At 37.9% G+C, this 72,089-nt stretch overlaps 4 protein-coding genes and 3 pseudogenes across 4 annotated transcripts; 3 read left to right on the top strand and 4 right to left on the bottom strand.

Moving 5' to 3' along the window:
* The first annotated feature begins 3,787 nt into the window (after positions 1-3,787).
* On the top strand, positions 3,788-8,142 carry LOC117240708 (putative fatty acyl-CoA reductase CG5065). The gene is made up of 8 exons (XM_033506742.1): positions 3,788-3,922; positions 5,379-5,663; positions 5,767-6,083; positions 6,183-6,430; positions 6,660-6,843; positions 7,120-7,305; positions 7,399-7,653; positions 7,725-8,142. Exons 2-8 carry the CDS (start codon positions 5,418-5,420, stop codon positions 7,801-7,803), a joined length of 1,515 nt encoding a protein of 504 aa, XP_033362633.1. The 5' UTR covers positions 3,788-3,922; positions 5,379-5,417; the 3' UTR covers positions 7,804-8,142.
* A 5,032-nt stretch (positions 8,143-13,174) lies between these two features.
* On the top strand, positions 13,175-13,635 carry LOC117240745 (annotated as a pseudogene).
* Positions 13,636-25,389: 11,754 nt separating this feature from the next.
* LOC117240743 lies at positions 25,390-28,542 on the top strand (annotated as a pseudogene).
* A 10,413-nt stretch (positions 28,543-38,955) lies between these two features.
* LOC117240742 lies at positions 38,956-39,774 on the bottom strand. Its single transcript, XM_033506783.1, has one exon. The coding sequence runs from the start codon at positions 39,772-39,774 to the stop codon at positions 38,956-38,958; it is 819 nt and encodes a 272-aa protein (XP_033362674.1).
* Positions 39,775-41,268: 1,494 nt separating this feature from the next.
* Positions 41,269-41,853, bottom strand: LOC117240741. The gene has a single exon (XM_033506782.1). It carries the CDS (start codon positions 41,851-41,853, stop codon positions 41,269-41,271), a length of 585 nt encoding a protein of 194 aa, XP_033362673.1.
* A 2-nt stretch (positions 41,854-41,855) lies between these two features.
* On the bottom strand, positions 41,856-42,473 carry LOC117240740. Its single transcript, XM_033506781.1, has 2 exons — positions 42,434-42,473; positions 41,856-42,361 (listed from the first exon to the last, which is right to left on the bottom strand). The coding sequence occupies exons 1-2, from the start codon at positions 42,471-42,473 to the stop codon at positions 41,856-41,858; spliced, it is 546 nt and encodes a 181-aa protein (XP_033362672.1).
* Positions 42,474-49,054: 6,581 nt separating this feature from the next.
* Positions 49,055-69,767, bottom strand: LOC117240748 (annotated as a pseudogene).
* Positions 69,768-72,089: the final 2,322 nt, after the last annotated feature.

Genomic DNA, 72,089 nt, shown 5'->3' with positions numbered 1-72,089 from the left:
ATATTAACTGCTGATAGTACTAGAATTCATCATTTAATTAGACCTTTGTTTTAGCGAAATTGTTCAGATTTATACAGGGTGGTTGGTAACTGGTGGTACAAGCGAAAAGGAGGTGATTCTACGCGAAAAAAGAAGTCGAAAATATAGAATAAAAAAAATTTTTTTTTTTTAATTTTTCCTACAGTGAGATCCATTATAACGTACCGCACGCGTACCGAGCGAAAATTCAAAGTCGATTTTCTTGAAAACAAAGCCTGAAACGAAAAATTTTTATTCTATATGTTCGACTTCTTCTTTAGCGTAAAATCACCCCCTTTCCGCTTGTACCACCAGTTACCAACCACCCTGTATATTTCCTTGCTCGCTCTATTCATTTTTTCCAGATCTGTCCAGAGCTGTTTATGTCACTGTGTCTGAAGTACAAAAGCAGCTGCATAAGATGTTCACATTATTTGTTTCGATAAAATACTAATATTAAACTTGATGTATTATTCTATATTTTAATTTCCTTAATGAAATATGAAATAAACTGGACATGTTTTAATTGTTTAATAGGTTATGCTTATATTATATTTCACCAGTTGATCTATTACAACTTGTGGTATGATTTGTATTATACATTATGCATGAGTGATTTACCTCCATAGCAAAAGAAATATCTTTTTTAGTGTCATAAATCCATGCTTTCCGTCGTTTATTACCTTTAGCAGCGAGCAAAGTCTTTTCTGATGTATTGATTCCATTTTCTTCACATTTCAATACAAAACACCATTTATAATTTCTCGTTTAGATTCACGATCAGAAAATCACTCCCACTTTGTGCTGACTTGTATAAGAAACTTTAACATCATTTTCCATGAGAATGGACGAGTGTGGTTGATAGTTGTTTTCGCAAAGTTGGTCCCTGTGCTCAGGAGAATACGACGCAAGCAGAAAAATTTTACCTTTTGATCCTGAATTTCAAGGCTAAGGTCGATTTTTCGGCAACACTTTTGTATTTCGACCAAATAGAGACGTAAAGCATCCTACGCGATGTGTTTTAAGAAAAATTATTGATTCAACATTAAATATGTTGTTCACAGAAAAATCGTAACGAAAATAGTAATCGTACTATATTGCAGTAAATGTTCAATGTAACCTCTGTTTTCTTACAAACAAAGTACACAGTAAGCACGATACATGCAACACACTGTATACACTACACACACTACACACCAAAATCACTCGCATTGGAATTAAATAAGAAAGATTTAAAAAAGAACAAAGAATACAAAAATAAAAAAGAGTAGCAGTGTACAAAGAATTAAAAACTAAAAGGCCCCAAATTACATATTACTTCATAAAACAATACCTTCATTAATCCTTCGAGTATAAGCTTAAACAATCTCTTCCGTAGTTTCCTTTGGTTATTTTATTTTTTATTTCATGTGTATGTATGCGAATATTTAAATATGCAGTATCAGTATCTCAAGAATACTTGATGCGTATGTGATTTTTTGCGAATATCCGCGGACGGGACGATCGCGGTGCGTGTATCAAATTTGTCTAAACATTTGTATTATTTATTATTTACTAATACTACTATTATGATATTTTATTTATTTATATTATATTATTTGTTATTTTTATATTATTAATTATATATTATTTATTTTACTTATATTATTAAATACTATTATTTATTAATTACTTATGGAGACAAAGAATGAAAGTAAACAGTAAGGATCTCTACTCTACAATTCCATGAGGCGGTTTTCGATATGCTGTTATGGATTTTAATAAGGAGGCAAGTATAATGTTTAATCTATGATGTAAAAAAAATCATAGATTATAAAAAATAACACGTCACGCAGGGTGTTTTATGACTTCGAATGTCATAATCTTGTTCTCTACGCTTTGTGGAGGTAAGCTAGTACCGGAGGTAAGCATGTATCGTTCGATTTGAGCACCCTGTGCACCCCGCTGCTTAGGCTGATCTATTTTCCTTTGTGTAAGGAGGTTAGAGCGCGCACAGGAATGTTTCGACGAATCTTTAATTGCCAAAAACTTAAGGATAAAGTCTGAAATGTAATATTTTTTTCCTGATTTTCATTTTATTCTTACTTCAAGAATCACCAATTAAATTTTTTCACATCTGTAGTCGAACACCTTGTATATATAATGGTATGATCTGTAGTCAAATCAGCAAAAATGTGAATGTATAAATATCAAATGCTTATTAGTTTGAATAAACACTCTCAATAGCATTGACGGCTATTGTCGACTCATCTAGTAAGGTGCTTTTAGCGTCGATCGTTGGCGATGGTAATATTGGCGTAATAGATAGATATGAATATACATGACTGACGTAATCTCTTCAAACAATTGCTTATTTACTGTAGTATTTTTTCCCTATATGTTAAAATTTTTATTAGCATATTTTTGTCTATTTTTAATTTGTTGAAGTGGTCACCACTTCTAAGAAAACTCTACATCTGGTCTTTGTAGTTTTCTCAAGCACTGAAGTCATCGACAGCGTATAAACAATAGACTGGGACGAAGGCAGACCATAGACAGTAGACAGGCAACGATGGCTTCGAGGCTTTCAGTTATAGGGTAACACTGCTAGCGTGCGGATCGGGACCAGCTCAAATTATATTTCTATTTGTACACTTCTGTATTAAAATATATTTCCTACTTTACAATTTATCCACACGTTCCTCTGTTCATACATCTAATAACCTCATCATAATTGTTTTCATGGTAGACTTTTAAGGATTGAACTTTAGAGGGTGGTTTCACTTTATAAACTTGAGTTAGCGTGGCTAAAAGAGAATACGTGTTTAATATTTTGCGTTGTTCTTCAAACCTGCAAAGTTTTAATAAAATCGGAATCTGACTGTTCGCAGCCTTTTTTTGTTAGCGAAGTTTGCTTCTAATTTTATTATGGCCTGAAACTCTCGTGGCGTTGAATCAAATCAAATGGCGTTATCAAATTGATGAGTGTTCTACTTGAAATATTTTTCCATTTTTTAAAGAAAGCCTTCTTTAAATGATTTTCCCATATATTTTCAATAATGTTTATATTGTGGAGCTGTTTATAAGCGTTTCCAAACACGATACAAGATCAACGCTCGTGGATTAGCATTGTATTGTATAACATTGTGTATCGTGTATCATTGGGCTTTGGATAGTTACCTTGCATCAGGAAGAAATTGTCTTTAAACCCATTTTTTTAGGCTTTGATGCAGATTATTTTTTTTTACATTTATGTACGTTTCATTCTATGAAGCGCTAACTCGACAAATATGTATTACACATATATGTGTACCATTAACCAGATATTTATTAATATTTTCATAATAAGAATAGATTATCCAATACTTTTTTTAAAATTACTTTGAGGATTTGTAAGAATATGTATATATCTTTCATTTGCAAAAAATTTTGTAATAAACGATGTTATATTACAATTTTGTTAAGATTATGCACTATATAAATAGTTTTTACACTGCTTCTGCGTTATTGTTTTTCAACTCCACCAGAAAAAATAATCCGTAATTATCAGAAATGGAATTTGTAATGCAAATATTTTTCCCTTCATCCTGACCAATAAGAAGTTGTATGTAATGCAAATGTCATTAAAATGCAAGCTGTAGCAGCAATCAGTGACAAAAAATCAATTCCTGTTGACCTTTTACGATCAAAAACCACTCAAGGCTACTTCTTGTTTGATTTTTGAGATAAATATATTAATCAAATGATTCTTGCATAGCATTATCCAGTTGCAGTAGTAGGGCGATGTTATTACAAGTATGAGTATTTGAGGAGCGACACATAGAATATCGTTACAGTACTGTGACGGACGTATCGGTATCTACTATCGTGAAGTCGCATTTTTGTTCGATCTTTGGGAAACAATACACAGTGAAAATACTATCAGGTAACAGGCAATTCCTTGTTATTCTGTATTAAATTGTGTCCTTCACTAACTGTCATTCATTTATCTAACTCATTATTATTATTAATAACTCATCGAGTTATTAATTATTACAAAAGTTTAAACGAAGTTTCTGAGTTCTCAAATATTTATTTTGTATTTTACATTTTACGCAGCAAAATGGTTTATTATTGTGATAATTCAATAATTTACAGCCAGTCAGTAGATGTAATCGCAATTTTGACAAAACTTGAGTTTAGGATCGATTTTTCATAAATTATTGTTAAGACTGTCTTCGACTTTTCGGGTTTATGAAAGATGAAAATACGCTTCGCGGTGATTACAACAACCGTGCAAGATATTTTAATCATTTTACATCTTAAATGATAAAATTTCTTGTTTTTAGATTACATATAAAAAAAACCATGAAATGGTAATGGAAAGATTATATATTTACGCAATTACATTAGTAAGTTGAAGTAAAATATCCTACATCGTGATAAAATACATTTCTCTTATTTTATTTATCACTTTCTTTAGAAATACATTTGTTAATTATTTAGATGCTGTGCCAAGATATCTCTTTGAATAAGGACATCCTTTTGAATATTTGAACATTCCATTGAATATAAACATCCTTTCATAGAAATTCAAGAGTTAAAATGGCTTTATGTTCAATGTTTTTACAAAATTGTTGTTAGTTAATTATAATAATTTTCTACACTTGTATACTATATACATGTATTAACATATTAAATCACTATAACACAACTTGTACAATAAAAGGCTTGGTATTGTAAAGATCAAACAGAAAGTTACAAAACTAAATAACGTAGAAATTGATGCACTATAATATAAACAAAAAGGATAATATAAAATTATTGCACATTCCTGGAGCTAAGTAAGATGCAAATGGAGCACAAAAAGAGTGCGCCTTGTTTCTTATACGAACGATCGGTGGGCAGCAGCTTATCTCGTCCAAGTCATAAAGAAGAAGACTATGACGTTCGGAGACATAAACCATTCTGCGCGATATTTTCTAAAAAAAATCATCGATTATAGATTAAACCTCTTCACTCATTGAAACCTGTGACGGCATATCGGAAGTATGAGTCCTTTTGCGTCCATAAATGATGAATAAATAAGAGCACATATAAACAATGTTTATACATATTTCACATGTGCACCGCAATCATCTCGTTCACGGATGATACAAGAAAATCACATATGCACTACTTATTCTTGAAGTACTACTAAATTTGGTCTCGCATGCACCACACACATTTTCCACACAAATTACCGATCACTGTATATTACAATATTCACACATATATAAATAAAACAAAAAATCAAGAAGCCAAAGGAAACTACAAAAAGGTTGTTTAAGCTTCAGATATTAACCATAATAAATTTTCTACATTATTTTAAAAATTTTTCCACTTCCTATTTGATAATTCAGTGGCAAATATTGGGACTGAAAGTGTGACGATTCTGGAACATGGATACAATCAATAAAGAATCGAATGAAGATTGGATCAACAAAAGGTTGAATAAAATGAATGCTCTCGAGGAATTCTACGCCCGTAATGGGATTCTTGTGACTGGAGCAACCGGGTTCGTGGGAATAGGTCTTCTGGAAAAACTGATGCGCGTGTGTCCGCGCATCACTGCTATCTTTATACTAATTCGTCCAAAAACGAACGAAGCGCTAGAACAACGATTTAAGAAGCTGATAGATGATCCCGTTCGTAAATACAATTCTTGTTTCTTTCAATGCTTCAGCCTGTCAGGAATCAAACTGGCTAACTTTCTTTTCTGGAAATGAGCTTGTATCTTTTCGTCTGCAGATTTACGATGGCGTGAAAGCAAAGAACCCATCAGTTTTGAGCCGAGTTTACCACGTGAAAGGTGACGTGAGTCTGCCAGATTTAGGTTTTTCGCGAGAAGATAGAAATCTGTTGCTAGAAAAAGTAAACATAGTATTTCACGCCGCGGCCACTGTGAGATTCAACGAGTTGTTACACGTGGCTATTAATGTGAATACGAAAGGTACTGCTCGTGTCATCGAACTTTGGAACGAACTGAGACATCCTATTAGCTTCGTCCACGTTAGCACAGCTTTTAGTAACGCGAATCAATATGAGATCGGGGAAAAAGTTTATACGTAAGAATAAGTTACGCGTAAACATTGTTCCATGGTTTATGAATATTTTAATTCTAATTATGGCGTGAAGAATATGTGCACTTATTATTAATTTTGCAGCACGAGTTTGAAAGCTTCAGAGGTGACCGATATGTGTGACAAATTCGACAAAACGTCGATTAATGAAATAGAAAATAGGATTTTAAAAACATATCCAAACACATACACATTCAGTAAGAATTTAGCAGAGCAGATTGTAGCAAGCAAGTGTAAAGACCTGCCAGCTGCGATAGTGAGGCCAAGCATAGTTGGTGCCTCTTTGGAAGAACCATGTCCTGGTTGGATACAGGGTACTTCTGCATTTACAGGTACTTCCATAGATATTTTTCAATAGTAATTGTTCAATACTCGTCACATTTCGGAAAGGTGGAGTTAATCTGTTGTTAATCTAAAATGAAAGGATTTCCACCAGATCATCATTATTATAGTTCAAGTTTGTTGTTGTTCACAATTATGAAAATTCATTCCAATCTATTTAGTGCTACTTCTGATAACCGAAACTCACAAATAATTTCTAAACCAATTTAATGTTACCAGGTATTTTTCTGCTAATCAGTAAAGGATGTGCAACAGCGATACGAGGTAGGAGAGATGCAAGATTGGATGTAGTGCCTGTCGATTTCGTAGTCGACACGATAATATGTACTGCATGGCATGTCACGCTACAACGTGGTCACGAAGTTAAAGTTTACAACTGCACGAGTAACGCTAACCCTTATAAGTAAAATTTATTACGAATCTTTTTCAATTGATGTAATTCGATTGTTACAGTATTCCAAAAAAATCAATTTACTTAAGTAGTGTAGACAATTCGCAAACAAACGTAGAAAACAAAAATTCATTTTTGCTCTCAATACTTCAATTTAGAAAAGTAGTGATACAAAATAATATTTATATCAATTCCATAATATTTCCCGAGGTACTCGGATGATAATAAACTTTGCATTAAGTATAATTCCAACAAATATACAAAAATATAATTATTTCAATTCGCAAGATGGGGTCAGATGAAAGATACCATGGTGAAATGCAGCATAGAGACGCCACTGAACGATACGCTATGGTACCCAGGTTGCCCAATGATAGCTAATAGATATATTTACAACGTTCGGAGTGTAATTCCGTATGTTTTGCTTGCATTCGTCATTGATATCTTTTTAAGACTCCGATGTAGTAAACCAATGTGAGTATTCTCGCGATCCTCGAACAACGATGACAATCTTTCTGGGATAATCTCTGTCTTCATCTATAATAATAATTAAAAATGATATTTTAGAATGATGAAACTTCTCAAAAATGGTCATAAGCTGTACACATCGGTAACATATTTCACCACGCACGAATGGACTTTCCAAAGAGATAATTGTTCCGACTTAGCGAGGAAAGTAAAAATGTTGAACGACAGCGATATGGTCAAACTAGATTTACGGGATATAGATTGGGAGAAGTATGTTGCAATTTACCTCATGGGAATTAGGAAATTTATTCTAAAACAAGAGTTTAAGTCAACAGCCCGACAACGATTATCAAGGTGAGTATAAAAGTATCTTCGTATAAAAAAATAGAAACTTTTATAAATACATATAATTTCGGTTATTTCAGGTTATACTGGATACATCAGGTCACCAAAATATCCGGTATAATAATTTTACTATGGATAATATTATATTTTGTGTACTGACTATATAAACGTTACATTTTCTCTTTTAACAAAGAACAATATAAATACAATTTTATGAAGAAGGGACTCATAATCCGGTTCATTTTGTCTTTTCACTCGTCTCATTTCTAAATAAATTTATATTTTGTTGAGAAAAGTTAAGTTACCATGACCGCTAGTAACTACAAGCTAAGTTGGTACGACTTCTAACGACGCTCTTTTTGTCATAGAAGTCGACCACATGTTAATTGACTAAGTGTATCCTGTGTGTTAAGACGTGATGTACGAGATGGAGAAATATAGAGAGAAAAATCGAATCTGTGTTTAATCGATTAATTATCAACCCGAAACCTACATCAGTTAACAGGTTATGGGCCCACGGCAGTAAACTGCGATAATAAGGAGAATTATTTTTGAGTTCTTGCGTATTCTGAGACTATCCGAGAAGAGACCACGCCATGATCGACCAGGAGGGAATGGGACATGGAGGGATGTGGACAAGGATATGAACCCGATCCTGAGAAAGGGCAATTATGAATATTGGAAGACAATGACGGAAGCCTCGTTAGTTTTCCTGGGCTGCTGGGATGCAGTAGAACCAGGATTTATGGCAGCAGAAAGGTTGAGACCAGACTGCATGAAAATGGACAACAAAGCACGTGCGTACATTCTCCGGCATGTTCGCCCCGAGATCCACGTCAATGGACATCGTTCTATGCATGCCGGAACTGTAAACTATCGAGAAAACCCCAGCATGGATATCTCCACGTACTGCGGAAGGATGCAGGACCTGTGCGATAAGTTGTCCAGTGTAGGTATAAAAATTGAGGACCATGTTATGGCATGCTTCCTTTTTGGCAGACCTCGTGGAGGATCCAAATTACGCGACGTACATGAGAGCAACAAGGATCAATATGGATCTAACCGCGAGGGTCGTGAATCCGATCTTTTACTCGAAGAAAGAAGGATCGATGCGGCTGCGGACTCGGCTAAGAATAACAGCGCAATGGCGGCCTGGAAACAATGGAGGCCCAAGCCTCAACAGAACAAAGATGGCGCGAGGCCAAAGCACAGAGATCCAAATGACCAGAAGTGCTACAAATATGGAAAACGGGGCCGCATTTCGTACCAGTTCCAAGAAGGGAAGGGAGATAAAGAGGAGCAAGACCAAAGAGAGAAAAGGAGACAAGAAGAAGACAGCAAAAAGGAGAGAGAATCAGAAGACAAATCGAGGTCCAAGGGACTTATCTCTACGTTAGCTTTATCGTCCATCAGCCACATGGTAAGAGATGGGATCAGTTACCTTGACTCGGGGGTCTCGAATCACATGACTCCGGACTGGCATCGGTTCGTGGACTTCGCGCCTGCAACCGGGCAGTTCAGGATTGGCAAGGAATACCTGAAGGTTTAGCGAAAGAGAACGATCGTTGTAAAGATGACTGTGGCGGTTGGACCCTATCCTTGTCGAACGCTCTATGGGTGCCTGAGCTAGATGTGAATCTAATCTCGATCAGGCAATTGGCAATGAAGGGTGTCACCACAGTGACAGTAAAACGCAGAACTCTAAGAATTCTGCTTCCTCTGTGTGCAGAGAATGAGTGAGTTTACGAGCATAGCGATGTGGAGTGTGCATATCTCAACAGTCCGCTGGATGAGAATATATACATGGAGCAACCAGAATTTTTTAAAGTTCCAGGAAAAGACAGGACTCAATATGTGTGCAAATTCAAAAGGAGCCTGTATGGACTGGAGCAAGCCGGGAGAATGTGATTTAGGTACATCAATAGTATCTTGAAAGGTATGAGTCTGAACCCATGTATGAGTGATAAGTGTGTGTATGTGAATGCGTCCAAGGATCTGATTGTAGCTGTGTATGTGGATGACATTCTCGTGTTTGGAACGAAGGATAGGGTCGATGTGTTCAAAACTAGAATTAAGGACAAATTAGACGTTAGAATGCTAGGTACAGATACTCAATTTTTATCCATCCACCTGAGTAAGCCAAACAGTACCACTGTCGTATTTGATTAATGCGTACAGATAGGTCAAATGCTGGATCTGTTTGACATTGCTCATGAGGTTGGAGTGTCAACACCCCTTCGATAATAAGTTTTACGAACAAGCTGTGGGGTATATAATGTATGTCGCAACTGTGAGTCGTCCTGATGTCGCGTGTGCAATAGGGAAATTAAGCCAAAGATGCGCAAATCCCACTGTATCCGATTTGAAAGCAGTGAGGCGGATTTTTAAGTACCTCCCAAAAACCAAGGACTTGAAACTAGTGTAACAAAAGACAGGACAATCTTTGAAGGTGTTTTGTGATTCAGATTTTGCGGGCTGTACGATAGATAGGAAATCTAGGAGCGGGTATGTCTTCATACTCGCAGGTGGTGCAATATCTTGGTTGTCTGAGAAACAACCAATTATAGCTCAATCGACGTGCGAAGCGGAGTTTGTGGCGATGCAAGAAGCAGCAAGGGAAACTGTGTGGATTTCCTTACTGTTAAGGGAGCTGGGTCAATTGTCATATTGCCCTCGTCCTTGCCAGATTTTTTGTGTTGACATCTGGGCTATTTCATGGTCCGAAGATAATGTAGTTGCTGAAAGTTCTAAGCATGCCCAAGTACGTTATTTTTATGTTAAGAACTGCGTGTCGAAGGCAATATAAGATTATACATATACAACTAGTCCCGAGAATATTGCTGACATACTCACCAAAGGCTTAAATAGAGTTAAGACTCAGTATTTTACCAAATCTATGGAGCTTGTAGAAACTACGATCAATGGGGAGAAAAGTTAAGTTGGCATGATCGCTAGTTACTACAAGCTAAGTTGGTACGACTTCGACTAACGACGCTCTTTTGTCTTAGAAGTCGACCATGTGTTAATTGACTAAGTGTATCCTGTGTGTTAAGGCGTGTTGTACGAGGCAGAGAAATATAGAGAGAAAAATCGGATTTGTGTGAATCGATTAATTATCAACCCCAAACCTACGTCAATTAACATATAAATACGAAGCAGTTTGACAAAACACGCTGCGGTTGTGTCGCGTCAAAAATTAAGAAAAACGAAGAAAATCACATACACGAATAGTTTGACGTTTTGATCACGACGGTTGTACGATCTTCATGAGGCTGCATCCGGTTAGTAGATACGATGCTCTGATGAAGACTGAGGCTGACGAGGACTTCCGCACCAGGTTATCCATGGTTATTGTCCTCTCGTGGGCGCATATCCTCTGGTATTGCCATTTGTTTACCTTTGCTCTGTTCCATCGGGCACTTAAGGTGTTTTTTGGCCTCTTAATAAGTTCAGCCCCATAAGGTTTACAGCTTGGGGAGATAGGCAATTTGGACTTTCCCAAAAAAGGGATATGTGTTGTCCGAGTCATAAACTGACAGTCACTCCAAATCCCGAACAGCAGGTATGATGTGTTTATAGAAACAGCAGATAAGCAATCATAGGTAAGATTCAATGCAATATTATGCAAGGCAATGATTATTTATTTTATATTTAAGCGTATTTCATTCTTGTAATATATTGGTGAGTAACTTTATTGAAAAAGTTATTGGAGACCGATGTAGATTGATCATCTATGAATTCAATTGACATTAAGATCTTATTGACAAGCCGGGCTAAGATTTGGATGGAAAGACACTGATAAGTAGTTAATATATTTATAAACGTATATTTTGAATGCTTATTCGGACGTCCAGTTCGTATTTCTAGAACACATATTCAGCGATGTGGCCGATACTGTATCGATGCTACCAATATCTATCTACGAATTTCAATCTCTTGTGGATACATATCAAAGGCAAAGGTATCGGTTATCGATATTGATTTCTTTTTAATCGATACCAAACTAGTACTCAACTTAAAACATTACGAAAATATCGATACTTGTCTGATAGGGCACGTAAGTTTCGATACAGATTCTTAAAGCTAAAATAGGATGAAACTCGAGAACAAAAAAATCGCGCTTTCTTTTTTACAGGAACGAAAATAGGTTAGCAGCTTACCTCATACAAGTCGTAGAGAAAAAGATTATGGCATTCGAGAACGTAAACCATCCTGCGCGATGTTCTGTAAGAAAAGTCATAGATTAGACATTAAATCTGCTTACGCAAAACAATCCGTAACAGTATACCGAAAACCGTCTCATTAAATTTTCGAGTAAAGAGGAATAATGTTTTCTCTAATCGTCCTGTACGCAGGTATGCTAAATGTCGTCACCTAACACAGGACACCAAGAAAGCGCCTATTGAGATCTCGAGCTCAGCGCGAATTTGCCAATAGGGGTTACACGTAATAATATACACGATGAGATCTTCGCACTGATTAACCGGGTGCTTGATATTATGCAGGAGCTCTAACATTTCATTTCCCTTATTACGAAGATCAGCGCTACCGTTACTCGAACGATGCGTGAACGCGGAGATAGCAATGCGGCTGTCGCCCGATTCCGTAAAAATGTCGTGTCGTGGTGTAAATACCCCTGCTTCCATCTTTCATTTTTACCGTAGAAGAATCATCGACAGTGCTTCTTCGGTGTGAAACGGTTTAAATTCGCCTCTGGTCTTAATAAATCAATATGTCGTCTATTTCGATTAGGAATGCGGCATGTATCCCAAATACCTTGGAGAGAATCTTTCCATTATCATGTCGTGTATCGAAAATCGTTAATTTTGGCAGTGGGTTACCCCGCATAATCTGCTCACGTGTAACAAAAATTATACTATGAAAAACTAAAAACTTTAAAGTTACTAATGATGTAGCGGCACATGAGTCAGAGGACGATGCGAATCGAGAGCGACTCATGTTGTTGTCTTGCCTCGGAACATTGACACCGTTTTAACATACAAAACGTAACAATAAACATATTCCGGACAAAACAATATCACCGCTACGTGCAACCGTCAACTGAAGTCGAATTTAAACTTTCCGGTACTCCTCCGACCAGTATGTATAAACGAACGCGATCTTTAGAATAGTTAGTATCGAGCGAACGTAAACATTATCTAGCGTACGAGTAGCAAGTATTCTTATAGCTAGTGACTTTGAACGAACGACAATTGACTCTGTATTCTGTATTATATATTTAAAAATATTTTAAAATACATTTGACAACACAAGTATCAACTCGTTTCGTTATTGTATAAACCAACACGTTTAGAGTCCACTACAATGATAATGCAGACGATCAGGAAATATAATTTCGAAGGCAAAATATGATATACTTATACCGAAAAACTGCAAACCTTTGGTAACTAGCAAAAGAAATTCTACCTCTGTCTCAGCGCTGTGCGACGCGGCATCTCCTCTCGGTGCAACATTTCGCCCCACAATCAGCCTACTTTTATAACTTCACATTTATGCGATATCATTTCCCAACAAATTTCAGGTACCGTTTGATATCGATTCTAAGATGTATGTGAAGAATATGCCATTTTCCTTCGTCTTTTTAAATGGTAAGAGATAGACGAAGAAGTTGCTGATTATCCAGAATTTCACAGGAATGACTTCACTGTAGAAATTTTACCGATTCTGAAAAATGCACCTCTGGCCGAGGATGGATTCGCCCATCTCTTATATTTGAATGCTGATTGCTTTTACTGGAGTCAAAAACTACAAGCACTACGAGAGTATAACAAATGAAACTATACAATTAATTAATGAGCATTATGTTATTAATCGGAAATGTTTTGTGTTTCCCAAGATGCAAATAATCTGTGGAATAATTTATTGAAACCAGTTGATAACAAGAGTAGAGCTTACATTAAGCTATTTATAAAATGTCCTACTTCGAAATAACCGTTCTTGATGACGTATAGAAATTCACAGAACAACGAAATTTTTTTTTTTATTTATTTGTTGAAATTACAATCAATTCTCGCGTTGAGAATTTTCAGTAATTTTTCTGGCGTGGCGCAGTGACATAGCTGTTTATTTACAATAAGTTAATGCTTATTATAGATAGGTATAATTTATAAGTATTATAAGTAAGTGCATATGCTTAATTTGGATAACTAAATGAATCTAGCGTTTAGGTCTAGCGGGTAGTGCCTCTTCAGCCTGCGAATCTGGTCCGTCGTTTCAAGTAGTCCAGTGATTAGGGGGTTTCGGTGTTTGTTGACTCTTTTGCTATATCTGTCGCTGTATTTTGCTATTTCCTCTTTGACTGTGGGTATCTTGAGGTCGCGATGGATGGTTTCGTTGGTAACATACCAAGGTGCGTCTATTAAGGATCTTAGCGTTTTCGATTGGAAGCGTTGTAGTATTTCGATGTTGGAGTTACTTGCTGTTTCCCGTGGTCGGATTCCGTAGGTCCAGACAGGTTTTATTACGGTCTTGTAGAGGGTAGTTTTATTCTGTATGTTTAGTTTGGAGCGTCGGCCCGTGAGCCAATAGAGTTTTTTTAGTTTGTCCTTTAGTTGCTTCGTTTTATCTGAGATGTGCTTTTTCCGTGTCAGTCTCCTGTCCAGGATCATTCCCAGGTATCGGACTGAGCCCTGCTAGGAACTGTTGCATTGTTGACGGTGACCTGGGGCCAGGTTTGTTTTCGGAGCGTGAAGGTTACATGTGAGGATTTTTTTTCGTTAATTTTGAAGCCCCATTTATGAAACCACTTTTCCATGAAGTCGAGAATTCGCTGGAGAGTGGATGAGGCTATTACCGGGTCTGCGTGGATAGCTAATAGCGCTGTGTCGTCTGCAAATGTTGCTATTGTTATATCGCTTGATATAGGTAGGTCGGCAGTGTAGATGGAGTACAGTAGGGATACGAGGACACTACCTTGGGGTATGCCGGATTCTATTGGGAATGTTGCGGAAGTGGCGTCTAGACATTTAACCATGAATTGTCTATTGGTTAGGTAGGATTTTAGGATGGAGTAGTAGGGGTGAGGTAGGATCTTTTTAAGCTTGTATAGTAGCCCTTCATGCCATACTTTGTCGAATGCCTATTGGATGTCTAGGAAAACCGCTGAACAATATTTTTTCTTTTCGAGTGTTTGGCTGATCGTATGAGTTAAGCGGTGGATTTGCTCTACTGTAGAATGATGTTTTCGGAAGCCGAATTGGTGATCTGGGAGTGTTTTCAAGTTCTCTAGGATTGGAAGGAATTGGTTCGTGAGTATCTTCTCGAATAGGTTGGACAGGGTAGGTAAAAGACTGATTGGGCGATAGGAGCTGGTTTCGTATATCGGTTTACCGGGTTTAGGGATGAGGGTAATCAATGAGATTTTCCAGGCCTTAGGATAGTGTTCCAGGCGAAGGATAGCATTAAAAATCGATGTGATGAGTGCTGTCCCTTTTATGGGAAGTTCCTTGATTGCTTTATTGCCTATTAGGTTGTGTCCTGCTGCTTTCTTGGGGTTTTGGCGACTGATTGTTTCTATAGTCTCTGCAGAGGAGAAGGGTTGGATAGGAGGGGACATTTGGAAGGGGGTGTGCAGGTATCCAGCAACGTCCGCGGCAGCTTTGGGGGAATGGGATTTGAATACTTTTGACAAGTATTTAGCAAACAGGTCGGCTTTTTCTATAGGGCTTCGCGCCCATTCACCTTGCGGACGGCAGATAGGTGGGATTATTTGTGGGGGGCGTGTGAGTTTCCTGGAGGCCTTCCAGAGTGAGTAGTTGGAGTCGGCTGTGGGGGATAAGCTGGCGAGGTATTTTTGGAAACAGTCGTTTTTATAATTGTAGTATCGTGGACGAAAGGCCTAAGAAATATCGGCCGAACTATGAACAATGTCGCGAGAGCCGAGGCGCCGTCGGGCCCATCAATGTGTCATCGGTCTTTTCAAGTGCATAGTTTCGTGGAAAAGACCTACGTGACCCTGGCTACGAGCGTCTGCAGAACACGTGTGCGGTGGGCCTAGGAAAAAGGCAATAGAATGCGACAACGGCCAGAGTGTGAGTCGAGAAGCAGAGTGCGAGTTGAGCGGAGACGGAGGTTGCGAGTGGCGTTGCCGAGAGAGTGTGGATTGCGCTGTTTTCTGTACGCTTGGCTGTGAATAGTTCAGGTTGAACAACAATCGACTTTTTCTGTCTGATTAACATCTCTATTGTCCACTCTTTGCAAATACATTATATCACGATATTACATAATTTTTTAAGGTTTTGGATAGCTTTCTAGTTGCGTTGTTTAGTTTGCGTTTGTCATCCGGTGTTCTATGGGTCTGCCATACTCTTCTTAGTCTACGTTTTTCTGCTATTTTTTTTAGTATGTATTGGGGACATTCCTGTTTGCTGATAGATGACTTTGTCGGTGTGAAGAGGCGGATTGCGTTTATTATGCTCGTGTTTAAGTATTCCGTGGCTGCTTCGATTTCTTCCATAGTTTTTAGTGAAGTTAAGGCTGAAGTTGAGTGTGTAAAGACTTCTCTAAAGAGCTGCCAGTCGGTGTGTTGGTTGTGAATGGAGCCATTAGGTGTATTCTCGATAATTGTTGAACTGATTGTTGCTATGACGGGGGAATGATCAGAGGAGAGATTAGCCGAGGAGTTGATTTGGACGTGTCTTGATGAGATATTTCTAGTTACGAAGAAGTCGAGAAGGTCGGGTATTTTGTTAGTGTCAGTGGGCCAGTATGTGGGTTCGTATGTGGTGAGGTAGTTGAGGTTGTTGGTTATTATGCTGTTTAAGAGGTTTTTGCCTCTTGCTGTAGCCAGTCTGCTGCCCCATTGGGCGTGCTTGGTGTTATAGTCTCCTCCAGCTATGAATCTACTGCCCAGGGTGTCCAGGAAGATATCAAAGTCTTCTTTGGCGATGGAGTGTCTGGGAGGGCAGTATACTGGTGATTGTACCATGACAGTCTTCTATTGCTACGTTTGTTGCTTGGAGGTAGTCTTTCTGGAATAATAGAAGTTCGTAGTGTTTAATACTTGTTTTGATTATGATTCCGGTGCCACCGTGGGCGTTTCCGCTGGGGTGTTGGGTATGGTAGAATTTGTAACCATTTATTTTCAGATAGTTTTTGTCGGTGAAGTGGGTTTCCGATACGAGCATTACGTCAATTAGCTGGTGTTTTAGGAAGAGTTCTAGTTCAAGTTTGTGTTGCGCTAGACCGTTGGCGTTTCAAAGTGCTATGCGCCTTGGTTTTATTTTGCGTCGGGGCGTGTTAATTTATCCACGGTAAGTGTTAGTAGCGATAGCAAGATGTTTATTTGCTCTGATTGTTTCTCTATTAGCTTTTCAAGCCTAGACAAGTTGTCTGTGTTAGGTGGGTTGGGGACACTGTTTTGGGGAAGATTCCTTTGGCTCTTCGGGTTATTTTGGATGCCTTGTACTGCTTGGGCATAGGAGGTTGAGGTGGTGAATTTGGTAGGACTGGGTGTTTTTTTGGTTGAGGGGATTGGGGTAGTCGTGAATTTCGGCGGGCTGGATGTTTGGTTTGATACCTCTTTTGCTCTGAGTTTAGGGTACCTGTTTGTGTATAGTGTTTTATAGGCTGAGCAGCCTTTGTAGTTGGCAGGATGGTCCCCTTGACTGTGGATGCATTTCGCTGGGGTTTCCGGTGATTTGGCGCACTGGTCAGTGGAGTGAGTGCCTGCACATTTAACGCAGTGGAAAGTATGGTTGCAGTATTTCTGCGTATGACCGTACCTTTGGCACCTTTTGCATTGCACTATTTCTTTTTTCACAAGCGGTGGTTCGAATTTTACTATCGCGTTCATTAGACGACTGATGTTGTAGATTTCCTTATTGTTCGCTTTTGTTTTATGTCTAGGAAGAATAAGGATAACGGGTATTTCGAGACTCTATGCCTTATATTACTTACGTTGATGACTTCGTGGCCGAGTTTTGAGAGTTCGTATTTGAGTTCGTCTATGTCTGCTGAGTGGTGGATGTTTCGTAGGACTACCCGGAAAGGCCTTTCCTGTTTGAGTTGGTAGGTGTGGAAGTTGGCGTTCAGGGTCCTAAGTATCTTGGTGAGTTTTCTGTAATCTTCTGGGTTCGTCGGCAGTATTTTTACTTTATTGTTATTTATCTTTAGGTTATAATCCTCCTTGGAGATATCTCTCTCTAAGGACTTAACAACGAAATTTAAGGACGGTTAGAGAAATTAAAAACAGTTTCTGTAAGTGTAGGATGTATATTTATCTTGCAATTCAATTAAAAGTATAAAGTAAAATACGGTATAACGGTATATACGGTATAATGCATAATGAATAAAAAGAAAATTGTTTTTCTACATTTCTTTGTTCTTGTACCATAATTCCATAGAGTTATCTTTATGTAAGACATAGTTTTACAGTCGCAGAAAGATTCTGAGATTTTTTATTGCTTTTGAACCATCCAAACTATTTATTCCAATTTCAAATAGTATCAAATAAAACGAGCAAATAGTTTTTAAATAGATTTTCTAGAAAAACATAGCAAGCTGCAGTACCAGATTTAATGTTGCTTTATTTTACTAGACGAATCTACATACAGTCATGTCCTATATACAGTAATGTAAATCTCGTGTTCGAGATTCGAGTAGGATAAATTTTCTTTTTCTCCGTTAATTTGAATATGGCTCAAGTCCTGTACCTATGGGTCTTTTCCGCACACCTCATATCCAACACATCACCCAATTTCTGGAACGGTCATGTAAGCGCGCTTACAAAAACGCATTTTTCGCTGCTCGAGCTTATTTAATTAATTTCATTAATTTATTTAATTTATTTCAAATATATTTGACGGGCTGCAACAGCAATCTCTCGTTCCTGTTTTATTAATCCTCTACACCATCCACCACAGGTTGTTAAAAATCACGTACTTGACAACGTGTTCAAAAATCATCAAAATCGGTGAGGATGTAACGGTTCTGTAGTTTCACCAGAACAAGAACATTGTTGTCTTCTATGTTGATTTTTCACAACTCAGTTTGCGGACGTATTTACCTAGCAAAAGTCAAGACTTGTTTGTATGATTGTGATTAGGCCACTTACAACTTATGGTAGACAGACAATGGTAGCATGACAGCAAAACACTACGTGCATTCTGCCAAGGACTATTTTCTCAACCAGTTAGGATTAAAAACAGTTTGGAAACTTTTTCTAAATAGTTTCTTTTCTAAAGATGTTTACAGACTGCTGGATTACTACAGACAGATGGCTAAAAACTCCTTCAGATTAATTTTTTCTATTCAGGGCAACGAACATATAATTCATTTGGTAATCCTATACAATATAGTTGTTTTCATGTTACAAATCTAGGTGCCTCAGACGTGCTAAATAGCTATGTAAATGAATATTATAAAATAAATATAACTTCTGATAATATTTAAATCCATCGGTATGAATAAAAGCCATAGCATAATTGTGGAGCTAATTCTACCTTCATTTTAGCGGAATTATTCAAATTCGTGTAGTATCGGAGAAAACTCTGGGTTTAAGAAGGTCTACTTAACCATGGGTCATCCACGTCTGTGGAATATGTGCGTGCCGGGTATACCGGAGCTATGGTATAAGAGGTAGCCATTAGTCAGTTATCAAGGAATGTTGTCAGCGTTGTCAAGGAGTGCGGTCAGCGTGAAAAAGAGCGTTGGAACCCTTGTAACGAGAGTAGTGAGTGACGAGTGACGAATGGTGACTACGTGCATATAGACTGACGGAGCATCATACTTGATTTCGTGTTGAAGTGAACGATATCGAAACAAATCATAGCGTTACCAAACCTACTATCACTATACTTTCCCACATTTATATAGTTTACAAATAATTTTGGGCACACTCGTACTTTTTCCTTACATAATTTCATATCTATGTTATATCGCGGAACGAGATCTTTCCTTGCTCCCTATATTCACTGTTTTTCCATATCTGTCCAAGCCTGATTATGTCATTGTGGCGGCACTTGACAGTAAACTTCCCAACAGTTTACGTCGCGTGACGCACGACACAAAGACCCTATACCTGCGGACAAGATGATTGCCAGATGTCGATACATTCGTACCGAATATTTCCAGCTAGCCTAAGGACCGCTATAAATCTTAGGATTTTAGCAAAGGTCCTCCAAAGAGACAAACAATCAGTCTCGAAGTCGACCACCTACCACGGGGACACACGAAAAATCTGCTATCTCTCACGTACGATGCTTCCCGCTAGCAACACCCTCTCAAGGGCAGCTAGCATCCTTTTCCAACGACTAACACGAATTAGCCAATAAACATTAACGTACATTTCCCTCACTTTCCGAACCAAAGCTTTTCTCAACGAATCCGATGCCTTCGCATCCTTAGACACATCCCAACACAGTCTTCCTCCGCAGCAGCATCGCGACAAAAAAGTCAGTCTATTACCGCGAGTCAACATACCACGATCGTTATACTTACACGGTTCAAGTCGAATAATTATCTAAGCTCTCGACATCTCGTGCAATCATTGTCCGCACTCGCAGCGCATCTCGAATCGTAGCTATCCAAGCTCTAACTTATAACCGCGCATTCGCGAACCGATTATAATCGCGTGTCCTGCGCCAAGTGTACTCATTGACATTACAGTGAATAAACATTTATCGTTCAATAAATCTGAGTTTTCCTTCCGACCCTATCACGACACATCCCACCTCATCACTGTGTCCGAAGTATAAAAGCAGCTGTATGAGAAGATGTTCACATTATTTGTTTCGATTTTTAGTATTTTTACTAATATTAAATTTGATGTATGTTGCTATATTTTAATTTTCTTAATGAAGCATGAAATACACTGGGCATGTTTTAATTATTTAATAGGTTATTGGTTTAATAGGTTTATGGTAATGATAATTATTTAATAGGTTTTAATTATATTTCAGTAATTGATCTATTTCAACCCATGGTATGATTTGTATCATACATTATACATGAATGATTTATACACTTGCAAAACACACAATATAATTATCTTCGTAGCAAAAGAAATATCTCTTCTAGTGAAACCATGCTTTTTGTCGTTTATTATCTTCAGCAACGAGCAAAGTTTTTTTCTGACGTATTGGTTCAATTTTCCACAAAATGCAATACAAAACACTATTTATAATTTTTCTTTTCCATTCACAATCAGAACACTTTATTCTTCCTCAGAATTGTAAAATAAGAAACTAACGTGATTTAACATTTCAGTGCACAAAAAATGTAAAAACATTCATGACGAGAGCCTATTTGAATAGTTTACACATTACATTTCCTCCTTGACCTTTCCAAGAAAATAAGCTTACACTGACGCACACAGATTTCCAATGCGAGTATTATTTATTAATTATTACAAGCAATTCGCAACATCATATATCGCGCATTGCAGCATTGTGCAATATATTTTTTATTTATAATTTCCTAATTTTCTCGATATTCTAAATAACCATATATTAAAACATAAACATTGTACGTAATGATACAAACTAACAAGAATGAAAGTCTAAAGATTAATTATGGCACTTGTAGCGCGACTGGAATATCAGACAAAAATAAAACGTGCTAGGCCTGAAAAACCCATATTCTTGAATATGTCGGAGATGAAAGGGCATCGAAGCCTCCCCTTTGAAACTTCGGGATAATCCCCTAACATTGTAATCTAGAGTCTACTATAGCTGTAATTAAACAATCGTAGTTATTCAATCCGAATGTAATTGTTTGAAATTAGTGACAGTGAGCTTTGGCTCGAGGCGACAATCTGTCGCCCAACATAGCCGCGGTCAAGCGATGAACGCTTTGTCTAACAAAGGCATGGAGTAATTCTATAGCTCTCCTTAAAAAGGAAATAACTGCAACACTCGACAATAAACATTCCAACGGTCTCTGTCCCGTAGCTCGTCAAGTGCAGACTCTATTCTGCGAGAAAGATGATTGCCAGATGTCGATGCTTCTCCGCAGTACATGTTCAGCTAACCCGAGGGCCCCCTATAAATCTTAAGACTTAGCTAACTAAAGTCCTTCAAACAGACAAACAGTCTTTGTCCCAACTACGAGAAAATAGAGGAGACCTATTTTTCAACGAACGACGTCTCCCACTAGCAACTTTCCTTCGAGGGCGGCTAGCATCTGTTTCTAACCACCGATAGGGAGATTGGCCAATTAGCAGCAACGCCAATTTCTCTTACTTTCGGAACGAAGGCTATCATCGACGAATCCGATGATCTCGTGTCCTCAGACACACCCCACATAGTTTTCCTCTGTGGCATCATCGGAACGGGAAATTCATTCTCTCTCGCGAACTAATCAACTACAGAGTAACGTCTTTACGATCAGTGATTATTTCACGTTTTACCAATAAGAGTCAGACTTCGATTGTGTGAGAACGTTCGTCTATCATCCCGTCGACCGCGTTATTGAACCTAGGATCATTGTCATTAGTTTCTCCAGTATCTAATTACCACAATTACTTGTCCAGTTCAAATCAATATATATATAGCATTAGCTAGATATTTATTAATATCTTCACAGTAGAAATAGGTATCGAATCCTTTTTTTTTTCTTACTTAGTTTGCAGACTTGTAAGAATATGTACATATCTTTCATTTCTTTAGAATTCCTTACTAAACGATGTAATACCATAATTTTAATTTTTGTTAAAGTTAAGTTCTGTATGAGTACGTTTTACACTAATTGTGTGTTGGTGTTTTTTAACCTCAGCAGAATAGGTCGTGCATAATATGAAATGGAATTTGTAATTCACATATTTTTGCCCAATAAACTGTTATATGCAACAAAAATATCATTAAAATATAAATATATGGGCAGTCATTGATACAAAGTCAGCTGCGATCAAAGTTTTACGATCAAGGTTTATTAAAATTATTTCTTCCTTGGCTCTGGAGATAAAAATGTTAATCGATTCATTTATGTATGACGATATACAGTTTCGGTAGTAGGGTAGTAGGGTAATGTTATTAGAAGTACGAGTGTCTAGAAGAGTATCATATCGTATATCATTACAGTACCGTTACAGAGGTGACGAGATTTACTGTCGTGAGTTCGCATTTTTGTTCGATCTTTGGTAAAGAATACACAGTAAAAATAGTATCAGGTAACAGACAATTCTTTATCATTCAATCATGTTTTTTATTAACTGTCAATCATCACTACCAATCGTTTGCATCAAAAATACCATCGGATCATTAATTATTACAATAGTTTTGAGGTGGAATGGATGAGGACCAATAATGACTGTAACTCATTTCCTTGTGATCGCGTCCGCTTATTTATGCTGGTCGGGGGAGAGTCGGAAAATTCGAATTCCTCTTTATTCGACGGTTGTATGTAGCGGCGACATTGTTTTGCCCGGAGTTTATTTATCATTACGTTGCATGCGTCAAAGCTGTGTCAATGTCCCGAGGCAAAACAAGAACATGAGTCGCTCTCGATTCGCTTCGTCCTTTGACTCCTGTGCCGCTACATTTTAAATGAGGTTATTGAACTTTCGAATATTTATTTTGTATTTTACATTTCACGCAGTAAAATTGATTCATTATTGTGGTTTTTCAATAATTTACAACCAATCAGTAGAGATAATCGGAACATTCGCTTTCATGTGATAGTTGGATGAAAATCTGGCTATATTCTGGCAAAAGTTGAGGTTAGGAACGGTTTTTCATAAGTTATTGTTAGGACATGCTTTGATTTTGCCGGTTTATGAAAGGTGAAAATACCTTTTGCGGTGACTATGTCATGTCGGAGACACAATAAATCACGAAACCGATATATCACCGGTGATCTTGCGTCGGAGTTTGGACGTTTCACGAATAATGTGAAGAAATTGAACTTTGTATATGAAAATAGAATTTATTATGCAAATCCAACCGAGTGACGATTCAAAGTGTTACAGAATGATTCAAAGTATTAGAAGAGACTAAGTCAAAATATTTTAACAGACTGATCCGAACGCTTACTTTGGAGGGTTTTAATACTGTGGTTTTAGTCCCTCTGGAGGGGTTGTCGTCTGGAGTATCTCAGAGACGCTTATTCCGTTACTATTTGGTTATTGTTTCGATGTCTGTGATATGCAGGATGTGTAGCCTATCCTATTACTGTTTCTGAGCGGGTGGTCTTGAGCGTGTAACAACTATATTAACCATGCGAGATATTTTAATTATTTTAGAATTTAAATGGTAAAGATCCCTTGTTTGTAGTAAAATAAATTGAAACAAGCACAAATGAACTGAAGTAAACGTATGTAATATTGATTAGATATAAAAGAAACCTTGAAATGGCAATAGGAAGATTATATCTAAGATTATAATTTCAAATAAAATACTGTACATCGTGATAAAATACATTTCCCTTGTTATATTTATCACATTCCTTATAATTATACTTGTTAATTATTTAGAATCTGCGTAAAAATATCTCCTTGAATACGAACATGAATATCATTTCATAGACATTCAAGAGTTAAAAAGATTTTATGTTTAATATTTTTACAAAATTGTCGATAGTAATTATTTAATTGTAATAATTTCCTTTTCTTGTATACTATATGTACGTGTGTACAATATTTAACGTATCAAATCTCTATAAAACAACAATTTTTCTAACAAACGGCTTGGTATCGTAAAAATCAAGCAGAAAGCAAATTAGAAAATTAAATAACGTAGAACGTAATGCAATATAATATGCATAAACATGATAATATAAAAAAATATATACATATATACAAAATAATACAAATGTATAGATATAAAATAACAGATACATACATAACAGCAAATAAACATATATAATAAAATTACAGAATATATGAAAATCATAAAAAACATATAAATATAATATATGACACATAATATGTAAAAGTTTTATGTTCTGGTTGATTTCATTAATCAAAGTAAATACTTTATCATATTCATCAGTCTGCCGCGGCAGTAAAATTTCAACCAGGTAATTTGAAATACAGTATAGCCTTCTTTATTCAGATAACAAGAAGACAAAACTGTACGGATAATGGAACAATCACTTTGATATGAAATTTCATTTATTGAAATACAGATCAAGATTGATTGATAGTTCCATTAAATACCTATGGAATCCATATCTTCTTGGTTGCTAAGTCACATAATTCTTTCAACATAAGTAACTGCAAAGAGCTACGTTCCTTTTTGTACTTTGAACCATTGAGGCCATTTCTCGAATGTCAACCAGTTCATTACGTTAGTACATTCAACGTCTGTAATTGTGGCTTTTCCAACACTACGTATTTTTGCTAATTCTATTATACTTATATCACTTTTGAGTTCTTCTTTTGTTTCGATAGCTAGAGCACTATTAGTTTCATACTAAAATCTTATAATCAGAATTCACTGAACCCAATGAAGGAAAGAATACTTTAGAATACATTGTACATGAACGCTAATAAAATATGTGCACAGTAGGTATTGGAAACGGAAACGGTCATCATTTATTGAAAAGTGCTATGTTGGGATAATAAATCGTTCTTATATTAGAAAATTGGGATAATGGGTGCTCGGATTAAGGGGGAGCGGCTTTAATGGAGGCTCCACTGAATCCAGTGTACTTTGCTATAAATTCTTGAAGTTAAAATAAAATGGAAACCTAGAATAAAAAGATTGCGTTTTCCATTTCGTTCCTTAGTTATTTACAATTGAAGATCGACTGAAATATCACTGTGCGGAAGCAAATTTCCTTACACGAATGAAAACTGGTAAGCTCAAACAGCGGGGTATACAGTGATCCTCAAATCGAACGATACGTGAGCGGCACATTACCACGTACGAGTCGTAGAAAAGGAGACTGTTACATTCGAAAACGTAATCCATCCTGCGTGACATTCTCTAAGAAAAATGATCGATTATATGTTATATCTATAACTCTATATCTATAATATACTCTATATCTACAATATACTCATTGAAATCTATAATGGTATATCGGAAATATATATTTTGCCTCCATAAATAATTAATAAATATGATCAGGCATAAACAAGGTGAGGTGCGATAGTGTGGATGATAGTGCTACTGCTGGCATAGATGGCGCTGGGGGTACTGCTGCTATTTCTTCTCATTTAAGAATTGCGGAAAGAAAAATCGGACTACGGACGCCGGGATTTGAACCCGGGTTCCGAACGTTTGTAACCAAAGATGCTAATCACTGTTGGCATCGAGTGCCGCTACAAATGTTTATACAACCATCATGCGTTATATATCTCAATCCTCTCGTTCACGGGTGAACACAAAAAGATCACATACTCATTAAATATTCTTCAGGTGCTACTAATTGTAGTTAAACATTTGCTCGCATGCTCCACACACATTTTCCAAGCTAAAGGAAACTACAAAAAGATTGTTTAAGTTTAAGATCTCAACTATAACAAATTTTGTACATTATTTAAAAAATTTTTCCACTTACTATTTGATAATTCAGTGACAAGTATTGGGACTAACAGTGTGAAAATCCAGAAACATAAATACAATCGATGAAGAAACGAATGAAAGTAAGATCAATAAAGGGTTGAATAAGTCGAATATTCTCGAGGAATTCTATGCCGATAGTGCGATTCTTGTGACTGGAGCAACCGGTTTCGTTGGAAAAGGTCTCCTAGAAAAACTGATGCGCGTGTGTCCGCGCATCGCTGCCATTTATATTCTAATTCGTCCAAAAACTGACGAAACGATACAACAACGATTTAAGAAGATCATAGATGATCCCGTTCGTAAATGTTATTCATGTTTCTTTCAATAATTAAGCATGTCCGGAGCTAAATAGATTAACTTTCTTTTCTGGAATTGAGTTGGTATTTTTTTGTCTTCAGATTTACGATGGCATCAAAGCAAAGAACCCATCAGTTTTGAGCCGAGTTTACCCCGTGAAAGGTGACGTGAGTCTGCCAGATTTAGGTCTTTCGCGAGAAGATAGAAATCTGTTGTTAGAAAAAGTAAACATAGTGTTTCACGCCGCGGCCACTGTGAGATTAACGAGCCGTTACACGTCGCTATTAATGTAAATACGAAAGGTACTGCTCGTGTCATCGAACTTTAGAACGAACTGAGGCATCCGATTAGCTTCGTCCACGTCAGCACAGCTTTTAGTAATGCGAATCTACACGAAATTGGGGAAAAAGTTTATACGTAAGAATAAGTTATACGCAAACATTGTTCCATGATTTACAAATATTATATTTGTAATTATAGCGTAAAAAATATGATCACATATTATTAACTTTGCAGCACGAGCTGGAAACCTTCAGAGGTGATCGATATGTGTGACAAATTCGACAATACGTCGATCAACCAAATAGATAAAAGGATTTTAAAAGCTTATCCCAATACATACACATTCAGTAAGAATTTGGCAGAGCAGATTGTAGCATGTAAGAGCAAAGATCTGTCAATTGCAATAGTGCTGCCAAGCATAATTGGCGTCTCTTTGGAAGAACCATCTCTTGGTTGAATACAGAATATTTCTGCAGTAACAGGTATTTTCATCAATCTTTTACAAATGATAAATGTTCAATACAGATTTCCTCAGATTTCAGAAAAGTGGAGTTAATCTCCGGGTTTGTGGAAAGCTAAATGACAGGATTTCCACTAGATCATCATTATCATAGTTCAAGTTTGTTGTTGCTCAAAATTACGAGAATTCTTTCAAATCTATTTTGCGCTGCATTTCTGGTAATATCAATAAAAAATTACAATTAAATTCTAAACCAATATAATGTTACCAGGTATCTTTGAGCTAATCGGCGGAGGATGTGCGAGAGTAGGACGATGTAGGAGAGATACAAGATTGGGTAGTGCCTGTCGAACTCATAGTCGACACGATAATATGTACTGCATGGCATTTCACCCTACATTGTGATCGTGAAGTTAAAGTTTACAACTGCACGAGTTACACATGTCCTTTTAAGTAATATTTATTACAAATTTTTTTCTACTAATGTAATTCTAATGTTAGAGTGTTCCAAAAGTTCCAATTTATTCAAGTAATGTGGAAAATGGAAGTCAAACAAATATAAAATACAAAAGTGCACTTTTGCTACCAATACTTCAATTGCGATACAATATAATATTTATTTCAATTTCATAATATTTCCCGAGATAATCGGATAATAATAAACTTTGTTCTAAGTATAATTCCAGTAATTGTAATAATGTAAATGTTCCAACTGACAAGGTGGGGTCCGATGATAGATGCTATGGTAAAATGCAGCATAGAAACCCCACTGAAAGATACGCTATGGTATCCAGGTTGTTCAGTCGTAACTAATAGATATCTTTACAACGTTCTGAGCGTAAGTCCGCGTGTTTTGCCTGCGTTCGTCGTAGATATCCTTTTAAGACTTCGAGGTAGTGAACCAATGTGAGTATTCTATCGATTCTCGAACAACGAGAACAACCTATCTGGAATAATCTCTTTATCTATAACAATAATTAAAAATGATATTTCAGAATGATGAAACTTCTCAAACGTGGCAATAGGATGTTCGCATCACTACAATACTTTATGTTGCACGAATGGACTTACCAAAGAGATAACTGTGCCGAATTGGCGCGGAAGGTAAAAATGTTGAACGACAGCGATATGGTCAACCTAGATTTACGGGATATGGATTGGGAGAAGTATGTTGCAATTTACCTGATGGGAATTAGGAAATTTATTCTGAAGCAGGAATTTAAGTCAACAGCCCGACAACGATTATTAAGGTGCGTATAAAAGTATAAAAAAATAGGAACTAATATAAATACATATATTTTCGACTATTTCAAGCTGTACTCGATACATCAGACCACCACAATATCTGTTACCGTAATTTTGCTATGGATAATATTATGTTTTCTGTACTGACTATTTGAACGTTATTTTTGAACAATTTTGAACAATTCTATAAAAAAAGAGGCTCATTATCCGTTTCATTTTGTCTTTTCACTCGTGTCGTTTCTAAATAAATTCATTTATGACATTGCTTCATAAGGATGTATGTATTTATATGCACACGGTTTTTGATTTATAAACAATTTATATATGATGATTTCTTTACACCTCGATGTTTATAGTAAAATAACATTTGCGAACGTTTATACCACATCTTTAAATGTGTGTTTAAAGATCATTCCTACATAAATATTCTACGACATGTGTTTATGTAGTGCTGAACAACAAAATAATTATATAGAGAAAAATAGTAATATTTACTATTAATAATTTGTATATTAAGCCTGTTCACTGAAAATAAATATTCTTCCGTATAATGATAAAAACTTCTTTCATCCTCCACCAAACAAAAGTCATGAGATAATAGCTCGATAGCAACATCAATTTACTATTGAAAAGTTCACTAAGTAATTAACAATGATGATAAAGAATAAATATCTTTTAAAATAAGGTAATTCTAAAGTAATACTTTTCTAAAAATCCTCCATTTGTCCTAAAGGCTCAGTTAGTTACAAAATTGTTTGTTCACAAATCTTGTAGGCCTTTGACCAGTCAGCGTTAAAATTATAACACTATCGACGAAATAGGGAATAGACGTGACAGTTAGAGCTGGATAAAATATTATACATAATATATAATATTATCAAATAATAGTTAGTAAATAGTGTACGTAGAAAGGCGATGTTTGGGGGGGCCCACCTTCAATACCCTTGACATTCTCATATGTTATGAAGGTTATCAGGTTCCAGTCCTCGCTCGTTGTTCGTTATAAAATTATTAAAATATCTTTGATAGAAAGAACGTATTTTTTCGACACTGCGTACATATTTAAGGAGTCAGCATGTTGTATGTATGTGTTGTGAACTAATTGCATTTATCATTGTATTCTGACTTCTTCTGTCGAGATTCTTCTTCTATATTCTATATCTTCTTCTTATGTATTACTCAATATAACTATTCACAGTCAGTTTATCGTGTAATCAAGCAGTAACTTACACAATTTCTAGACGAAGAGTTTCACGAAATTTCGAAATGCGTTTTTTTATTTGGAAGAATTTTACAGTCAATTCTCATTGAGAACTATAAGTAAATTATTCTAGCGTGGTACTATAACTTAAATAATAAGTGTTTAGCCTATGTTTGATTCTAGTTGAATCTAATGCTTAAATCTAAAGGGTAATGCCTTCTTAGCCTGCGGATCTGATTCGTCGTATCAAGTAATTGAGTAACTAGTGGGTTTTGGTGGTAGTTAATTCTCATGTTATATCTATTACTGAATTTGGATATTTCTTCTTTAACTGTAGATATCTTAAGGTCGTGATGTATTGTTTCGTTGGCAACATACCAAGATGCATCTATTAAGGATCTTAGAGTTTTTGATTGGAATCGTTGAAGAATTTCTATGTTGGAATTACTCACTGTTCCCCATGGTTGGATCCCATAGGTCCAAACAGGTTTTAATATTGCTTTGTATAGCATTATTTTATTCTGCACACTTAAGTTGGAGCGTCTGCCAATGAGCCAGTAGAATTTCTAAAATTTTGATTTAAGTTGTTTGGATTTATCCATGATGTGTCGTTTCCATGTCATTCTTCTGTCCATCAAAATGTGTTTTCACGAATTCGTTAGCGCGCGTCTTTTATTATTACAAATGTCGAACAACAAACGGATAAAAAAATTTAACGGTTTCTATCCTTTGCAAATCATCTTATGGAAGGTTTCTAATTTCATACGTCCTATTTTGCAGATTTTTCCAAAGTCTACAGTTGTCAATCTAAACTTTTTTCTGTAACATCATTATATTTCTTTCTAGATGCAAAAAACTTACTTTTCGTACTTCCGCGCCTCTTCTTAGCAATGACATTCAACCTCTCACAAGTTTCAAAGACATACATTTCGTTTCTAATGACCTTCCGGAGCATCTTATATAAGAAAATGTAAAGTTCGAATGCTCGGGACGGCCGCCTGTACTTCGTTACCTTCGGCTGTGGAAAGAGAAATCGTAGATAACGACCATAAATGGTCTGTGGTAAATTACTATGGGTTGGATACTAATTTTGCTATAATTTCGTTTACTAATTTTGTTGGATGCTATAATCACGTGAAATCATAGAATATCACAAACTACAAGAGTGTTTACAATTTTTACGATCATGCATGTGCCACGTCAAAAGTCGTATGGACCTTTTTGTCTTTCTTTTTTAAATAAAGTTTGACATCTCAAAGGGGGATCGAGAGTTTACTGCGTACGATAAACTTCGCTTAACTTTGCAGAAAATATCAAAATTTAATTGTAAAGTGTTACTATAATTTTTTCGCAAAATAAAAAAAATTGAAAACAATGTTACGAATCAATTTTATTAAATTCACTCTTTGAAGAACAATACAAGAAGAACCCATTTCTGGTGGTTGGGAATGGCTTTTATAGTCTTGCAATCGAAAAAGTGGGGTATTCGTTCTAAGAACTTCGTGGTTTTGATGGACCATGTTCAGATGACAAAGGAGTTTTGTCAGATGCGCCACACATGCTTGATGACTCCATTTAATGTAGAATCGACGAAAACAAAAATTATATTATAATTTCGAAAATCCGAATTCCAGGTGATATATTTTTTATAGGAATTTTTGAACTTTATGAATGGGAATTTAGATGAAAATGTTATTACCTTATGTATGTTATTACCTTCTCACACAGCATCAACAGCGACAAACAGCTAGCACGTGCCAAAGTACCGGCATCAGCAAGGTAATTATGTGTTTAGCCAGAGTATGACCTATCACCAGTAGAAACTAATACTGTAAGAAGAATGCAGCAGAAAGGACTTGTTTAAAAAAGTGAAACTAGAATAATGCTTCCACGAAAACTACATCAGCCGAAACCCTATTAATTCCAGAAACACACCCGTAGAATCGAAGATTGGAGCGTCCACAAAAGTAATCACGTACCAAAACTCCACGCTATCATGGAATAATCCTTCATGTGATAATTAGCCCTTGATAATCTTAGTATAAATAAGGGTAGCCACTTAGAGACAGTAGTCAGTCAGTTAAAAATTTGTCTACATTTCAGTTCTTTATTTGTCGAGAGTTCGGTTATTGAGTTTAGTTCAGTTCTTGAGTTTAGTTATTCGTTTCAGATATGGAGTTCAGTCCAGTTAATTGAAATTTTGTCAAGAGTTAATTAAAGATTTATCGCGAGTTAATATCACGTTCAGAAGAACGGCAGTATCTGCTTAATCGAGAATTGTTTTTAATCTAATCTTTGAGCATTGTCAAGCAATAAACCCGATCATTTTATTAATCATGAACGATTCATACAGTGTTTAAACTGCACTAATTTAATACGATAGTCCAAGAGTGCGGTCGACAACATATATAAGCAAGGTGAGAAGCTAAACATTGTAACATTTTCTTCTTCTTCATGAATAAAATTATTCATTGACTATTATTGTCAACAATCAAGAAGATATTGAGAATATTTTATTCATTCCAAGAAAACTGTAATCTTCCCCGTGCTGGTAGTCCTAGACATAGTAAGTAAACCGAAACGTGGAGTTTACTTACCAGTCGCATTGATGCGCTAGTTAATGCTACTCATACGGTTATGAATTAGAATATCAAGGATACAAGAATCTGGGAATTCAAAATAGTGTCGCGCTTTAGAATGGCACGACAAGCTTTTGCATTGTTTCAAAAATAACGAATGAGGATCGAATTAATCGAAACAAATTAACGACTATTTCTGGTGGCAGCAACTACTGTTTTGATTTAAACATAACTCGAGAAATTTGAGATTCGCCATCTAAAGTAATACATAACGGTTACGAACATCGAAGATCAAGACCAGATCGCAACAACCGGCTTGCCAATGGCTATCGGAGCAATGGCTATCCCAAATCCTTTTTCTATCCATTTTCCTTTCTCACAGTCGTATCCTTGACATTCGATGTGAGGTTCTAGGCGTGGATGCTGACTGCTTCAGAAAGATAAAGCAAGCGTAAAAACCCACCCGAGAAAGGGAGCGGGACGGCGATGTAGGCTTAATACATGGCATCGGTCCGACCGGAGGACTTCGCGGGTTAATAACCCGCCAGACCTGCGTCAGCCGCTGCTCGGAAATGGACATGGACGGGACATGGCCGCGAGGCCGTCAGGGCTGTAATTGTTCGGAGCTGCTGTCACGGCTCGTCCTTTCTCTTTCCTGTAATCTTACCACATTCCCCTTCCCAACCCTTCAGGGGCCGCGATTCCGCTAGCGGCTCGTTGTACGGGAATGCGATCACGAGGAAATCCAGCCAAAAATATCGTACCCCGTTGATCACATTGCAACAGGTGGGAGCCCCGCCTTCATCCGCCGGACTACCAGGATGACTCTATAAATGATCCCTAACCTTACGCTGAGGTGCGCGGCTATGGGGAATTTTCCCATCAATAGCACTGGGAGGTGACTGATGAGTGTATCAGTCATTAACGGCCAACCTCGTGATACCAAGTGGTATTAGCCGTCGATCGACAAGCAGCTTTACTGGGAGCTTCGCCTTTTCCGCCGAAATTGGAGGCCACCGGAGGCTTCGGTCAAGGGGGAAAGGCAAATGACCCAGTTGATGTTTGATTCCATGAAAGCCAAAACTACAACCAGGATTCGAAGCAATGACGACAACAGCAAGCATACAATAACGGAAACGAGAAGGACCAGAAAGGAAGCGACATCGGCGGAAGCGATATTAGGTTCTCCGATCCCGGTAACGACAGAGAGAACTGCTGACATTGGTGTAGCCTCAGTGGGAGTTCCAAGGAAGCGGATATCATCGGAGGACGAAGAATCTACTGGTAGTAATGCGGAGACTGATGCAGGAAGGTAATATTGCCTTGGATGGTTGACTGCAATGGTCGAAGCCACATGGCAGAAAGCTTCTAGGGAGGAAGCCTTGCAGTACCTCGGGTACCTCGAGCTGGGACACGTGAGGAGGACATGTGCCTCAACGGTAGATCGGTGGTACCCATGTTATAGGTGTCCTGGCTCCGATCACCGAGCGAGGGTATGTCCTGCCTCTGCTTCCAAGTGTCCACTTTACGAGGTGCTTGGAACACATACGGCACATCGGATGGAGTGGCCGATATATGTGCCCCTCCCCGAGATTGAAGAATAAAAGATTGCATAGGTATCATAATTGAAGTCTTCACTTTTGGTTTTAAATGTCATGAAATCATACTTTTCTTAAAAATAAACAATACTTATAATTGTCTGTGACACATTTTTTGTGACAATGCGCTCATTTAAATGGCCCGCTTTAACATATTAAAGTTTGAAAAATCGAAGATATTCACCAAGTTATAAACAAAGTATATGGATAAGATAACACGAGAAAAAAGATAAAAGTAGGTTTAGAGAAGTGGTGAAAAAAAGAATATGGAAGCAAGTAAAGAGAGAAAGCACTGTTCTGGATTTGTATTTATTTCCCACCGACTCAATTTATCGAGAGAGCGTGCCCTGAAGGGGGATCAGGTTGCACCGACATCGGCACAGTGGCAGGTGAACGAATGTCAGGGACTAAGATATGAGTCATCGCCACGTTTCAACGCATTTTTCTGCTGACGGAAACGAGCGAAATGGATAATCTCAAATGTTCAAATCCTCAAATGCTGGAAAGAGGAACGGTCGAAATGGAAAAAGGATAGAGAAACGATTAAAATGGGAAGAGGAAAGAACTTGGCAGATATCCTACAGTACAGATGGACAGGGCAGGGCAAAGACAGATACAATATAAAAAAATAATAAAAGAAATGGAAAGTACAAGGAATTAAGGAGAATATAGAGGAAGAAATCAAGCGATGATAGCAAGATTCAAATACGGTAATAAAGAAAGAATCAATAACTTATGGATAAAATCAGAGGAGAAGAACCTGAATGGTACTAGATTGTAATTAGATTGTTTGGACAAGCTGAAGAAACGATGGAAAAGAATAAAAGAATGCAGGGAAAAGGATAGCCATGTGTGGACAAGAGCAAGGAAGGAGATAATGAAGAAAATAATGGAAAAGAAAAGAAAGTTAGCTGGAGAGATCTAACGAGTATTTTGAACAGTTTAAATTACTTTAAATACCATTTATTTTAATATCATATGAAAATTTCAATAACTATTTAAAAAGATTATTATAATGTATGTGTACTCTGATTTTGATGACACAAGTATGTTACATATCGGGATTATGAGCAACTTTGCATGAGCTTCAACGGAATTTTGTGTTTCTTGTAGAATTTCCTTGTCCGCGAATAGCGTGTGCTTGACCTCGAATTTATGTTGATCGAATGGGAGTGGGGGAGAGGGGGTTTAGGTAGATTAATGTAGCATAACATACTTTGTTCCTTATACATATTTAATGAGGGAGGGCGAGAAGTTATATGGCGATAAGGAACTTCGCTAGGCTGTGTGAAATAAGCACTATGAAATTGTTTCCCCTGTTTTCTTCCTTGTTCTAGCGAGCACAAGAATGTGATGCATGCCGCACAGCGTTTCGGAGGAATGTCTTCGCATCTTATGTATTTTTTATCTAAGAGCCTGACTGCATTTTGAAGGAACATCTTTTGCGTATGTTGCATAATATTTCGGACGAATGTCTTTTACGCGTTATTTATTTTACGTAACTTGACATATCCTGTTCCTTTGTATGTTTGATTTATATCCTTTCCAAGAAATCGTACAAGAGCAAGAGGAAGAAATTCATAGAGAAGGAATGGAAAGCAGAAATTTATCTAAAATAATTCTTTTAATTTTTTAAATTTTGCAGCATCATAGCTTTATTTTCTTTCCCGAGAGAACGATTGAGTTGGGATCCATGGTTCCTTTCAGATTTTTAATCCTCACGCTGAATAGAATACGACGTAATAAAAGAATTTCGTCTTGAACTTTAAGATGAAAGTCATCGCGTAGCTGCTTTCTTTGCAGTTCTTCACCGATCCGTATATGTAGAATAACGCTCGCAGCAAATCATTTTCGAATACCCGGTACATTTTCAAGAGATGCAGCGAAATTAGTCCTTAATTATTATTTTCACTATTAAACTATTTAACCACTATACTATTGATATTATATAATTATACTATTATACTATTATTCTTAACTATTAGGTTTACTCAAAATTGAAATATTCTTCGTTATTTTGACATAAATAATATAGCATGCCATTTAAAAGTAAGAGGAAGTTGGCTTTTAAATCTTCAAACCGCCACGAACTATATAAAAGGAGTACATGCACTTCATAATGTTCGAAACCGTTCGAAATTATGCAAACCATGCAGAAACACATTATTTCATATGACGCATACTTTAGATGTTATTCGAAATTTTCGAGTTGCGTAGACCATCCTGTACATTGGTATTTTGTATTCTCTGTACAGTAGTGTGCGGATGATCGTGTTCAGCCAACTCATTGTTTATCAAATGTTTTTCAGTATATTGTAAGATATTTAATTTTTCGTATAACATATGTGGAGAGGACTTGTATAGAGAGTGTCTGATCGTGAGATTTATTGAATGTTATTGCATGTTGTTGAAACCGTCGAATATATTTAAAAATAATAAGTTAGTAAACAGGCTATATTTTCTAAGTCGCTCGTACAGTTTATAAATTGCAAACTAAGATTGCTAATTAATACTTGATACATGCTCGCAAGATACTCGTCGATAACTCTTAGATAACGCGTCGATACTGTCGCGCACACGATCACTTCTGTTTATTTATACTAGTCGGGGAAGAGTCGGAAAATTCAAACTCGTCTTTATTCGACGGTTGTATGTAGCGGCGACATTGTTTTGCCCGGAGTTTATTTGTTCTTACATTACTTGTAATCTAACGGTCTTGATACTCCGAGGCAAAACAACAACATGATTTGAAATGTCCTCTCTCTCGTGTGCCGCTACACATACTTTGCAATAGTTACTCACTTATTGTGATATAATTTATTATCGCAACAGTTCCTTTTACACGGATACATATTCGATTATGTAACAGTTACGACCCCTTGGACTAACAATTCAGACTCTCTAGATGTATTTTCAGAACTGTTTTTATTTAATATTTTCCTAACATTTCTTAACGATCTTATCTTAATGATCTTAATCTTTTTGATCTTCTCGAGAAACGATTCTGGGCGGTGTATATATGTAAATTGTATTACAATTTAAATAGTAAGACAGTCCATAAATTTGGCTGGTGAGATATTTTTTTCTAAATTTTTAAGATTTAAACCAATATACTTATTCTCATATGTGTTAAACTATTTCGCAATATTTTAATAAATTTTATGAACGATGAATCTGAGCGACCGCAGCATTGAACACGCAGGCAGAGCATGGAAAGCGATAAGCTGGCGGAAAGTAGGCTGCAAGTGGGCGAAAGACAGGAAGAAGCGGAATTTTATTTAATTATTCTATATGTCGTACGAATAACAGAAAAAAATAATTGGAGAAGGTGTCACCATACTCATGAGTCATATTAATACGCGAGTGGATTCGCCGATCGTTACTTTCTACTTGCGCATGACCGACCGCCTTGCGGCATCCGACAATGAGGAATAGTCCCATCCTTATTTAATAACCACCAATTTAATTACAGATATATGCTCGCACTAACGTCAATAATATGTTACTTTATTCAAGACCACTGGCATTGCACCGTCCTTTTAAATTATTTTTCTTCTTATACATACGTCGTGACAAAGTGATTAAAAAAAAATCTCTTTCAAATCCTTGAAATTGCATTTCGAAACATTTTTCTTTTGCATATTTTTTAACAGCGGCCGCCAACACATGTCAGATCTATGCGTTTAAAGGATCTTTTTTTCATTTTCGAAGTACTTTTCGGTTAATAAAAAAAAGAAATAAATAATAAAATGTTTGTGCGTCATAGAGATTGTTTGGAGATGGTCGTGATGTATTTATGGATGCGATAGATAAGCGGGCGCACCATGCAGATACAACGTTGCCATGGGCGGTAAGATTCAACTTAATAATAACAACAATTGTTTGTAAATATCTCGGAAACTAAGGCCGAGCAGCGGTTATATGTATAGGAAAATGTTGCTCGGAATATTGAATTTTCCAACAAATTTAAATTTCAGCAAAATCGACAGTGCAGTCTTACTTATGAATAATTACAGAATATCATTGTATCTTACAAAGCTGCAAATTTTTCTAATTCGTTTGCGTAAGCAACACCATACGTCATTCTTCATTTTATAATACGTTATTTATTATATATTCCATTTTTATTTCTATAGTTGAACAATATAAGAAAAATGTTTTCAGCCCGAGAAAGATTTCCGTACGTTACTTCACTACGTATTGCATAATAATTATGCTATAAAATGTCGATACTTATACTAACTTATACTTGTAAATGTAGGATAAATTATTCTGTTCTAAACTCTTCTATGTTTTTGACTTCCATATTAATGTATAAACGTCAGTAATGAAAAGAGTTAATATGGATATTTATATCATTAATTTTCACATACACATATCGTGTAAATAACGTTGGAAAAGGTATAACATTTATGAGGTAGAGGTTCAGTAGTATTCCGTGTAGAAATCTGAGAACTAATTAAGTTTGTGTTACAGTAGAATTAAATTCTAAGGTTATTAAGTGAATACATACATATGAGGTGTAAGTGTTGACTTATTTCCACTATAGAGCAAATGCGCAGGCTAGTCAAGGAAATAACACTAGCACTAGAAAACAAACAATACTGTACAGCCCTCTTTATGGACATACCTAGTGGACATAGAGAAAGCCTTTGACAAAATAAACCACGAAAGCCTACCACAAACAATCAGGAGACAATTCCCCGAGCAAATACACCAATTAATAAAATCTAACTTAAGCAGCAGAACCTTTGTAATTTGGTGGTAGTTGAGTCTCAGCCAGGAGAAAAGAGAATGCGCGTTTCGTCCCGGGACTACCGGTGGATTCGTCAGTAAGGCTATGCCCGGTAGTCCCTGCCTTAGACGTAGAGGGAGTCTCGCTAGGTGCGGTATTTGTATTATGCGCCCGTATATTCGACCGCTAACGAGACAGACAGACACGTTGTCGTCGTAGTAGCCCTTTGATGTTGACGGTTGGTACCCTTTTTTTTTTTTTGTACGTGCAGAAATCCTCATGGACACTCCGCTGCTGCAATAATCGCGTAACAGCAGAGTAGAGTCGGACTCCTACCGACTAAAACTCCACGATGACCATCTTATGCGCGTGACAGGGGTGCTCCAGGAACCTCTTATGAATTAACTTCAGTTGCATCCCCTTCTCGCGTTCTCTTGTTCGAGCCGGCTATTGAGTAGGCGTTAGGGGGAGATCGTTGCCCCTAGTGCTGTCACTTCTTCTGGTCGTATTCCGTTGGGGTGGTGACGGGGCGGCTCTGGGTCTTCTGACTGCCATCCTTCTCCATCGTCTCATCCTGCAGGGGTGAGAGTTTTTCTTTCTCTCCCTTTCCGCTCGCTCCCTCGCTAGCATAACTCGCTCGCAGAAGAGACGGACGGCCTCGTATTCCTGTGACCCTCTCAGCATCGCTTCTACAATCGCTGAGGGGGTCAACGTTTCTCCTATGGCGTGCCGCAGGGTGTAGCGGGGCAGCTCCCACGCCGGACAGAGCTCCAGGGTGTGCTGCGCTGTGTCCCTGCCCTCTCCGCAATGGTAGCAGATGTCTGTCGTCTCTCGCCCTATTCTCTTCAGAAACTCGCCGAACACGCCGTGTCCGGTGAGCACTTGTGTCATCCTGAATGTGAGTGAGAGGCCGTGGCGGCTCCTCCATGCCTCCCAGTTTGGTAGGACAGCATCCGCGCCTCGGTGTTCGCTTCTCCCGTTGATCAGTTGGGATCGCCACAGGTTCCATGTGTCCTCCTCGGCGGTTCCTGTGTCGTTTGGAGCCGCCTGCTCGGTGGGGTCTTCTCGCGGATGCCATTCTCTCCGGCGGGTGTATCTCTTTTTGAGCGCCAGCGCCCGCAGCTCCCACGGGGGGGACGCGGCTAGGGTGGACGCCGACGCGTGAGACACCGTCCGGTATCCCCTAATGATTCTGATGGCGGTCACTCTGTGCAGCCTTCTCAGGAGCAGAATGCTGCGACGGCTTCCATCAGGTCGTCCGCTCATACTGGGGCCCCGTACATCACTCGTGACCGAACGACGCCCTCGTAAAGTTGGCGCACCGCGTCTCCGGCCCCGCCGATGTTCGGTAGTAGGCCGCACAGGGCATTGGCAGCCGCTGACACCTTCGGGATCAGTGAGTCGAAGTGCGGCTCGAACGTCCACTGGCTGTCGATGGTGAGTCCCAGATACTTCATCTGTGATCCCACCCGGACGGTTTCACCTGCCATGTTTATGCATAGGCCGGGCGCTGGTGTCCCTCGCCTCTTCCTGTCCTGAGCCTCGAAGTGCTCCAGGGCCGTCACTATCCTGTCCCATGGCATGGTGTTGAACGCGTTGACGATGTCCAGGGAAACCGCCAGCGCCACGCCTTTCCGGGAGACCATGTCCTCCGCAATCGCTCGTACGCGTCTGACCGCGTCAATCGTCGAGCGCCCCTTCTGGAAGCCCTACTGGCTTTCGTGCAAACCTGTCACTTGGCCCGCTATGTGTCGTTCCAAGCGGGCGGCGACTACCCTCTCGAGTAGTTTGCCGACCTCGTCCAGTAGGCATATCGGCCGGTACGCTGACGGCGAGATCGTCGGTCGGCCCTCTTTATGGAGCAGGACCAGCCTCGCCGTCCGCCACGCCCGGGGGTAGACTCCCTCCCTCAGGCATCTTGTGAAGAGGTGCCGGAGTCTGGGGGCCATGACCCCCATCACTTCCACCCAGATCCGGCCAGGGATTCCGTCCAGGCCCGGTGCCACGTTGCGGGAGGTCATTCTTCTGGTTGCCTCCCATATCTCCTCCTCCGTGACTTCCCAGTCGTCCCTCCATTCCAGCGGTCGTATCGTTTCCCGTGGCCGCTCTGTTTTCTTGTGGGGGAAAGAGCGTTCCGTTGATCCGCGTCAGCAACGTTGGTTCCATTTCCTCCGTTGTTAGGGGGCCCTTCGCGCGTAGTTTCTGTGTCACCGTCCTGTATGGCCTCCCCCATGGGTCCGACTCGACTGTTTCGACCAGTTCGGACCAGGCACGGTCCTTCGCTTTTTTAATTTCCTTTTGTAGCGAGCGCCATAGCGCGCGGTACGCCCGGTAGCGCAAGGAGACTTCTTCTTCGTCGCGTTGTCGCCAGCGGCGGGCCCTTAGGTACTGTCTTCGGGCCCGGACACATCTCGTCCTCAGTTCCGCGATGTCGGGGTTCCACCAGTAAACTGCTCTGCTTCGCACCGTGCCCGGTGTGGCCCGTGGCATGGATGCGTCGCAGATTGCTGTCATGGCTTGGCGGAGGTTCTCGGCCTCCTCTTCCACGTCTGCTTCGGTCGTCGTTGTCGAGGCCTCCCAGCTCCAAGCTGTTGCTATAGCAGCCGTCCGGAGTAGATCTTCATTCCTCTCCTTTATTTTCCATCTAGGCGGTGAGCGCGCGTGTCTCCCCCTCGGCGGGCCGCGCCGGTCGTTTGTCGTCGGCATTCCAGGTCCAGGTGCGTCCACCTCCATGAATATGTAGAGGTGGTCCGACAGCGTCTAGACCCCTTCGGCCACTCTCCAGCCTGAGATTCGCCTGAATGCCTCGGGGGAGGTCCATGTTACGTCAACAATGGAGCTCCCTCTGCACGTCACGCAGGTACTGGTCGAGCCCCTGTTCACTAACAGAAGTCCAAGTCCCGCGGCCCAGATTGATAGCGTGCGGCCGCGCGCGTTGGTCCTGGCGTTCCCCCATTCCGTGGAGTGCGCGTTGAAGTCTCCCAGGACGAGCACTTGTCGGGGGAGTCGTCGCCTGACGTAGTCGCCAACTCCGTCTAGGAATTCCTCGAACGCTGCCCGTCCGCTGTTAGGTGACAGGTACACCCCCACCACCATCATCCCTGCCCATTCGACCGCGGCGTACCCGTTGCCGCGTTCCAGCAGGGCTCCGTGGGTCAACGCCCCGGGCGTTGATGTCCAGGTGACGGCAATCATTCCTTCCGTGTCTCCGACCCACTCCGGGGCATCCAGAACTCTATATGGTTCCGTCACCACCGCTAGGGCGACCGTTCGCTCCCGGATGGTTTGGTGGAGCAGCTCTTGTGCTCGCCTTGACCTTCCCAGGTTAGTCTGGAGGATGCGCATTCTTAGTTCTTTGGTGTTCTTTCCTTGTTTGTGGCTTCCTCCGTGCCTACCTCCTTGTTCGCGGGCTTAGGGTCGCTTTGCGACGGGGAGCCTTTCTCGCTGCCTCTTGCAGCCGTGGATCCGCGGGCGGCTCCTTTCGTTCCTTTCTTCGAGGGGGCGCAGGCCGGTCCCCCCATCCTGTGCACCGACGGTGCTCCAAGCGCCTCGCAGTGCAGGCATTTCGGGCTCGCAGTAGTGCATGCTCTCGCCTGGTGCCCTGGTTCGCCGCATCTGAAGCACAGGTGCCCCTTGTCCTCCTTGGCGGTGCAGGTCTTCCCCGTGTGTCCTATCCCAAGGCACCTGTACCACTGTAACAATCTCCGTTCGATGGCTTCGACCTTCGCCGTCGACCAGCCTATGGCGACCTTTCCAGCCTGGGCCAGTTTCCTCACTGCACTGGCAGAGCCTCGTATCCACACGGTGCCAAGTCCGCACCAAGTGTGCAAGTATTCAGTAACGTCCGCGGCAGCTTTGGAGGAGTGTGGTTTGAATACTTTAGACAAGTATTTGGCAAACAGGTCGGCTTTTTCTATAGGGCTACGCGCCCATCCACCCTGCGGACGGCGGATTGGGGGGATCATTTGTGGGGGGCGTGTGAGTTTCCTGGAGGCCTTCCATAGTGAGTAGTTGGAGTCGGCTGTGGGGGATAAGCTGGCGAGGTATTTTTGGAAACAGTCGTTTTTATAATTTTTTAAGGTTTTGGATAGCTTTCTAGTTGCGTTGTTTAGTTTGCGTTTGTCATCCGGTGTCCTATGGGTCTGCCATACTCTTCTTAGTCTAAGTTTTTCTGCTATTTTTTTAGTATGTATTGGGGATATTCCTGTTTGCTGATAGATGACTTTGTCGGTGTGAAGAGGCGGATTGCGTTTATTATGCTCGTGTTTAAGTATTCCGTGACTGCTTCGATTTCTTCCTTTGTTTTTAGTGGAGTTAAGGCTGAAGTTGAGTGTGTAAAGACTTCTCTAAAGAGCTGCCAGTTGGTGTGTTGGTTGTGAATGGAGCCATTAGGTGTATTCTCGATAATTGTTGAACTGACTGTTGCTATGACGGGGGAATGATCAGAGGAGAGATCAGCCGAGGAGTTGATTTGGACGTGTCTTGATGAGATATTTCTAGTTACAAAGAAGTCGAGAAGGTCGGGTATTTTGTTAGTGTCAGTGGGCCAGTATGTGGGTTCGTATGTGGTGAGGTAGTTGAGGTTGTTGGTTATTATGCTGTTTAAGAGGTTTTTGCCTCTTGCTGTAGCCAGTCTGCTGCCCCATTGGGCGTGCTTGGCGTTATAGTCTCCTCCAGCTATGAATCTACTGCCCAGGGTGTCCAGGAAGATATCAAAGTCTTCTTTGGCGATGGAGTGTCTGGGAGGGCAGTATACTGGTGATTGTACCATGACAGTCTTCTATTGCTACGTGTGTTGCTTGGAGGTAGTCTTTCTGGAATAATGGAAGTTCGTAGTGTTTAATACTTGTTTTGATTATGATTCCGGTGCCACCGTGGGCGTTTCCGCTGGGGTGTTGGGTATGGTAGAATTTGTAACCATTTATTTTCAGATAGTTTTTGTCGGTGAAGTGGGTTTCCGATACGAGCATTACGTCGATTAGCTGGTGTTTTAGGAAGAGTTCTAGTTCAAATTTGTGTTGCGCTAGGCCGTTGGCGTTCCAACAAAATTATCTTAATAAACATATCTTACATATCAACATACATAATAAACATATCTTAATAAAATCAATTAAAAATGAATATCATCAATGCTTTGGGTTTAGGCTTGGATTAGATTTGCATCGCCGCGAAATAGCATCGGAGTAATTATAGAAATGGTAAACCAATAAATAATTGATATCATTTTACGAAAAAGATAACTATTATTACAAGATAAAGGTAAAGTAAAGTACAAGATTACCACTTCACGGCTTTCATACGTTAAATATGGTAAATTCAAATTAAAATACCTGCTAAATCAATATAGTTTTGGATAAAAATAGGTTAATGCCTTTTTGTAGAGAATGCCGAAGTGGATCGATAAACGTATAAAAAGCATATGACTCCATTTAAGAAAACAAAACTGACCTTCGTATTTTCACTAAATTCATCCACTTGTCAAGAAACCGTTATTATCACATTATTTAGTCCTTTAAATCCTAGAACTTTTATGTCGAACATTTTCGCGTATTCTCTGAAACGAAAATATTTAACATGGACACGGTTCGTGGAACACGCAGTGCAGATTTAATACGGAAAATGTTAGTTACTAATTCGTTACTAGTTACTACTCACAAATTGAAAAAAAGCGCGCACGTAGCGAAACGTATTTTTTTCAACAGAAACTTTCTTTCGATCCATGACAAAATGAAAATAAAGAAAATATATGTAAGGAAATATAAAGTATATGTACAGTATGGAAATTGTAATTATTGCTCGCTCGCTTCGCTTGCATGCTTACTTGTTGGTTGTGTAACGTCAATACATATCAGAGGCCGGATGTGTGCAGGTCTTCGCCGTGTACCCTCAATTACCCCAGGGACCCACCATAAACTTAAACTTTCAGTTTATTATTTTTGTATTATCAGTTTATGGATGGTCCTTGAAACAGTCCTTAGATTATTATACGTCCTTACTAGTTACGGAGAAAGCAGGTAGTTACCTAATGGGAAAAACCCAATACGTGACTAACGAAAAAGCTGGGCTTCCCATAAACAATATTACCTACTAGACACGTTGGTAGGAAGTTTCCTCCTCCTATCTTCATTTATCTCCCACTAACCACTTTCTCTCGAGGGCGGTTAAGACCCTTCGTTTAACCAATTAACAACGAAGCCTATTCCCTCACTCTTCTAACTAAAATCGTCACCAACAGATCCGATGGACCCGTGCGCTAGACACACCCACCCTTAGCTTTCCTCCGACACAGCATCGTCACTCAACTTCACTTCTTCTACATCGTTGGAAAAGTCAACTACTAAGTCTACCGCTAATGCCCATCGTGCAGTCTAAACATAACGCGAGAGTCGGTCTCGGTATTGTCGAGCCTACATTTCCTCTCCTAAATATCTTATAGTGCTACGTCCACTAATACATTGAATCCAATTACAAGAGCCCTGCTCTAACGTACATATCTATCTTATCTTCGTGCGATAAGTGATTATCTATCTATCTATGCTCATCAGTGTAATCTAAGTGTTGGAAATATATAATTTATAATTCTGTGAATCACAGTGTTATACAAACTCAATCACCCCTATTATCTCACCGAAAATCAGGGGATCGATCAAGTCGTGGCGTCGATTGTTATAATCGTAACGGGAATTTACGACTCCCGTTGACGTCTCTCCTAGCAACTACGTCTCCCCGCGATTGGTCGAACAAACACGTAAAGTTGGTATTTGGGTTGTAGTAAGAACGCTGAGTCGTAACCCAACTACTAATTTTCCTTTATAAAACTTTATTATAAATGTTAACACTTACAAAATAACACCGAACCGGAGAAAAGGGGTTGTATGAGTACAGCAACTAGAAGAAGGACAAGAACTGCCCGAGCTGGGCGAAGTCTCGGTTTATATACGTTTTGGTTTTAGGATGTTGAGGGGCTAGGTGTGGGTTATGATGTAAAAAAGTATCCGAAGGTCGGCGGTCGATGTCTTATCACTGATGTAGGTTGAGGTGTGATTGATGTCACACGCTCGTCGATATATTGTATATGTTCCGTCGGGCAAATAAGACGATCTGCCTGCGACACTGTAGGACCGCGAGCAACGGTTAGAAATACAGCCTGTAGTAAGCCTCGTGGCATAACACCAGTCAAGTTTGCAGAATGAAAACTAATCGAATTCTTTAGTTCGGCACATAACATTGAAATATCTATAAGCATTCATTAAATCTGACACATATATGCATGTAATGATAGCAATCTGCCGCAATAAAATGGTAAACATGTTTATAACTTGATTAACAATACATTTCATAAAGCTTATTTATCCATGGTTCAGAACATGCATTACGAATTATAATACTTGAATTTATACTCACTTTCTTCAATTGAATCTCGTGCTCGAGGAGGAAAGCAATGCGCTCCTTGCGATTTAATTACGTTTTGTAATTGTATTTTAAATGTCTTTTAGAGGCTTTCATTAAATGTTTTGTTAAACTGATTAGTTAAATTATTACAAAGCGTTTAAGATGCATTTATATGCTTATTTACAATTACAATTCCTGTGTCATTGATTTTTATTTAATAAAAAAAATTAGGAATATTCATCAGTCTTTTTGATACGATTTATCTTTGGTACGTGGCTAAATAAGCTTATTACGGCTACAGCAAAAAGCATCTTCGTATATACAGACACTCTTATAAAATTTAAATTATACTTAATAAAATTTGCAATCCAGATAGTTCATGCGATAGCGCTCGATGTAGCCTAGATCTTCGTAACCTGGGTGTAGACGAGGTTGTGTCATAACGGAGCCGCAAAAACCCATCGCGACGTAACAGGTAAACGAGCTAAAAATACAATGGCTCATAATTATTAATGGTAGTTGATCGTTACTTAATCGGAGCTTTTACAAGCAATATTAAAAACCATGCAATCCAGTTATGCATTTATGAATTCAAAGATCTCATCGCTATAAAGAATACATATCTTTACTATTAATATGTATTACTATTATTGCATATATAATTAATAAAATATTATTTCATTAATTACATCCAAACAAAGTTAAGAGCTTTACACATTTCCGTTTACACATAATTTGACAAAATAATGTTTCGAACGAAAGCTAATAAATTCTCAATCGGCTATAAATTTCAATGCATGAAATTTCCAAAAAATTGTTTTTTCGATAAAAGGTCAAGGTGACTTTATACTACGATCTTAAAATGACCTTGAATCTTGAAACATCCTGTAACAGCAACAGACATTTTATTCATCAATATTATAGGAGTTCTCAGTTGTTGTAACAAATATCGAATATTCAACGAATAGATACTATAACGATATTAAATCATTATTACAGTTAAATTTATATCGTAAATATATTATTTATTTTTAATACTTACTTAGGTTGTTCACAGTTTAAAGCTTATTCATGTTTTTGATTGAAGTGAACAATTTTGAAGATAAGAACGTCACTGAGTTGTACATGCATAATCTATACACGTTATTATACTATACATGCATTATTATATTATAGAATTGCTACCTACTTCAGCTTATTTGAATGATGAAAAAATGTTATTTGTAAATTATTCTTGATAAGTTCTCTTTTCTGCACAATACCTCTTATGAAATAACTAATTATTTATGTTACGATTTTCATACCTTCCATTCAATAAACATGCAAATAATATCAATATATGTATTATATTGTGAAATATAACTAATATTTAATAGTTTGGTATTTTTATATGTCGGAGATGAAAGAACACCGGAGCCTTTGGAATTTTGGATAATCCCGCAACATTGTAAACTAGAGTCTACTATAGCTGTAATTGAACAATTGTAGTTATTCAATCCGATTGTAATTGTTCGAGAGTCGTGATAATGAGCTTGGGCTCGAGGCGACAGTCAGTCGCCGAACGTAGGCGCGGTCACGGGATGAACGCTTTGTCTAACAAAGGTATGGAGTAATTCTATAGCTCTCCTTAAAAGAAATATTCGTGGCGACACGCGACAGTAAACATTCCAACGGTTTCTGTCCCGTGGCTCTCCACACGCAGACCCTATTCTTCGAGTAAGATGATTGCCAGATGTCGATGCGTCTCCGCAGTACATGTTCGGCTAGCCCGAGGGCCCGTTATAAATCTTAAGGTTTAGTTAACTAAAGTCCTTCAAACCGACAAACAGTCTTTGTCCCAACTACGGGAAGATAGGGGAGACATATTTTTCAACGAGCGGCGTCTCCCACTAGCAACTTTCCCTCGAGGGCGGCTAGCATCTTTTTCTAACCACCGATATGGAGATTGACCAATTAGCAGCAACGCCAATTTCCCTTACTTTCTGAACGAAGGCTTTTCTCGACAAATCCGATGATCTCATATCCTTAGACACACCCCATTATAGTTTTCCTCTGTGGCATCATCGGGACGGGAAAGGCATTCTCGCTCGCGATCTCATTGATGAAAGGAGTAACTCTTTACGATCAGTGAATATTACGCGTCCGACTTAGATTTTGTGAGTACGTTCATCTATCATCCCGTCGACCGCGGATTCGTTATTGAACCTAGGATCATTGTCATTAGTTTCTCGAGTACCTAACTACCGCGGTTACTTGTCCGGTTCTATAATAATCGTATTTGCACTAGTCAATGTCTTCTCTATTGCGTAACGACAACGTGTAACCCAAACGAAGATTCGTTTCACGCCCCTAACCCTAATTCTAATATTTACTGTATCCTGTTACCTTTTAATGTTTCTGGTTATATAGTTGCATTTACTTGAATAACGACAATAATGATAATACACAACAAATAAATACAACAATAATAATAAATAAATAAGTTACAAAATGCATTTTCTTTAATAATAGCTTGTAAGAACCGTAAAGTAAATAGATTTTATTTCTACAAAACTTTACGAATAAGCTTAAAGCGTTTGATACAGAAATCAATCTTCTAGCACAATCTTATAATCCAAAAAGAAGGTACTACCACAAAGCGGTAATAAAAATTCAAATTATAATTTGAATACACATAATTTGATAAACACAATCTGCACACCATCAGTGCAGTATGTACTGTCATCCCAAATACATCCTCCGGAGGCACGGTGGACTGCGTCAATGTTGGAAGCTGCACTATTTTTATTCGTCGACAATGTACTATTTCAAAGAAATGTAATATATATTTGGTGCAGGAGTATCGTAACAATATCATATAATGTAAACAGCCCTATCAGCTGCTACCTCTACTCTTACAGCTAAGGGTAATCCCTAAGCTTCACACTAAATGGTATATCAACCTTCAACATATACGCTCAGCTATAACAGATGTAAAGTATCCGATTGTTACAAAGAAAACACTTTGTATTAATCATAATATTACGAATAATGGAACAAGAATTTTAACTAGTCATCAATCATGCAACTAATTATAAGTTATGTAACTGTTACAATATACAGAGTCACATTTTTTAACAGTGATTCCTGTTTATTCGTCTATTTGTGCATTACGCAACAAGTTCAAAGTTTGATATAAGTATTACAATTAGTTTTCACCGATATTATAGCGTTGTCATTTTACTAATTGCGGAACTTACTTCGTAATCGTGATGCTAATCATAATCGTAATAAAAACTTCATTATATGATAAAATTAATACTCTGGATACGCTTATGTAGAATTATCTCCTATCGCGGCACGCAAAGCGGTGAAGATGGACATGGCATTGGATAGATACTGAAATGTCACCAATTTGTTATTCATATGTTATCCTTCGTTGATATATTTATCGCAATTGACATTTGAATATTAACTTGTCGTACCGAACAATAATAACGGAGAGAGAGCTCTGGTAACACGCAACTGACAGACAAAGTTACGGGTTCTTGAAATACTAATACGTTTAGTAAATTCTTTTGTATTTCTAACGTCTGTTTATACCATATCAAGTTGTATGCACTTCGTGAAACATTTGCGCTCTAAGAAACGTGATAGATCGATTGTAACAAATAAATTATATACAAATTACGATTACATGACTTACCATTTCTCTTAAGTGGTCAGCAGGCCATGCGTACATGAAAACTTCCGTAAGTACAGTGAGAGATACGATTACGAACTGCAGTTTTAGAAGTAGTGGTGAATTCTATTTAGAAATAGTATTATCAAGTCGTTATATTATACGTAAAGTACAAGAAGTCTCACTTACCACAATTAATATAATTCCACCAAAAGTCAAGACAAGTGTGCTTATTATTATTGAAAAAAGTACCATAATACGGAAATTATTTAGCACTTCCTCTGCGTACCTAAAGGAATAGAACACTTACAACGAACGTAAATGTATCATTCGATCTATACTTTGTAAAATATTGGATAATTATATCGATCAGACTAGAATTCATCTATTTCAATAATTTTCAAATAAGTTACCAGGGTTATTATTCTGACTAATTTCACTTATATATATAACTGTTGTTTAATTTTAGTTTTCGAAACATTTTTTGTTTTAATTAAAATTTAGAAATTTTATGTTCATTAAAATTATTTCGATGCCTTTTACTTTGTTGTAGATCAAATGTGCGTTAAGTTTGGGTGAAATTTAGCCCTAGTCGCGAATTTGTGTTTTTTAATGATGTTTATTTGACCCAAAATACGATTTTAAATACATTTTGGTATTCACAATAAACTATGAATTTTGGTAATGATGTGGTAGGCAAGGGTACCGATACGCGACGGTACGACGTAGCCATACTATATTATGTGTCGGCGCTTTACATTTTTTGTGTTTAATACAAACTTTGGGTTTAAACCGCTGGGGAGCGGAGCTTTTATATGATTTTATTTTTTTTTTTATTTTTCTGTCCTGAAAACTTGGTCGCAAAACAGGACGCTTCGGTAGTCTGCTTTTTGGGTGCTGTGTAACTTTGGGGAGGGACGGGATGGCGGGAGGGAGAGGGGAGGGGTCGCGAACTTGTGTCCTTCCCTTCAAATGACTATGGCCTGCTGCGATGAAGCGTTGTTACGGACGATTCGGATAAGGACGGCGTGGCCGGAAAATATCATACAGTGTAGCATACCATAAGGGGAAGGCGTAAACCTCTCTAAGAATGATGGTCGATGACCGTAGTTCCTTTTCTTTTTAAACAGTGTTTTATTATCATGATAAATGTATATAATACATAACAATATTCAAACGTAGTTTCGAAAGACATCAATAATTGATTACGAAGTTTGAAAGAAATTTGAGAAGATAGATGGGAAGGAGGAGAAGGGTGGACCCAGAATTTTAGCTTTAGGTATTTATTAGTTTCCGAGGTATTACTAAAAAAATTTCGGTATTACACATTGAATTCTGTCTATACTGCCTATACTATACAAATGAGAATTGAGAACACAGACTCTAAGAATTCAAGACCCGCGAAGAACTATTTCGCATAAATGTACTTTTGTTTGGTGACATCATATAACTACCCCCGTGATTATTACAATTACAGCGCAGCGCAAACTCTTCACTAATATAAGGCAGAAGAACGATAAAGAGTATCGACCTATTAAATAATTTACGATTTGGTGACGTAAAAATTCCTCAACAAGCAATACTAAGAATATTCAGCATTCGGTGCAGCACTAGGAATATTCCCGACAGCAAAATTAGTGGAGGAATATCATACAAAAATGATAGATGATCACTATTGATCCACATTATTATATGTACATTATTGATTCAGTAGACGAGTTTCGCTAATTATGGAAAAAGATTACCCAACGATGTTATTTCTGCAAATGTAAATAAATGCAGCGTAATGTTGCATACAATAACGTTAACTGAGAGATCATTAATTATGTTACAACGAAACATAGCAATTTCTGATGGTTTGATGAACGGTCCAATGGGAATCGTAAAAAATTTATATCGTCAACATTTTGAAGAAATCAGCTGGAAAACGAAGCATTCCCTGACGCAGTGCTTATAAAATTTTTTTTTTATTTATTTGCTGAAATTACAATCAATTCCCGCGTTGAGAATTTTCAGTAATTTTTCTGGCATGGCGCAGTGACATGGCTGTTTATTTACAATAAGTTAATACTTATTATAGATAGGTATAATTTAAAGTATTATAAGTAAGTGCATATGCTTAGTTTGGATAATTAAATGAATCTGACGTTTAGATCTAGCGGGTAGTGCCTCTTCAGCCTGCGAGTCTGGTCCGTCGTATCGAGTAGTCCAGTGATTAGGGGGTTTCGGTGTTTGTTGATTCTTTTGCTGTATCTGTTGCTATATTTTGCTATTTCCTCTTTGACGGTGGGTATCTTGAGGTCGCGGTGTATTGTTTCATTGGTTACATACCAAGGTGCGTCAATTAGGGATCTTAGCGTTTTCGATTGAAAGCGTTGGAGTATTTCAATGTTGGAGTTACTTGCTGTTCCCCATAGTTGGATTCCGTAGGTCCAGACAGGTTTTATTACGGTCTTGTAGAGGGTAATTTTATTCTGTATATTTAGTTTGGAGCGTCGGCCCGTGAGCCAATAGAGTTTTTTTAGTTTGTCCTTTAGTTGCTTCCTTTTATCTGAGATGTGTGTCTTCCACGTTAGTCTCCTGTCCAGGGTCATGCCCAGGTATCGGACTGTGTCCCTGCTAGGAACTGTTGCATTGTTGATGGTGACCTGGGGGCAGGTTTGTTTTCGGAGCGTGAAGGTTACATGTGTGGATTTCTTTTCGTTGACTTTGAAGCCCCATTTGTGAAACCACTTTTCCATGGAGTCGAGACTTCGCTGGAGAGTGGATGAGGCTATTACCGGGTCAGCGTGGGAAGCTAATAGCGCTGTGTCGTCTGCAAATGTCGCTATTGTTATATCATTTGATATAGGTAGGTCGGCAGTGTAGATGGAGTACAGTAGGGGTCCGAGGACACTACCTTGGGGTATGCCGGCTTCTATTGGGAATGTTGCGGAAGTGGCGTCTAGGTATTTAACCATGAATTGCCTATTGGTTAGGTAAGATTTTAGGATGGAGTAGTAGGGGTGGGGTAGGATCTTTTTAAGTTTGTATAGTAGCCCTTCATGCCATACTTTATCGAATGCCTGTTGGATGTCTAGGAAGACCGCTGAGCAATATTTTTTCTTTTCGAGTGTTTGGCTGATCGTATGAGTTAGGCGGTGGATTTGCTCTACTGTAGAATGATGTTTTCGGAAGCCGAATTGGTGATCTGGGAGTGTTTTCAAGTTCTCTAGGATTGGAAGGAGTCGGTTCGTGAGCATCTTCTCGAATAGTTTGGACAGGGTAGGTAAAAGACTGATTGGGCGATAGGAGCAGGTTTCGTATATCGGTTTACCGGGTTTAGGGATGAGGGTAATCAATGAGATTTTCCAAGCCTTAGGATAGTGTTCCAGGCGAAGGATAGCATTAAAAATCGATGTGATGAGTGCTATCCCTTTTGTGGGAAGTTCCTTGATTGCTCTATTGCCTATTAGGTCGTGTCCTGCTGCTTTCTTGGGGTTTAGGCGACTGATTGTTTCTATAGTCTCAGCAGAGGAGAAGGGTTCGATAGGAGGGGACATTTGGAAGGGGGTGTGCAGGTATTCAGTAACGTCCGCGGCGGTTTGGGGGGAATGGGGTTTGAATACTTTTGACAAGTGTTTTGCAAACAGGTCGGCTTTTTCTATGGGGCTTCGCGCCCATCCACCTTGCGGACGGCGGATAGGTGGGATTATTTGTGGGGGGCGTGTGAGTTTCCTGGAGGCCTTCCATAGTGAGTAGTTGGCGTCGGCTGTGGGGGATAAGCTGGCGAGGTATTTATGGAAACAGTCGTTTTTATAGTTTCTTAGGGTTCTGGATAGCTTTCTAGTTGCGTTGTTAAGTTTGCGTTTGTCCTCCGGTGTTCTATGGGTCTGCCATACTCTTCTTAGTCTTCGTTTTTCTGCTATTTTTTTAGTATGTAATGGGGATATTCTTGTTTGCTGTTAGATGGCTTTGTCGGTGTGGAGAGGCGGATTGCGTTTATTATGCTCGTGTTTAAGTATTCCGTGGCTGCTTCGATATCTTCCTTTGTTTTTAGTGGGGTGAAGGCTGAGGTTGAGTGTGTAAAGACTTCTCTGAAGAGCTGCCAGTTGGTGTGTTGGTTGTGAATGGTGCCATTAGGTGTATTCTCGATGATTGTTGAACTGACTGTTGCTATCACGGGAGAATGATCAGAGGAGAGATCAGCCGAGGAGTTGATCTGGACGTGTCTTGATGGGATATTTTTAGTTATGAAGAAGTCGAGAAGGTCGGGTATTTTGTTGGTGTCAGTGGGCCAGTATGTGGGTTCGTATGTGGTGAGGTAGTTGAGGTTGTTGTTTGTTATGCTGTTTAAGAGGTTTTTGCCTCTTGCTGTAACCAGTCTGCTGCCCCATTGGATGTGCTTGGCGTTATAGTCTCCTCCAACTATGAATCTGTTGCCCAGGGTGTCCAGGAAGTTATCAAAGTCTTCTTTGGCGATGGAGTGTCTGGGAGGGCAGTATACTGCTGAGGTGGTGATTGAGCCATGACAGTCTTCTATTGCTACGTTTGTTGCTTGGAGGTAGTCTTTCTGGAATGATGGGAGTTCGTAGTGCTTAATACTTGCTTTGATTATTATTCCGGTGCCACCGTGGGCCTTTCCGCTGGGGTGTTGGGTATGGTAGAATTTGTAACCATTTATTTTCAGGTAGCTCTTGTCGGTGAAGTGGGTTTCCGACACGAGCATTACGTCGATTTGCTGGTGTTTTAAGAAGAGTTCTAGTTCAAGTTTGTGTTGCGTTAGACCGTTGGCGTTCCAGAGTGCTATGCGCCTTGGTTTTATTTTGAGTCGGGGCGTGCTAATTTTTCCACGATGAGTGTTAGTAGCGATAGCAAGTGATTTATTTGCTCCGATTGTTTCTCTATTAGCTTTTCAAGCCTTGAGGAGTTGTCTGTGTTTGGTGGGTTGGGGTCACTGTTTTGGGGAAGGTTCCTTTGGCTGTTCGGGTTATTTTGGATGCCTTGTACTGCTTGGGCAAAGGAGGTTGAGGTGGAGATGAATTTGGTAGGACTGTGCGTTTGGTTGGTTGAGGGGGTTGGGGTAGTAGTGAATTTCGGCGGGCTGGGTGTTTGGTTGGATACCTCTTTTGCTCTGGGCTTAGGGTACCTGTTCGTGTATAGTGTTTTATATGCTGGGCAGCCTTTGTAGTTGGCAGGGTGGTCCCCTTGGCAGTGGATGCATTTCGCTGGGGTTTCCGGTGATTTGGCGCACTGGTCAGTGGAGTGAGAGCCTGCGCATTTAACGCAGCGGAAAGTATGGTTGCAGTATTTCTGCGTATGACCGTACCTTTGGCACCTTTTGCACTGCACTATTTCTTTTTTCACGAGCGGTGGTTCGATCTTTACTATCGCGTTCATTAGGCGACTGATGTTATATATTTCCTTATTGTTCGGTTTTTGTTTAATGTCTAGGAAGAATAAGGATAACGGGTCTTTCGAGACTCTATGCCTTATATTACTTACGTTGACGACTTCGTGGCCGAGTTTTGAGAGTTCGTATTTTAGTTCGTCTATGTCTGCTGAGTGGTGTATGTTTCGTAGGACCACCCGGAAAGGCCTTTCCTGTTTAAGTTGGTAGGTGTGGAAGTTGGCGTTCAGGGTCCTGAGTGTCTTGGTGAGTTTTCTGTAAGCTTCTGGGTTCGTCGGTAGTATTTTCACCTTGTTGTTGCTTATCTTAAGGTTATATTCCTCCTTGCTGGTATCTCTCTCTAGGGACTTGGTCATTGTCTGTATGTCAATGACGTCGTCCACAAAAATTGGTGGGGGAGGGGGGATTCTCTGTGAGTGTTGGTTTGGTGGCGGTTCTACGATTTCCATGGCGTCGTTTGAGGATTCCAATACGGCGAACCTGTTGTGTGTGTTTATTTGCGTTGCTGTTTCTATTTTCCTCTTCTTTGTAGTGTTAGCGTCGTTAGTGCGGAGAGTTCTGCTACACTTCTGCCACGGGGGGGGGTAGCTCGGGGTAGCTGCGAGTCTGCTCCGGAGAGCCTGGTCGCGGTTGCTGGGCCATCATCGAGCTAGTTAATTCGGAATGAACAACTAGTCGTGAGGCTGTGAGGCTTGTATTCGTGTTGGGGTTAGGTGCGTGGGATTTTCTTCTCCCTAGGGGGTAAGGGGCACTTAGCTGTGTTCTCTTTCGACGTTTGGGCGACACGTGTTGTTTTCGAACTACGCTGGGCACTAGAGACACGTCTGCACGCTTCGGCACTCCACAGCGAACTGCTTATAAAATTTGACGACCAATCCATTGAAAGCAGATTCAAAGTTATCAATGGCTACGTTCCGATATCTCTAATAGTGCAACATTGCAGGCGATGAACGGTTATGAAATTAACGTTAAACTAAGAATGTTATCCCTTATCTTATAAGCTGTAGTGACTGTATATAAATTACAAGAAACTACATTAACCAGGGCTATAATTGGTCTTCGCAGAAAGAATTCTTCAAAGGACAAAATCTACGTTGCTCTTAGTCGTGTTAAAACGTAAGATTGTCTAGCTACATCTGATTTAGCGCCTAACAAATTTCTCCATGACTCGCATGACGAAAAAGCACTTGCAGAAATGCAAAGATTACCAGGACTTCCTTTGGCAAAAAAGCACCTGAAGTATACTTCCTATGATCAATGTGTAAAGAAAAGACCCAGGTATCTTTGAAACGAGGAGTTAGTAATAAAATACGCGGAGCAAGTCAGCTTTGAGTAACAAGCCTATGTTTAGAAACGGGCGATGATAGGAAACTTTGTAAAGCAACCGCTTAATTTCATCACTTTCAGCGACGAGTTTGTGGAGAAACGTTGGGATAGAACCGAATGAAACGACGAATAATTCAGATTATTTGCAAGAACGATAGTTAAGAATAAAGAAGTTGAATAAATTTCACAAGCGAGAACAATCGTTAGACTATCCCTACAAGATGCAGGATGTTTCACCGTGACAGCTTCAGCTAGCACAAAGAGATCGATGCGCATACTTAAAAATTAAATGTTTGTTACAGACAGTAGTTGACAATAAACATGTGTGAAAAATTCTGTAATGGGATCAACAGAAGACATACTCTACACGAAGCAAATAGAATCATCTTAAGACGCAACAATTGCAGAGCTCTCACTGATCATACGTAACTGAAATTGACGATCAGCAAATTCTTTGCAATAATAGCAGTAAATAATAAATAAATTGAACAAAGTTTGCAAACGAGACTAATCTCGGCGCACTACACCTACCAGGGATGCAATGCAAAAGGTTTTATCCTGATAACTCCATCGAATTCAAAGTAATCGATAAACGTACATAAAATTTGGATTTTTGCAAAAAATATAGTTTACAGAAAATTAAAACAAAAAGATTATATAACAAGGCCAACGGGAAAACATATTCTATGAGATGCAACAGGAATCGTTTTGGCTGATGAAGTCTTTCCATGAAAGTCGATGAACATACGCGAAATCAGTATAACATTCATCGGTGAAATTAGTGCTTTAAAACAGTTTAAAGTAAACAAATTGAAAAAGTTTACTTAACGAGATCAACGGCAGGATATGCCCTACAAGATGCGAAAAGGATCATCAAGATTAGCCAAGGTGTTTCTTAGAAATTGACGAACATACATGAAAAAGAGGAAAGAAAATATCGATATAATAGAAATATCATTTAATCGGATAAAGATTTATTCCAATTAGAATATGTGTATTTGTTATATGTATTTAATTATATTATGTCGCAGATCGAGGAACATGTTTAATATACTGAATATAAAGTATTTTTTCATGCATTATTGTACATTTCTTTTCATATTGGCCTTTACAATGAACTTTCTTTCAAACGTTAAATATAAAAGTCTTTTGCTCTTTGGTAAATTTATCATTGACGCATAACTGAATAATCCCTCCCTGGGTGTAGGAGAAGAGATTGGTGTGTTATATCAAAGAAAATACACGTCGAATCAATGGGTAATACTTTAACATATGCAAATCACGACTTTCACGGAAGAAAAATTTTGTGACTTCCAATTCTGCATTAATAGAAACTCAATTATTGGTTTCAGGTTGTGATGATCCAAAATCGAAAAACTCATCATCTGCACTATCAATATCCTCTGACGGTCCCTAACGAACATAAGAAATGGAAGACAAGTTGCATAAAAAAATAATACTGCATACGTCATCACAATAATAATACGAAAATTTTGTCTATACGTACTTGTCAGCAACAATCGTTTGAAATTCTGCGTATAATTGTGGATGGTGACTCGTTTCGATGCAATTCAGCCATCCAGATTTAAATTTTGAAAGCGAGAACGTTATAACTGCAATTTGCTTAATCTCAATCGTAATAAAATAAAAAAATAATGCCAATCTTGTATAGAAACTCTTCAATAATCCTTGAACTAATGGCGCACAGTACTTGTATTTCTTTTTTATTAATGTTGCTAACTTTTTCTAACATAAAATCTATAACACAATGCCATAATGTGGTTCTTTTTCTCCCAGGATGATATCTAAAACTTTTGTTAGTGGTGTTAGACATTGTAGATACTCTTCGATATATTGAAATCCAGTGCCTTTTATGTTAGCGTTTAAAGTTTCTCACGTATTTTAAACATTATTTGCAACGAGATCGCATAGCATATTCCATCTTGCTATTTCTGGTCTGTTCAAAGTATATCTTAATGTATTTTGCATAATTTCGGCAAACTTAGGATGTGCGGTACATTTCCCCGTAATGTACCATTCCATTTCGATATAACTTTGTTGTTAATTAAGAGCAATGTGTCACATTTTTCACACATTGCCACCATGCAATAAATTGTAGCACATAACCTTAAAGTATGTGCACAACATTTTAAATGTAGTGATAAACACGGCCTGATATCCAAGGCGAAAGATTCATCGTCTTTATCGACAGTTACATAATTTTACTGTCTTTATTTTATTAGAACTTTAATTGAATTCAAAGAGAATTTAACGAAGAATATCAACAATCTTATCAAAACTGTGTACGTCTTTGAATCTCTTACATGCCAAAGCTGCTGACCACCGCTCGTATGTAATTTGCAACCTAAGCAGTGTACACTAACATCGAGAGAACTTCTTCCTTTATCAGACCACACATTGGCTGTAGTGTATAGATACTGTGTTTCATGTAATTGTTGCTTTTACTGAGTAACTGTGTGCAAATACATCTCACTTATTATTATTAACTATGTTTCTACGGCTCATCATCCTAATTGCGTTTCCATGCTCTTCGATTCCTAAGTTTTCAAAAATAAGTCAAAGGTCATCGACAGCTGATAAGGCTGCCATTCAATGCACAACATATTTGTTATTTATGCGTTACACCGTTCTTCTAATGACCGTTCCTTTGCTTTTTTTGCTCATTGTTACATGTGAAGAGAAATGTGTAACTAAAACAATATAAGAAATTTCCTCAGTTTAATTAGATTTCCTGCTTTGTTTAATATAATCTTTGTTAAGAATGACAACGTGAGTTCGTACTCGCCATCCATATGCAGATGCGCTAGTTACAATAAATAGTAACTAGAAGATAGTTCTAGATATAATCGATAGGTTTAAAATATTCTTTTGTTTTTTTATCTCTAGTCCATGTAAGAAAGCGCAATAAAGGTTATTCAGCTCAGAACGGTGTGATAGATTTATCCGAAGAATAAACTAATAGCTATTGTGATCCTACCTCTAAATACAGAAATAACAACAATTTTATGCTTTTAATATGATTTATAATTAAAGCTGTTCCTTCAGCCGATGCCACTGATGTCTCGAAAACGTTCTGATTTTTAATATAATGGTTCATATTTAAATTCCATAAAAAGGACATTCATAAACACTACGTAATTTTTCAAATTAATCACTGTAAATGTTTCCTTTCTTATAAAATATTGAAATGGATCTCACTTCTAGGAAAACTCTACATCTTCTCTAGTGTTTAGTTTGTGGCATAACGATTCTCTTTACAGCAGCTTTTTTGGTCTTTATTATAGTACCGCCGAAAGATCGCCGGCATACAGACAATGTCGACGATAAAGTGCAAATGCCGACAAATCGAAAGGGTCGGGAAACTTCAATATACAGGGTGGCTGGTAACTGGTGGTACAAACGGGAAGGGGATGATTCTACGCGAAAAAAGAAGTCGAAAATATACAAAAAAAAAATTTTTTTTATTTTTCCATCGAGACAACAATCTACAGTGAGATCCGTTATAACGAGACGTGATAAAGTGCACGCGTACCGAGCGAAAATTCAAAGTCGATTTTCTCGAAAACAAAGCCTCAAACGAAAAATTTTTATTCTATATTTTCGACTTCTTTTTCGCGTAGAGTCACCCTCTTTCCGCTTGTACCACCAGTTACCAACCACCTTGTATATCGGCACCGCAGTCGTTGATCGTCAATTAGCCACTAGAGAGCGAAGAGTCAAGAACCGTTAATGGGGTGTTGTCATATCACACTACTGCATTAAGTTCCAAGTTAAATAATCATCGTTTTCTGTTTAATCCACTGTAGTAAATCCATCTATCAATAAATTACTATATAGGGTAGAAACCACTAGAAATCTTAATTTCTAATATTTCTGAATAAAGAAATTCTATAACACATTCATTCACGTTTGTTCTCTCTATTCCGAGATAAAATCTCAACATAAAATACTTTCACACTCATAATTCAAAATATCGACTTTTCGTATTTAACGAATACTATTCTAATGCTGATAACATGTTTATGTGTTATGCTGCTGTACGTCGAATATTCAGTTAATTCAATACAAAAGGTCGAGTATTATCGATTATAGATAAAATATTATCAGCAGAATAGTGAGAGTTTTACAAAATTCAAATGAAATCGAAAATAATTAACACTTACTCGCAATATTATTCAAATAGTATTGCAATTGCTATTTGAATAATGTATTCGAATACATAACGATAAATTATTCGAACGACTAGAGAAATTAACTTCCTATGAATAATGAATAGTTATTATCCGAATAAAATATTCAGCCGAAAGAATTTATACGAATAATTAGTTTAAATAAATATTTATTCGGAATCATTCGAATAACGTCCAAATCAGATTTTAAATTACATTACATTTTAATTTTGGTGGTCGGAAAATATGAAGTTACAATATACCGTACTTACCGTAATTTCGGATAGCATGTTGGATGCTGTCTTATGGAAATAAGAAAGGGCAAATATTGGTAATAATTTTGGTAGTAACTTGGTAATAGAGTAATATTTGTTGCGCTATATATTTTTCCAGTCACCCTTATCTAAAGAAAGCAAAATGGCAAAAACACAGAACAAAAGAAAACAAAAAACACCTAAACAAACTCGCTAAAGAAATAAAAAACAAAATAAAAGAGCACAACAACAACGAGTTCACAAAGTTCATCGAGTCACCATCTGCACACGAGAACTACAACTACCCTCTATGGAAAGCCACAAAAAAAATAAAGAAGACAACAAAAATGGTACCAGCGATCAGAAGAGCAGATAACACATGGGCAAGAAGCAACGAAGAGCAAGCGGCAGAATTTTCCAACCACCTATGCAACACATTTACCCCACACAACATCAACAACAGCAACCACAATAGTCATACGGACGAGGATGCGCTAACTACTAGTACACCAACTGACAATTACTACACCATACACAAAGCAACAGCACAAGAAATCAGAAACATAATTGAGAAAACAAAAAATAATAAAGCACCAGGAATCGACCTAATTAACGACAAAATCTTGAAAAACTTTCCGCCAAAAGCGATAAGACAAATCACAATAATAGTTAACGCAATACTAAGAATACAATACTTTCCAAAAACTTGGAAACTGGCGCAAATCATAATGATACCCAAACCAGGCAAGGACCCACACGAAACCAAATCCTACCGACCAATCTCATTACTTCCCGTGTTCTCTAAGATACTAGAGAAAGTAATTTACGACCGAATAAAACCTATAATAGAGAAGAATCAACTAATACCGGGTCACTAATTCGGATTCAGAAACAAACACTCCACAATAGAACAAATGCGCAGACTCGTCAATGAAATCTTACAGGCGCTGGAAACAAAACAATATTGCACGGCACTCTTTATGTACATCGAAAAAGCATTCGATAAAATAAACCACACTAGCCTACTTCAATCAATCAGGAAACAGTTCCCGGAGCAGATATACCAATTAATCAAATCATACTTAAGCAGCAGAACCTTCATAGTAAAAATCAAAGACACGTACTCTGAAGTTAAAGAAATCAAGGCAGGAGTTCCGCAAGGAAGCGTCCTAGGACCAATTTTATACACATTATGCACGGCCAACATACCAACAACTAACAATAGCAAAATACTGACATTCGCGGATGACACAGCTGTACTACTCAGGCACACTAACCCTGCAACAGCAGTTACATTACTACAAGAACATATCACAAAAATAGAAAAGTGGCTTCAAGCAAAACAAATTAAAGCAAACCCCGATAAATGCAAACACATTACATTCACACTGCGAAAACAGAAACCATCACACATTGTACTAAACGGCACACACATAATACAAACAAGGCAAGTCAAATACCTAGGACTCCACCTAGATTCACGACTCACATGGAAACAACATATTAAAGCAACAATAGACAAAATACAGATGGCAAGGAGACAAATGCATTGGCTAAGAAGTCGAAAATCCAAATTAAGCACAAAAAACAAATTAAAAATATACAAAACGATCATAAAACCAATCTGGACGTACGGAATACAACTATGGGGAACAGCAGCAATGAGCCATATAAGCAAAATAGAGACAATGCAAGCTAAAATTCTTAGAACAATAGTAAATGCCCCATGGGACGTTAGAGACGAAGATATTCGGAAAGACCTGGGAATACCAACGGTCAAGGAGGAAATTAACAAAAGTGCAAGAAGGTACAGAGAAATAGCAACGCACCCAAACCGGCTGGCAGCGGAAACGGTCGGCGCATCAAACATAAAAAGAAGATTAAAAAGGAAACACCCAACAGATCTCACAAAGGACATAACTTAACAAACAAACACTCACCACACTAAAGAAATAAATCAATCAAATTCGAAGATGGTATCCCACTGGGGGTAGCCATCCACATGTTATATTATTATACCACTAAGCTATAATATTTTACCAAATGTCCTACTGGACAAATTGTAAAATGTAAATAAATAAATAAATAAATAAAAACCCTTATCTAAAATGTAATTTTACGAATCGTTTCATATATTGAAAATAAATTGATATTCCACTACATTCTATTACTTCAAGCGCAATATTTATTTAAATAAATAAAGTTTATCATCTAAATGGTTGTCACGTTAAAGTAAGCCATGCAGTACGCTGAGAGAACCAAGCTTTGGAAACTCATAAATTTTGAACTAATGGATTCCTAAACTCAAAACCATTACATTTTATCTATATTATAGTATCATCTTCAGAAATATTAGAAATTAGGATTTCCAATGGATTAAACAGGAAGCGATGGTTATTTAATATGAACTTAATGCAGTAATATGATATAACTAAGACTATCATTGATAGTTCACAACTCACAACTAATAATTAACAACTCATTACTGTTGTGTCGCGTAAGACATCTCTCGTTGCTTGACAGCCAACAGTCCATGTACCGTCATTCCGACCCTCAATAAATCTATGGACCTACCATAAACATTTAACTTTTTAACTTCATTGTTTCAACATATGTTTTGCAGTTAATCTGTTTGTTCTAAGAGATTTCCTAATCTTAGAAATGTTTTCAGTTTATGACTGGTTTTTAGAAAAGTCCTGGGGTTTATTATGCGCTTTTAAAAATTAGGGAGAAAGCGGGCAGTGATTCGACGGAAAAAGTGGATATTTATCTAACGGAAAACCCGAGTTTTCCCTTAAACAATGACACCAACTAGCAACATTGGCAGGAGGTTTCCTTCCCCTCTCATCACTCATTAACATTGACTAGAACCAATGAACATCGCAGATCGTTGCCCTCACCTTACTAACGAAAAGTGTGAGCAACGAATCCGCTTTCTTCGTTCAAAAAATCACACCCACACCGAGCTTTCCTCCGTAATTGCACGAGAGCGGAACATCAGTCTGTTTAATTGCTATTTCTGCTAGACCAAGAAAGTCACCCTTTTCTTATATTCAACTGTAAGGGCTTTGCTCTACTACGAAAAAACATTCAGTGCACATCTATCGGAGTATCATACTTCAAAGTATCGTCTACGATATTTATATCATACATAACGGCGTAACACATCATTGTATTAAGTTGTTGGAAATATAAATTTTATAATCCTGTTAATCGCAGTGTTATATCACATCAATCATCCTTATTATCCCACAAGAAATAATGGGATCGATCTGTTCACGGTGTCGATTCTTATAATCATAGCGGGAATTTACGACTCCCGTTGACGCGCTTCCTCGCGATAGATCGAAAATACAATAACAACTCGGCAAACAATGATTAACCAACTTGCAACTCGCTCTTAACTCTCTCTCGACTCAACTCTCTCGACTCAACTGACGACTCGCAACTAACTAACTCCTCGCAACTAGGCTCTCAATTAACAACTGATGATTTATTGTCTTGCATACCCCCACCACGTACATGTTCCGTAACCGTCCGCGATCATGGTCACGTACGCCTTCCTTCGAGTAACTATTTGACTGAAGGAACTAGGATACATTGATGGGCCGTTTCGCCAATTGAAGTTACCCTTTTGGCCTGTTGGCACTTAGACTTTCTCGCAATATTATTTATATTTCGTCGGATGTTTCTCAGACAATCTTTCCACGGTACTACAATATTTATCGAGTACTATCAGGAAACACAAAAACGGTTACAAAAGAGTGGTGTCCAGATATGAAGTTTAACCACCGGTTGCCTGCGCATCCAATATCATGTACCATGCAATTTGAATCCGTGGAATATGGAAGCAAAATATAAAATCTTCCATGGGCCAACTCGTTTTGTGACATTTGTAGATATAAACCATATTACGTGACATTTTGTAAGAAAAATCGTAGATTAAACATTATACCTAGCTATTCATTAAAATCCATAGCAGCACATCGAAGACTGCCTCATGCAGTATTTGTTTAATGTTTCCTTTAATCCTTCCTTTAATCCCCTGTATCCATAAATAATTAATAAGGTTCAAAGATCTGAAAATGGCAAGGACCCAAAAAATCTACGGCAGAATAACTTAAACCTATACTAAATCTGCAATTAACTCCAACTTTATTGTGGATTTTTACAGTTTATACAGTTCTCTAGCATTTTGCCTCGGATATCGAATGATTCTGTCCTTCCAGAACTATTCTACTCTCTTATCGAATTTCGAAAATCGCTAAAACATGTTACGTAATATAGTAATAGTGGAGAGTTCATTCGCAAAGAAAAACTTACGATATTCTCCACCAATGTTTTCCCTTCTTTTATATAATTTTCTCGAAATTACCCAGAAACAGTTCTAAAGCATAAAGAAGTATGCCTATTGAGAAAACATTCAGAGAAGACATTCAGTAGCACGATTGTAGTGCGTGCGTGAAATTTGTATAAACATTGTTTATATGTACTTTTGTTTATTAATTATTCATTGAGGTAAAGGATTAGAGAAAACATTAGTCTTCTGTACTCAAAAATTCCTTGTATTGCCATGACAAAACTTTGAGAATATTGAGATATTGTTCGGAAAGGCACCAGTGGTCGATCGATACGGAATTTGAGGAGTGTAGTGAAGAGGGAGGTAGTCAAACATGTGATAGGAATTTTGAAATTGATGCGCACGGCTACATTTTTGTTCAGTTGGAACCATGTGGGTATTGATGGCCTAAAGAGTAGTTGTGTAGTTTCACACTTGATGGCATTAATTTTAAGCTTCCAGTATGAAAGAAGTACGTACATTTTATAAAGTAGGTCTTGCAAATGTTTTTTGATTATTGATAGTTTTTTATGACTAGTGTATACTATTAAGTCTTTGGCAAAAGCAATTACAGAGTTATTGACGTTATCAGGAAAGTATAATTTTAAATAAGTACAATGTTAAATAAGTACAATTTGTCACTGAAATAAAGAGAAAATAGAATTGGTGAACGTCCCTGATAGTAATCTGCTGGGGATTTTAAACTCAACGTTAGCAGCATAAATCGGAAATAAATTTGTTAATTTCATGCGTTGTACTTATTTTATTCGGAAAATCAAATTTTGAATAAGGCGGAAAAGATTGAAATAACAAAAAATAAGTACATACTTGTTATATTGCAGTTTCAAATTTCTCCAATATCTTATCTTAAATATCTCCAATGTCTTACTTATATTTGGTAAAAGTGAAAGAGGTATATACCTAGTGAGGTTGGAACCACTTTTATCTTTCTTTAAGAGTGGTATAATTTCCGTTTTTATCTAAATATTGTATTAGGAAAATAAACAAAATCTAAGTAATTCTTGAATATAACGACATAATCCCTTCTATATGCCTTCCTATGTTTAGCCTATATGCCTTCTATATGTGTAAGTTTACTAAAAATTAATCTGAGCTCATCATAAGTGACGAAATGTTTATCAACCGAGGGAATATAGAACCGGGTCGCAGATAGGATAGACTTTAATAAGTATACTTAAGGTTGTCTTTTGAGATCAGTCTGCAAACGTCTCAGTTTTAAATTGTAATATTCTACTTCAGATAAAACCTCCAAATTTCTTGCTACCTAGATTTGCATTTCACTCATAGATCGTCTTAAATTTAACATCTATATTTTGTAAATCAATATTTACTTTATTAACTAAATTGGAATTGTCATGTGCGACTAATAAAACAAAACAGAAATATTTGCTTTAGGACGAAGTATTGAATGTATCTGAGGGAACATTTTTCCAGAATTATTAATATTAATAATTGAAATTTTATTGTACCAATAAAAATTTATGAAGTTTTGAAATTCTTCTTTTATATGTCTTTTAAAGGAATTTAGGCCTTGCTACGGACTGCATGCAATCTTGCAAAATATACTGTATCTTGGTGAAAATGATCTTTACAGGAATGCTTCTGCGTTACAAAGAAGCTTTTAAACTGTTTTAATTTTTTAGTTTTAGGTGTTACATACTGTAAAAGGAATTGATATTATTATTCACTTTGTGGTTGATGCTTCGTAAGCGTTACTTACATTCTCGTTCCCTTCGGCCAAATAGAAGCGCGTGCTTACGCTGGGACGGGGAGGATACGTTCAAGTAAGAGCCCCGTGAAGGTTCTAGTCGGTACAGATTCGGCACTACGCGTTAGTGTTTAGGAAATTCGAGGATTTGGGAATACAAATTATTTACTATATTTCCCACACAACAGTTATACATCTATATTACTCTCTGAAGAACGTCTTGCACGCACGCTGGTCGCCAACCGACTATCCTAGATTCTGCTAACATCTGGCAACAGTCTTTTGTCTCCACTAAGCCTTGACGCCCTCTGGCCCTTACACACACACTCTCATGTACAGTGTAAATGTATCACTTCCCTAACAGTTAGGATTACGAAGTGTCTGTTAAAATTTACTTCACATTGAAAAAAAAGGTTGAGATAGGTTTTCTATACGGTCATGGTTATATTACATAGGATAACTCAATAAAAACTATTATCTAACATAGTTTGTTATCTATTAATTGTATCAAATAACGTTCGAAATGAATTATGTTGCATTTGAATGATTTCTTTGTATCTTATATTTTTGAAATATCAGGGTCACGTATCTTTATTTTAATGTTACGTCCTAGCCAATAAAATACGATTTCAATTATCTGTAATAGGGTGTCCTTGGGCCATTGAACCGTACGACGAGACAAGATATCCAATCTAATTGTATCACTTTGTTTTATTGTGTTTGTTCGAAGTTTTCGTCGTTCATTCCTTCGCGTTTCTTCAAACGTTGTCAGAATAATTGGTGAACTATTCTGAGTGAGCCCTATTATCTCGCACATTTCTTCTAATTCGTTGTGTCGTATGCATTCTATAGCAATCTGTACATCGTGATAAACGAAACAAATACGTAAGCTTATTGATGAATGTATCATATCTGTTTTTGGAAGAGCTTTCGTACGATGTTCGCAAAATTTACATTGTACTTATATTTATATTGTACTAACAAGACTAGTACGCTACACATTACACTTTAATTTCGAGGAAAATTACCCAACAACTATTTTCAAATAGATGGATTTGTCCAAACGGATTCACTTTCGTCGAGTCTAAATCCGCAATTCTTCTTGCGGAAGGCATTAAAACCCGCTGTTTATCAAAAAGTACCAATTGGCGCAGAAAATATACGATGGCGTATTTAAAGAGCGTTCGAGAAAATGAAACCGGACTATTACACTCAGTATTTTGTGTAATTTTGAGATTCAAGGAAAAATCAAGACCACCTTACTTTAAAACTTGAATTCATCTTCTCATCGGTTACAACAGGGGCGCAGAACTTCTCCGCCGAACACCGCACGACTAATCTTCTCAGCTATCCCATTACCAGACCATTGAGAATGCGAGCGACGAGAGCGAAAAAGGCAGTCCAAGGGCTACCGGGAATGGTGTAAATAAGAGAGTATGGTGGAGCTCGCTTTCCTGCGGTCTACGACAAACAAACGACTTACTCGAGGCCCGCGAATTACGATATCGTGTTAGGAAACAAACACATTAACCTTGAAAAATCCAAGGTTACCTTGATATCACAGAAAATATAAGATGTAAAAGAATCAGATTGTATCCATCCGACAGACCACTTCAAATGCAACTTAATTCATTTAAAATACTTTTTATTATTATTATTTTATTTATTATTACAATTCTAGCTATATTAGATGATAGTTTCTTTTTACTGACTGTGTATGTTTCCACGGCGATGCATTTATACGTCTCACGTTTTATTTTGTATACAGAGAAAGAAAAGAAATGAATACTTCAGTAAATGACCAACTTTCCTTCTTTCATATTCTTTGGTTTGATTTTAGGTTTGGATCCTTTGAGTTAGTTAATACACGAAGAAAAACAATAAACAACCTAACCGGATAACTCACACCGAAATAAAAAGCCTACAAAACATTTTTACAAGCACTTTGAAAACTATAGCCTTGACAACACTTTAGAAAATACTTGAAATTGGTGATGTGCGCCCTGATCGATATAATTACCAAATGTTGCCTTTACCTCCTTAAAGATAATTGCTTTTTAATGCAAACAATTAGCGTATTGATACTTGTACTTTTTTCTAATTCCACAGTCAAACATTCGAATCTTGCGGCTGTGAACCAAAGCAATAGCGCTCCAAATATGCTCACGCAACTGTGTGCAGCGCATTGGTAGCTAAGAATAGATTGATGCGCATATATAATAATATTCATTGGCGTATAATTAACGCGAAATGGATATTCCGCATCGGCTGGAAAAGAAATTGGCAAGATTGCAGGTCCCAATGAAAAACCAGTCGCAGTCGCGTACATACATACTATGGTACATATGCACAACATGTCGCATCTTGTGATATATTTATAGAAAATTTCCTTTTCATACTGTTGCGTTTCTTTAACATAAGTCATCATTTCTCTAACTGTACGCTGTAATTCGTAGTTAAAACACATATCTGTTTACGTCAAATGCCAAAGGTAAGCAAATAGAAACTTACTTGTAGAGAGTCTTGCTTAATCCAACACATAGTAGTCTGAACGATAAGTTGACACAAAGCTGTTGACATGCACATACATTTGAAAACAACGACCAGGTCGTCAGGGTGCAAATAAATCGAATATAACATAGGCAGTAGTAACATGCAAGCACTAATAATTGCACTTATTTGTAGAATTCTGAAACCAAGGACTCGAGTTCTGCTGCTACTAATAGGAAGCGGCCAACAGAAAGATAAAGCAGCACTAAGCCAAACAATGTGGATAACTTTCTCCGGTGTCACTTGTCTCAACATAATTACAACAAAGTACTTGCTTTGCGATTCGAACGAAATGGAATTAAAGTGATAGATAGAACGATAGGAACGATATAACAATATATGCAAGTTGTTGGGACTTGAAAACCCGTTACATTGCTTTAAATGCATCTGAATAATCACAGATGTTACCCGTATAAAATTCTGTTGCATGCATGAGAAATTTAATAAATTATACCCGGCGTAACATTCAAAAGCGAGATATCGATTAGTGGTTTTCTTTGAATAGTATTTCTGACGTTAACAGCTGTGTTGATAATGATACATTGGCGGTGCATATGTTATTAGACAGGTGCAAAGGGAGGCTATCATGCAACAATGCTAGAGTTCATGAGCACCGTATCTTAGGAAAAGAATATACATATGTATGTATATATTCAATTAAACATTCAGTAAGACAAGAGCGTGCTCGCAATGTTTACGAAAGACAATGGTCAGAAAGAGAACGTAATAGCTTAAACGTACGGTATCGCTTTATCGATAAGCATCTTTTAACGTCTGCTAGTCTAGTCTATATCGCTACAAAATACAAATGCATTGTCCCTTAAAAGAGTTTTAAATGCCTATTGCAATCATAATTCAAGGTTAGCAGTTACATCTATCAGTGAAAAAATTGTTTGACAGTTTTTTTTTTATAAAGAACATGTCTGTACATGTACTGAACATGTACTTTTGAGAAAACATATCAAAAATTGTCTGACTAAGCTACCAATTCTGATCAGAAAACCATTGTATAATAGGAAGTATAGTGAATTCTCCACATGACGTGGGGGATACGTTCCATGCCATAGGAAACAGCACTGTACGATCGACATGTGTTATACGGATTATATGTTATCACGCGAATTGGAGAATCGACTGGAAATGATTCCACATACAGCAGTGTGTCGAAAAGAAAGAGTAAAATTTTTTCACCCGAGGCTTCATTTTCGAAAATATCAGATTCGCAAATTTACGTGCACTCAACTGTATGCCGACTTTATGCCGCATCTCGCTCTACATTCTTGTTTCGCTTTGTACTTGTAACTGTAAATAACCTAGATTGGCGGTTTACTGTCGGTACTGTCGGAGAGTACAAGGTAAGGATTACGCACAAAAGGCAAAATCTTTGCTTTGCAATATTTTTATACTTGTGCTCTTATATTGTATGTAGTCATCAATTGTTGAAAATATTGTCTTGCCGTTGCATGCGAAGTTGATCTCTTCTGATTAAATTATTATGAACTCTTCCTAACCTATTCTGTTTTCTCAAGGAGCCAGATGCAAAAAATTCTTAAAGGCTCTTTACTTCTAAACGATTGATGGTTACATTAGATACGTATGTTTTATAGGAAGAGGGCTAAATAGTTTAAAAAAAAAACGAATCACGTTTGTCTGCTAAAGTGTTTTATGTACTGAAGGCGGCCGAAGTCTCAAATCTGAACCTCTTGAAGTTTTCTCGCCGATTAATTAAACCGATCATCGACGGTTCGATGTCGGGGAAATATTTAGATTATCGGCGCTCGATCCGCCGCGAACACTGATGCCTGACACTGAAATTTCCGCATCTCACAGCTTATAGTTTGTATAGATTTGTATAGATATTGATGGTAAAACTTTAGATGTTCATGTATCTCCTTTTCACATTATTTCAAGCATTTGATCCATTTTCATCTGTGCCTTTAACTCTAGACTAACAATGAAACATCTCCAAATGTAAATTACAGAAGATATGTATCCATTGTTATTTTGAAGATTATATATATATATATATATATATATATATATATATATATATATATATATATATATATATATATATGCGCTATGAAAACAGTTGATTCTTGGATTACTAAACAGGCGCGTTGCAATACATGCACGAATACCGATACAGCATATTTCAGTGTGTCGGAAATTATTAAATGTGGCAGTTAAACGTATGACTATTCGATTCAATAGAATTTTTATCGGCAAGCAAACAAACATCGTACCAAAGTACGATAACAAGTACAAAAATATAAACTTACATAATAATGCAGATAAGCTTTCATTCCTTTCACTTAAGCCAGAAGAGATACGAGACGATGACGCAATCCATAAATTCGAAATTAATACTATTGAGGCATTACCCGTGATGTTTAACTATTTGGTTGCAGAAACAGCAGAGGATATTGAATTACAAGAACTTTTTTAAGGCTTACAAAATGGTACTGAGTTGAAAATGAAGACTAGATTATACATTCGAAAAATTCGACAAAGGAATTTGGTTGTCAAAAGAGAGTCATGTAATGCGACAATCGTGTGGTAGTGCCACGAACATTGTAAGACTATGTTTTACGTGAACTAAACAGCTATCATCCGGATATTGCAAAAATTAAATCTGTAACGCGTTGATATTGTTGATGACCCGATATTGACCAGGATTTAAGGACGATAATGAGAGATCATGCGAACTACAACGTATTACGTAATGATCCAAAAATGGTTAACGAATCA

The sequence above is a fragment of the Bombus vosnesenskii genome, unplaced genomic scaffold, assembly GCF_011952255.1.
Source record: "Bombus vosnesenskii isolate JDL3184/JDL3185 unplaced genomic scaffold, Bvos_JDL3184-5_v1.1 scf7180000014854, whole genome shotgun sequence".
NCBI classification, from domain to species: domain Eukaryota; kingdom Metazoa; phylum Arthropoda; class Insecta; order Hymenoptera; family Apidae; genus Bombus; species Bombus vosnesenskii.
Note: the sequence above shows the minus strand (reverse complement) of the source record. Positions and strands in the feature narration are given on the sequence as shown.

Bases quoted from the DNA above. Each gene is read 5' to 3' on its own strand.
- LOC117240708 (XM_033506742.1), top strand. From the start codon at position 5,418: ATGGATACAATCAATAAAGAATCGAATGAAGATTGGATCAACAAAAGG. The intron at 5,664-5,766 runs GTTCGTAAATAC...TTTCGTCTGCAG, and splicing joins AGAAGCTGATAGATGATCCC to ATTTACGATGGCGTGAAAGC. The intron at 7,306-7,398 runs GTGAGTATTCTC...ATGATATTTTAG, and splicing joins CTCCGATGTAGTAAACCAAT to AATGATGAAACTTCTCAAAA.
- LOC117240742 (XM_033506783.1), bottom strand. From the start codon at position 39,774: ATGAGCGGACGACCTGATGGAAGCCGTCGCAGCATTCTGCTCCTGAGA.
- LOC117240741 (XM_033506782.1), bottom strand. From the start codon at position 41,853: ATGCGCATCCTCCAGACTAACCTGGGAAGGTCAAGGCGAGCACAAGAG.
- LOC117240740 (XM_033506781.1), bottom strand. From the start codon at position 42,473: ATGATCCCCCCAATCCGCCGTCCGCAGGGTGGATGGGCGC. The intron at 42,362-42,433 runs GTAGCCCTATAG...ACTCCTCCAAAG, and splicing joins TCCGCAGGGTGGATGGGCGC to CTGCCGCGGACGTTACTGAA.